We start from the raw sequence: 71,692 nt of genomic DNA, 5'->3' as shown, positions 1-71,692 counted from the left end.
TGGGGAGGGGACATTTAGGGAAGGAAGCTCATGCCATACGTTAGAGGTTTGCATAGGATCTTGTGGATTATATGTCACAACACCAGGGTCCCTTGTGCACCCTCCTGTCTCAGGAGTTGGGGGACCAAGGTATAGGGGTCTCCTGCTCTGTAGCTGTGTGTCTGGGGGAAGTTCCCAGGAATGAGGGGCTGTTCTCATCAGAGGTGACATGCAGGCACCTGCAGGGCGGAACTGGGGCTGCTGCTGTTGGGAATGGATTCAAAGGCAGGGCCCAGGAGCCAAGGGACGGCGGTGCTGGGGGACTCCTTCCTGCCTGGTGCCCTGGAGGATAGTGCATGTTCTGGACTGTTCGCATCTCTTCCTTCCTTGAGTCTACTTTCAAAATTGTAAATTGGACATTTACTACTAATAATAGTTTTCTTTATTAAACTCTCGTGTGCTGGCTTGGTAGTGTTTTACCCAGGCCACATGGTCCCAGGGACAGTTCTGTTGTCCCCACCATTTAACAGATAAGGGAACTGAGGCACTAGGAGGTTTAACCGTTGCTTTTCTGATGACAGCCAATCAGTGGTGAAGCTGAGATGAGACTCTAGAAGGTTCCAGTGCGGCTACTTGAAGCTTCCCCTGTGTGCGTCCATTTAGGAGCAGGGCTGCGGGGACATGGAGAGACCCTGCACCCCCCTCGTAACTTTGACCATGGCTGAGCTTCCTGACAGGAAACAGGAGCCATCGTGGGTCAGAAGCACCTAGCTTCTTTGTCCAGCAGCCCCACCCACACCCTTATCCATGGTTTTACTTTTAGAGATTTTGATTACACATGGCTAATCGTGTCTAAAATATGAAGTGGGAAATTCCAGAATAAACCATTCATAGGTTTTAAATTGCATACCATTCTGAGCAGTCCCAGGGAGTCTCGCACTATCCCGCGTGTGACTCATCCCTTTGTCCAGAGTCTGCACACTTGACCTTCCCGTTAGTGACCTGGCGGCCAGGTTGGTGATCACACCCTCTGTGGAGGTACTGCAGTTCAGGTAACACAGGAATGGGGATGGCCATGCGAGATGCCAGAGAGAAGCTGCAGAGTGCCTCCTTTAAGTGCAGAGGGTACTGAGGTTGCTCAGATCTGTGGTTAAGAATGGATCTTTGGCCGAGTGTGGTGGTGCACACCTGAAATCCCACCAGCTTGGGGGGCTGAGGCAGGAGGATCTTGGGTTCAAAGCCAGCCTCAGCAACATCAAGGCACTAAGCAACTCAGTGAGACCCTGTCTCTAAATAAAATACGAAATAGGGCTGGGGATGTGGCTCAGTGGTCGAGTGCTCCTGAGTTCAATCCCTGGTACCAAAAGAAAAGAATATCCAGTGAAATACTTGAAAAATATAGCCCCAACCCCTGGGAACTTTCAAAATCCAGGAGGTAAGTTGGTCTAAGCTTACCCACCCCTCAGGAAAGCTCCTCGGAGCCGCGGCCTTCAAGTGTTAAGTAGTGTTGCCAAACTACCTGGTCCCTTGTATATTTTCAAGTGACATAGAGAGTTTTTGTTAAGGTAGCTGTGAATGAGATATTCTACTTTTCCCATCGTTTTTGAGGATTTGGGACGAGCAGGTTGCCTCTAAGTGAAAAGAGAAACAGGAATTGTTTAATCATCATTTTAGAAGTCTTTGTAAAGCTTTGCTAAACTCCCCAGAAATGAAGAAAAAGAATGGGGTGTGTAAACATTGATATAAAAATATTTCTTTAAATATATCCAGTGAAATCCAAATCTATAGAGATTAAAAAAAAATGGACAACTCTCTCAAGAGTGAGTTTTTATGTTGTTTCTTGTTTCCCCCTGAACTCTGGTGTTCTTTTATTTTGTAAATTCATCCCTTACATTTTATTCTGATATAATAGAATACAGAATACATCCCTGACGTATTTATGTGTGGCTGTGTTCATTTTAAGACATTTTCCAGGTATTGTGAGTGTTAAAAGAAATCTATCCTAGACTGTTAACTATTTAAGCCATTATTAATTCACAGTTGATCTAAAAAAAAATGTTAACAAATCATTAATATTTTTAAGTAATTCCTTACCAAAATGATTCTAAATGGAAATTGCAATGCATTCTCAACTATTAATGAAGCGGGTGGGCTTTTAAAATTAGTTTCTAAATAAATCTTTAATACTAGTTGCTGGAATAAGAACAAGTTCGATATTTCGTCTTTTTCCTGTTTTTCATTTTTAAAGCCATATGTACTGAAAAATCATGAGTGAGTTCATGGGAGGGTAGGAATTTTGTTGTAGTAATGTATCTTAATTCTTCCTTCTGAGTTCTGTGCCAAAAATGACAACTCGATTGGGTCCCTTTCAATTATGTTGAAAATAAGGAATTGGAAATTACCTGACCTATAAAGGCCTTGTTATTCAATCTTTAGAGGTATTGTTCTTTTTTCAGTTTCTGGGAAGTTCTCCCAGAATGCACTCAAAACTTCCCAAACAATTGTTTATTAAATCCACTCCCCGGGAAGGGGAAAAATAATACAAGGGGGACAAACGAATGTCAGTAAAGGGGGCAGAGAGAGAAGAGGGGAGGGGAGGGGAGGGGAGGGGAGGGGGGATAGTAGAGGATAGGAAAGACAGCAGAATACAACAGACACTAGTATGGCAATATGTAAATCAATGGATGTGTAACTGATGTGATTCTGCAATCTGTATATGGGGTAAAAATGGGAGCTCATAACCCACTTGAATCAAATTGTGAAATATGATATATCAAGAACTATGTAATGTTTTGAACAGCCAACAATAAAAAATTAAAAAAAAAAAAAATTAAAAAAATAAATAAATAAATAAATAAATCCACTCCCCTTTTTACATAGGGACAAACCTGTTTAATTCAAAACGTTCAACAAGAAAAGATTATTAAAGTAGCTTTAGTAAATATCTGTCATTATCCTTTTAAAGCAAATGTCAAGACCTGGGAGCTGTCAGCGTAACTTGCTCATTTATGGAACTGCCCCCCGCCCCCCATGTCACCTGCACAGCCAGCTTCTGCACCCAGGTACCCTGACTGGACTTGCTTTCTGTCAGGGAAGATCTGATTCCATTTTTCAGTCCAAGAAATGCTGATTAGGCATCCTGTGATGAACATCTTGTTTCTGAATTCTAAATCCAAATTCTTGGATGGATGGATAGATGGATGGACGGACGGACGGACAGGCAGATGGGAAGGGTGAAAGGAAAGGATATAAATCCCAGCCCTATGTTTACCTCCTGGAGTCAGTGTTGGTTTTGATTTCACAGACTCTAGCTCAACACTGATGAAATTTGGGGAACAATCAGGGGATGAAAGAAGCAAGGTCATTAAATAAGAGCCAGCTTTGCTTTCACTCCATTCTGGGGTGTGTGTGTGTGTGTGTGTGTGTGTGTGTTTCAATACATAAGTGAATTTGGAACAGCTCAAGGTGGGGCCCTGAACCACCCCGTAATGCCGTGTGTACTTCACTCTTCTCAGACTCATGTGTAACAGGAAGCCCCACCACGGTGCCTGATTCTAGGATATTTATGTGTCCCTTCTTAGGTGACTGGAGGTTTGGACAGCATGTAGAGAGGTTCAGGTGGGTGCGAAAGTCTGTTCTTCTTTTATGCAATGGAGGTGGGTGAATTTGAAAAGGTAGTGGTGTTTCGGACAGACCAGTTTTAGGAGAAAAACATATAAATGGAAATTGAGGATGTGTCCGTGTCTGCAGCCCTTCCAAAGTCACTGAGTACCCTGTTTGAAGACGTTGGCCTAAACCCTGCTTTGCCTAAGTGGTTGTGATTTGTGGTGTGATTTCTGTCCCCCTCAGTCCTTACATTCTGGTCCATTGTACTTGTCTGACATCAAGTTTCTTATTATCAAAATAAGCCCCAAGTATCTTTGCAAAATATTTAAATTAAATGCCACTTTCTGAATCTGAAATGCTTATTTTAGTTGCATGAAGCATAAGACGTGCTTGTTGAATTATTAAAGAATATTGAGCTACAGTGGATGGTAATTCAATGTCTTATTCTTCCAGATGGCAAAATGTTGGTTGCTTGTTTACATTCTTTAGACGTCTGACCCTCTCCACCTGTTAAGTGATAACACGACCAGGAGGAAGTCAGTTTGAATACCGTTCAGTTAGGATTTATGACAGACCCTGAGAATTTAGAGTTGTTATTCTATTTTTAAACCTCATTTTTAAGTGTAATTTTTTTGTCTAGGAAAGTATCAGCAACTTTAAAATTAAACACTCTAGATGCCCTTTTGGGTCGATAATTTATTATGTCATTCATTCATGAACTATTTGAAGTGACAGAGAGCAAGTAAGTCCCTTGAGCCAAGTCCCATTGTTGATCAGCAGCTGAGCCCAGGTTTGAACCTGCATTCACCTGCCTCTCAAACTGAGCTCTCACCCAGGGCCTCTGTTGCCACCTTTATGCCCCAGGTTCTGTGTTGGCCCCAGGGCTGCAGTGGGAGCCAGAGTCATGGTGGCCCAGCCTTCCTTCCAACCCTTGCATTTGTGGAGGGAAGGCGGCCTTGGGTCAAGTGATTTAGAATCAATCCTACGGACAGTGGAAGTCACTAAAGGGTTTAAGCAGTAGAGTGGTTTGCTCAGTTGTGTCTTTGTTATGTTCCCCAAAGGCGCATGAGCTGCAGGCCAGAATAAATCTTTCCTCTTTTAAGTTGATTTTCTCAGGTATTTTGTCACAGCAACATAAAACAGACTAACACAGCCTTTAAAAAATGACGCAGGAACCCTGAGCTACAGTGGAGAGGGGATCTATGGAGATGGGCAGCAAACCAGGAGGCTGGGACAGTCGTCCAGGTCGAGTGGGATGGGCAGGTGAGGCAGGGCACTCAGACTCCGGAGGTGCCGGGAGGTAAAAGCAACAGGACTCTGTGACCAAGTGGAAGGAGAGCCTGAAGAAGAGAGATGAGGAAGGGTGGCACCTGGGTCACAGAATAGTCGTGCCCTCTGGTCATAGACGTAGATTGTGATCGGAGGCACACAGTGGGTGTCCAGCGTCACTTCAGGCTCCTGGACAGTGTCAGGACTCTAACTGGGCTTGTTTATTCTGCTAAGACATAAGTCATTGGGGCGACCTGAGATGGCATTCAGAGGTTGGTGACTTCTTGGGATCTAGGAGTTGGAGAGGCACCAGGTGTCCCACCACCAGAGTGTGGTTGGCTCCTCCAGATGCTCCTTGCGGCTAGGGGCAGATGGCTTCCCTCTCATTCCATCCCTGTCCCTGTCCCAGAATGCCCAGCACCTCCGTCACGGAGACAGGGAGGGAGGCAGCAGAGCCCCACACCTGTTTCTAGTTCATCAACAAGACAGCCCCCCCAGCCCCCCTGGAAACCTTGCAGGATTCTCAAAAATGTAAAGAAGCCCCCCTTTGCCCAGAAGCCTGGGTAGGACTCTGGCCCTCAGTAGTTCCAAGCTCTGTCTTGACTTTTTTCTCACGACCACTAGGTGGCAGGACAGCATCGTTTTATTTCCATTCCAGGGGCCCTGACTAGTCCAGGCTGCTCTTGACTCTTCTTAAAATTTATATATATATATATATATATATATATATATATATATATATATATATATATATATATATAAAAATGTGTTCCTCATTCTCTGGTTATTGAAGAATATTTAGAAAACACAGATAAAAATTACCCAAGATAATTTAAAATTATTGTTTGTATTGTTAAAAATTTATTTAGGGGAAATAGGTATGGGTACAGTCTAAGTTCATTATGTGCCACAGTTTCTAGCTCAAGGCCCGTGTCGTCAGTGCCCTTGAAGAGGGATCTTTTTTAAAAAACATATTTATTTAGATACAGAGGCTTACTGACTTGCTTAGGGCCTCACTGAGTTGCTGAGGCTGGCTTTGAACTCGTGATCCTCTTGCCTCAGCCTCCTAAGCCCCTGGGACTACAGCATGTGCCACTGCACCTTGCAAAGAAGGATCTCACTTGATGTAAAGGTGACCCCCGGAGCACCTAGCACAGGTGACCTGCCACCCCCATGAGCCTGATGCAGTCCCTGCACTAGATGTAAAGTCAAGTGTTTATTGAATGCCCAGGCTGGGACTGCAGCTATTAACTAGGCTTCTTTAAGATACAGCCTGGTTGCTGGGGGAGGCTAGGAGGGGAGGTAAGGCATGGAGCCGGGACTGGACCTCCACTTCTCAGAGAAACAGTGCTGGGGGTCCCAGGAGACAGGCAGAGCGACAGGGCCATGGCAGAAATGGTGGTCAGGCTAGGCACCAACCCAGACTCTGCTGGGGAAGGTGGGTGGAAGCCACTGGCGAGGGGAGTTGGGTACTGATGACAGGAGCCACCAAGAGCCCTTGCAGTCCAAGCCCCGCAGCAGCTGCCTGGGAGAGGTTCTCCCCTAGGGCATCTCGCTCCTCTCTGGGCCATGCTCGGGGTCAGAATTCAAGAAAATAAAAGCAAAGTGGCAAACAGATCCCCGTCCCCTGTCTCACATTTCCGGCCTCTGGGGGACCTGCCGAGCAGCTGACAAGTTGATCCTTCCAGCTCCCCACAGAGAGAGCGCAGGAGCAAAGGCTTATTCTCCAAATGTGACCAAGTCCCTATTTTCGAGGCACAGGCTCGGGTCACATGGGCTGCTGCTTTGGCATCGTCCTTGCTTTCCAGTCTGTCCCCTGGAGGGTGCTTAATAAATGCCACTTGGTTATAATTCTTTCTCCTGCCTGCAGCTCCGGCTTCTCCTCCAGGGCGTGTTGTATGTAAACAGATCCCTGTTTTTAAAATGTGTTATTTGTGTAATTATAAGAACGATCAGGTGGCTACCTTTTCATTCAGAGAGGAAGCAGTGCTCTGGAAAGAGGCCAGACCTCAGCTCATTCAAAGAATTCCTTCCACATGAGGCCGGTGCTGCGCCCTGACAGCCATTGACTGAGAGAGGGCAGGTCTGGGCCCCTAAAGACATAGGAACATGAAAATCCACCCAGAGCATCTCCTTTTCAGTAAAGGAAGATGTCACATTGAGCCTTCAGACTAGTAGGTGTCTCAATGGCTAAACTGTGGAACCAACCCAGATGCCCTTCAGTAGATGAAGGGATAAAGAAGCTGTGGTATGTATACATAATGGATATTACTCAGCATTAAGAGAGAATAAAATCATGGCATTTGCAGGTAAATGGATGGAGTTGGAGAACATGCTAAGTGAAGTCAGCCGATCCCAGAAAACCAAAGGCCAAATGTCCTCTCTGATAAATGGATGCTGATCTGTAATGGGGGGACAGGGCATGGGAAAAATGGAGGGAGGAATTTTAGTTAGGGAGGGGGTATAGGGGTAGGTAAGATGGTGGGATGAGAAAGGATATCATTACCGTAGATGCATGTATGACTGCACAAATTGTGTGACTCTACATTGTGTACAACCAGAGAAATGAAAAGTTGTGCTCCAAAATAAAAAGAATAATAGATGTCTGTTCCCAAATTTGCAGAGTCATATTAGTGCCATATTGAAGCAGCTGTGTTATCTAACTAAGTAAAATAAAAGTAGAGGTGGAGTCCAATTGGACAACCTGGGATCAGATCCTGGTCCTGCCTCCCATGCTGTAGTTGAGGACCTACTGCAAGTCATGTGACTTTACTCAGCATCAGTTTCCTCATCTGCATCATGGGGATATCCATTCTCACACCAGTGGATTGGTGTGAGAATCTAATAAAATAACCAGAATGTATCTAATGAGGAAGAAATCACAGAATCATATTGTTAAAATTGGAAGACTCCTTAAAAGTTCATTTACCTAACTCCCTTCTGTTTTGAGCAACAAAAATAAGACCAGAGAGGTAAAGTAATGTATCTATAGTCACCCAGCAGGACCAGGACCAAGATACAGGCTTACTTAACTTGGAGTCTAGTGCTCCCACCCTGATGTCAAGTGCCACCCACAACTGTGGTGGCATCGAGCTGTTCAACCACATTAATCCGCCAACAGCAGTTCTTTGCTTCCACCCAAGTGGGTCAGCAAATTCAATTCTTCATACACACTGCACACTTTCTGCTTCACTTCAGCTGTGGGATGGTACAGGGACAGCTGCTGCAGCAGGATAGCAGGGACCCTCCCTCTGGTCGATAGGGCACGTTTCAGGAGTAGTGAACCACGTGCCACTGAAATGAAACATGGTCAGAGTTTAGGAACTGTGAGGCTGCGTCCTCTATGCAGATAGAATTTCTTTGGGTATTTTGGGTTCTAGCTCTTCCAGAAGGGAAAAAAAAAATCAAGATGAAAAGAGTGAGAAAAGGAGGTAAATCATCAGATTTTCAGAGTGTCTTAGTCCACTTCCTGTTGCTATAGCAGAATGCCTGAGTCTGGATGATTTATAAAGAACAGAGGTTTATTTTGGCCCACAGTTCTGGAGGCTGGGAAGCCCAAGCACATGGCACCAGCTTCTGTTTGGCTTTTCGTGAGGGATTTGTGTTGCTTCAACTCTGTGACAGGAAACAGAAGAGCAAGTGGGCATCTACAAAAGAGAGGGGAGCGTTAGAACCACCCTGTCCCTTGAGAACGACACTGATGCCTTGGTGAGGGCAGTGTGTCCATGACACAGTCACATCGTAAAGGTCCCACTGCCTCTCAATGCCATGACACTGGAAGTTCAGCTTCAACCTGAGTTTTGGCGGGACCCACCACATCCAACTGGAACACACAGTACTAGAAATTTAAATGCTGTTAGTATAGAAGTTTAAGTCCAGTACTAGAAAAGCCACATGAGAACAGGACCTGTGGCCTCCCCAGTGAGCAAGGCCGGGGATCCCAAGTGAGAAACATGTTCTAAGGCCTTGCGTGATTCTGCCCTGTGCTCGCTGGCCTTGCATCTGGCGAGGGCCTGTGTACCACTCAGAAAGAGAAAGGAAGGGTGGGGTGACGCCCCGGTGTGGACCCAGGCACCTTAGCTGTTGTGAACTCTGGGCCTGCCCTCTATACACACAGACACCTCCTGTGTCTTCCGCTCCGTCTCCTAGGCTATTTGAAAATACGCCAGCCTTTATTGCTCCTGGATTTTTTTTTAAAGTTCTTTGTCCATTTTTATCATCAGAGAGAGAGAGAGATCTGATCATCCCTTTTTTTGGGAGAAAGAAATATGGATGTGAATCGCTTTGGGGGAAAGGGATCTGTTCTTCTCCTCGGCCTCTTACACTGGGTTTTAAAGAGGTTTAACATACCCCTCTTACAGTATGTTTCTGCAAACTGAGTTTCAGAGAAGAACGTAGAGTGCCAAGTTCTGTCTTGCTCCCAGAGCTCAGTTCACGTGGGGAGGGCTGCAGGGAGCAGGGTGGTCACCCCGCCATCAGCCGGCAGTTAGCATTGACTGCAGGTCCCCACCCAGACACTGGGAGAGGCATCTCCAAACCAGGGGCCGAGTGCGTGCTTTGGTCCTGTGTGTCTTCGTCTTCCTCCACGCACTTGGGGGTCGAGATGGGAAAGCTCATTAACCCAGGGCTCTCCCCTCGATGCAGGACCCCAGGAAGGGTTTACATTGCTGCTTCTTCAGGTCAAGGCATTGGGCGTGTCCTGGAGCCTCCTGATGTCCCTGGTGTTTCTGGTCTGACTACCTTTAGAAGGAGGGGAAAAACAGCCTGGTGAACTTGAACTGTTCGACAAAACACAGATTCACTTCCTGTCGTGGGTGCATGTCCACGGATCTTGACACGCATGTGCGTGCCGTGTGCAGGCTTCAGTCGACCTGGCACTTGAGCCGGTGGGTCACGTGTGCCTGCTCGTCATGTCACAGAGCTGCAGGATGCAGTGTTCCGCGGTCACTCCGCCTCTTGCTTGGCCTTCCCGCCGCTGTTCTGGGTTTTACTTTTAAGGCTCCTTCCGCTGGCTGCCTGTTCACAGAAGGGGTTTCCCCTCCCCCTGGACCCCGCGCAGCTCCTAGAAAGTTGCCTTTGCCCTGGGGAGGCGTCCGGGGGTGGGGGCTGCTGCAGGGTGGAGGCCGGCCAGTTTCTGCCGGTCAGCAGAGAAGGGAGAGGCCAGTGTGACCTTCCCAGCGGGGGTTTGAATGGTCCTATGGAAAACTCCAGCGTGCAGCTCACTGCTGATTCAGTCGCAGGCCCGCGGGGCCTGTGCCAGTCTCCTGTCCCCTGCGGAGCTCGGAGCATGTTGAGTTTTTATTATTACAGAGAAGAGGGAAACTCGCTCCCTGTCGTCGCCGGGCGAAGTCTGCTTCTGCTGCAGAGGGGGCCCCTTCCGGATGGGGACGCCAGGTACCGCCCTGCACCTCCTTTTCCTCCCTGCTCCGCCCCGGCCGTGGTGTGTTAAGACCATGGGGATGCCCTCTGTGGAAGCCATGAATGAATCATCCCCCAAATATTTAGACAGAGTAGCTAGCAAACCCGAGCCCTGGGGAGGCGCAGGCCCAAGCTCTGCTTAGTGTTTGCTGAAGAATGTCTGCAAACACGAAGCAGCTACTGGGAGTCCTGTCCACAGAGGCACTTTAGGGAACAAACAGGAGTCGGTTTGCAAGCTTCTCTTCCCTTCCAAACACAGAAAGGCGTCATTCAGGTTGTGAGCAGCTCCCGGGGATCTGGGAGAGAATGAGACCTGTATTTATCTACTCCAGCAATGGTACCCAGAGGGGATTGTGAAAACTCCACTGCGTGCTCTCTGAGGCTTGCCACCTCCTTGTCAGGCAGTCAGAATACTTTTATTCTGTAGTGTTTTGGGGGGATGAGCTGCTGGAGATTCTTCAAGGAGGCCTTTCATCTAAAAACCCAGCAGAGCTTGGTTGTAAATTTTTGACTCTTGGTTGTGGTGAAAATGTACCACGCTGGCCTCCCACCGAGATCAGAGGTTGCAAGAACTGGCTCTGGACCTGAGAAGTTGGGATAATCTGGTTCCTTCCTGGTAGCTGATCAGGCACGATCTGTGTTCCTGGCAGAGGTTTGCACTCACCCACCCGCCTCCAGGAAGTGAAGATAAAGGTACTTGCCCGTGTGGGCCAGGAAGCAACCCCACGAAGCAGGGTGGTGGGGCTGGCCGTCTCTTGGACCTGTTCTGGGGATGGGCTTCCCAGTGCACTTTAGGGCACACTTCAGTGACTTTCTAATCATCCCACCAGGATATCAAGTTTGTTGTGATCTTGCCTGTTCGGCGCTAAGCTCAGTGACTTAGTGGCCAGATTTATTATTATTCTTTTAAAACCCGCAGCCAATTGTGGGACTCCTGAGCTTTTAAGAGGATTTTGAACTTTGAATTCACTGGTCTGATTTATCGTGGACTTTGCATTTAACAGCAGCTTCTAAAGCAAGAACCCTTTGTTTCTTCTTAGCAGAATGATCTTGGGGAAGAAAGTCTTCCAAAAGTAAAAGGAGCCAAGAGAAAGGCAAGGTTTATCTGCAGACAGTTGGCTGAGGCAGAGTGGAGGGGGTTGATGGGTAGAATGGGAAGCAGTAGAATCTGGCTTATCAGAACCCCAGGGCCAGTTTTCTACCATGTGGTCCGTACTGGGCAGAATCAAGGGATAACGACTGTCTGTGCACGTTGTAAAGCCTGAGTCCCCGAAAACATCCATGATGCTTGTTCGCCACCCAAGAAATCCCTGAGGAGGTCCCTCTGCCCGGTGTCCCATTTGTCCCATTTAGAAGAGGACGTGCATGTCCAGGTCTTCTGTAGGAAGTTCATAAAACAGGGCAACAAGAAGAGCCACATGTAGGAAGTCGTATACCTGGGATGATGACCAGCTGGAGAAGGTTTTAATCTGGACTTTTGAAAGCTGCTTATTTCCTCCTGGGCCCCTCCCCAAGACCCTGCGGAGCCCCGCTGCAAGCTCTGCCATCTTCTTGCAGTGGGCTAGTTAAGGAGCACAGTTCCCCAGCCCCCAGGTCCTTTCTTCTGTCCCACCCAGTTGTTAATCTGACCCCAGCAGGTGATTTCTGGGCAGAGGCTAACTCCTTTTTAGCTGCTAGAACCGGCAAAGTGTGCCTCTGCTGACTGAGCCCAGAGGGAATTTCTGCTCACACCCAGGGGACCCCAAAACATGCGTTACACACGAGAAATGTTCTTGGATGGCGTTGCCTGGGGTGGCATCTCCTGGGAGCCTTTGGTGATGGTGTTACTATAGCTGTGACTCAGTGCTGGGCCCTGCTGTCTGAGCTGAGTGAACTTCCCAGGTTTCAGAGTCATGAATCTCACCCTCGGCCCTAAAGACACCACGCTGCTGCCCAGGGCGCCCCCCAGAGGGCCTGCGCCCTGCAGCTTGGTACATTTGACGTTCTGGTCCAGAGCTGCAGGGCTGAGAGGCTGTGTCCACACAGAGAGGTGATGCTATGGTGAGGCCAGCTGCGCTCTGTCCCGTACGGGTCACAACACCATCCTCCAGGAGGCTCTTTATGCAAATATGACCTGCCAGGAAAGGGGGCCAGCACCTTCTCTGCTCTGATGGGCCCCAGAAATAGCTGAGGGGAACAGAAAGATCAGAGCCCACGCTGTGGGCAGATGGTCTGTGCCATGGGCCTCAAACTTGAGAGTGTCTGAGCCTCTGCAGGAAAACTCGCCAGCCTGGCTCCACTTGCTCTACGTCTAGGGCAGGATTGGAATCTCAGCTCGGCAAGCCATCCGGGAATAGGAGAATGGTGCTCTTTCTTGGAGTAAGTCGGGCCCTGCCCCATCCAGCTTCGATTAGGTCATGCTCTGTGAAGTGGGGCGGGAGCCTCAGAATCATTCCTGGAATTAAATGAGAAAAATGCCAAAGGGTAAGTGAGCAAAACCTTAACTGTATTTATATTGTGTGAGTGTTGACATGGAGGAATGAAAAGTTTAAAATATTAAGGAGAAGGTTACAATTGCTCAGGAAGATGGGGTCTCCAGGGAGCCTTTAAAAACTAGCACAAAAATGTACAAAGCCAGTAATCTTCAACACAGGCCAGGTCTTGAGGTCCCGTTGTAGCGGCAAACGACTTTTAACTCTTTAAATAGTAATTTTTAGGTTCATGTTTAAAATAACCCATGTAATTTAAAAAGCTGTACCGGGAAGATTCTTTCCCTCTTGCCTGCGGTCCTGCTGCTAGCTGCCCATAACACAGGTGACCGACCACTTTTGATGATAGACAGTAATAGCTTGAATCATGATGGTGACATTTCTTTCCCACTTACTACATGCCACGCGCTTTTAGTGCTTCGTGGCTGTCCACTTGTTTCTAAGTCTGAGGTAGCTGCCGTTATTGTGTCCTCCTTACAAGTGAGGGAAGTGAGGTACAGAGAGGTTAAGCAACCTGGGGTGTGATCACACAGCTCTGTGGTGGAGCAGGGATTCAAACCCAGAGGCAGTGCGACCCCAGAACCCAGGGATTTATCCACAGCACCATCCTCCAGGAGGCTCTCTGTGCAATTATGAGCCAATTGAAGAAAACAGTTTTATTTTCTTCTCAGTTTCCCCCTCAGGCAGCCTGAGCCCCGTGGGTCTGCACTTCAGTCTTGCTCCCTGGTGGGCACTGCCCTCTGGAGCTCGTCCCCATCAGCACAGCCTCATTCTTCGCAGGAGAGTGATGGTGATTTAAGACCCACCCCCGCCCGCCTCGTGGTCCAGCCACGGACTAGACCTTCCTGCTGTTCTGCTGGCTCTTAGAGGGAGTGAGTCCCTAGGTGAATAGACAAATTGAGGCCTGTCATGAAGGTGCGAGATTGGGATTGAGAGGGGCAGGGAAATGCAGGAGGAAAACCTGGCCTTCCAAAAGGGCTTCCAGGTAGGACTGGATCTCACCTCAGAAGGACTCCACAAGAGAACCCCCAGCCAGGGGTCACCCTGAAAAGCTTCCTTCTCTATAGTCTTTTCCTCCTGACTGGGGACCCTTGAACCTGAGTGGATACCTAGTTAATGCCTCTGGAATGCTCTGCTGGCCCCAGGGTCACTGGTTGGGGGCAGGCGGGGCCTTGCTCTATTGTATTTTGTCTTCATTCCTTTTCGAAATATTACTGAGTACCTACTGTGTGCAGCACTCTTGTAGAAGCTGGGAAGCATCAGTGAACCAGGCAGGCTCTGCCAGACCAGGTGATGTGGGCCTCCCAGGGTCCTGCTGGAGCCAGCAGCAAGATACCCTGTGAACTAGGGTGTTGGTGCTCAGAGACAGCTCAGCAGGGCGTGCGTGACCTATAGGGCTTTACTGGGTCCCCCTGTGCCCTGTGAGCCTCCACGAGCTGTCCACAGGGCTGAGCCTGTGCAGGGGAGCACAGCCCCAGGGACACCGTCACAGAGATCCTTGTCTTTGCCAACCTGTCCTCTGACTTCCTCAGGTCACATGGTGAAGCATGGCTACCAGCAATTCTCATGTTAGTCCTTTGAGAGAAACTGATTCTTTTCCTCAATTCCAGTTTCAAATTTCCAGGCAAGAGAATTGACCCAGCCTAGAGATCAGGAATCCTTGGGACACTCAGAAATGGCCACAGGGTCAAGGGACCTCTATGGCAAATCACTTTCTGCCAGTAGGGTGGCTCTTGCCACAGTCTTGAAGGGAGACTTGGAGAATTGGGGTCTATCATCCCCCAGAGAGAAGGTGTCCCCCACTTCTGGGAGCTATCAGGAGGGGGACTAATCTCAGAGGCTCATTCTTGCAGAATGCATCTGTCTGCAGGGGACTTTGGTCCCCCTCTGTTTGGCCTGGGTCCTCCTTGTCAGTGGGTCTCTCCAGGTACTGCTGTGGCGATCACCACTCTGGCTTGGTCCCCCAAAACTGGCTCTTAGGACAAATTCGATCAGACTGAACTGATAATCACACTGTAATGCACCTCTGTGGTCTGGGAAGACATGGTTTAAGGAAAAGCTGTTTGGGTTAGAAAGAAACATTAACATTGACTGACTCAAATCCAGAAAGAGGAAGCAGATATCAAGTTCACTTTGAAAAATCAGAGTTCAGTTTGAGGGCAGGACAGATAAGGGAACTTTTGTGGTATTTATCAGGGCTAAAAATTATACTGTATGTTTCATTTTAAGGTACGCATCATAACTATGTGTATGTATCTTTATTCCCCAATGGTGTTCTACTTTTTCACAAAATTAATTTGAATTAACTAAGAAATTAATTAATTTTCGATTTCCATCCTGATAGAAGCAGAGACCTTTTATTTTTCGTGTAACCTGTACCCAGCCTGATTTTTTCTTGTAAAACATGTTGGCTGAGATGTTTTTTCTTATAAAAGATATTTTGCTCTTTGCTGAGAATGAGCTAATGGCACCTTTAAAAAAGTCACAGCTTGTTTATTACTTGGTGGTTGTCCTGTAGATCTGAATCTCAGACTATAGAAGTAGAAATTCATCTCTTCAAGAACACGGTACATGACATGTGACTTCCAGCTGGCCACAGCTCCCTTTAGGGTTTTCAAATGGCCTTCAGGGCCCAAGAATCTTGCTGTTCAGTTTTCTCTCCTTTTACCCCTTTCTGGTCTTTTCTTGAAAGGTTGAGGAGATTGCTGGATGAAGCCCACCCTGAAGCTGCCTTTGGTTGAAAGGTTCAGTCAGTCAGGGGCCAGGTATAAGAAAAGCCACAGCTTAGACACCAACTTCCCCGAGTAACCTGGGAGAAGAGTAAGTCCTGTCCTGAGTTTCCCTATCAAAGATAGGGTTTGATCAAAGAAAAACACTCTAGTAAAGCCCGCTCTGGGAGGCATGCCAGCCCTGAACGTCAACTTTCCTGTCTGTGCAAATGCAGAACAGGCAACAGGTCACTCAAGCGCCTGCCCGTAGGTGGCCGGTGCCAATGAGGAGCAGCTGCACCGTCACACCATGTTTATTTCTGGGGTTCCACTGCCCGGAGCTGGGCCTGCTGTGCCCACTCACCCTGAGCCAGTTACTTTACCACCCAGGCCTCACCCGCTCATCCTTAAAGCGGGGGTTATGGTGACACCCACCTCTGTCTTTGGGGTGCTGTCAGAATTCAGTGAGAAAATGCAGCTGGGAACTTTCACCCGCGGCAGGCACTGACCGGTTGATGGTTATTATTACCTGTAAGGTGGGCCTCACCCTCCAACCCACCTACCTCCAGGTCCTCTGTGAGGACCAAAGTTTGTGCGTGTGATCGACTGCGCGTGCGTATGTTCCCACGCACGCCAGCACCGTCAGTCCTCATCAGCAGGGTGGAAATGAGGAAGTCCTGCTCCTGCCCATGAGCTTGTCCTTGGACACAGCCACAGAGCCCTTTGCTGACGCTCATGTCTGGAGGGGGAAAATCTTCACAAGGAGCACCTACTGCCACCTGTCTAACTTTGTGACAGTCACAGAGGGCTGCACCTGCTGCCTGTGACCAGCTCCATTGATAGGAGAGGATGTAGGTGCTCTGAAGGGCAGTGATTTCCTGGCCCAGGTCACACAGGGGAGTGGACACAGCTCTGCCATCCCAAGTCCAGCACTCCTTGGTGCGGTGCTGCCTTCTGGGGACATGGTGTGAAGCAAAGCTGGCATTGCTGAGCACAGAGGGGTGGGGGAGGAGCCCTGAGAAGGCAAGAGAAGGGATTCAGGATATTCTCTAAAAATACAATGGCGTCTCGGAAGAAATGGGACCTCGGGAAGGTGGAGGACAAGGTCACGTCAAAGTGGAGGGATACCAAGAAGGAATCAGACATTAGACACACACAGCCCATCAGGAATCCGGGCCAAGGCAGGAGGGGAGGGAGAAAGGCCTCATCCCCTCAGAGATGCTGAGAGCACGTTGGCCAGGAGCGAGCTTCACCCCTGCTTCGCCTCCTCCACCTCGGGGTGAGAGCACCACAGCAGGATGGTGAGTCGTCCTGACTGATGCTCCCGGGTGCAGGGTCTCACTTCTCAAAGAGCATGTCCACTCCACCCGTCACTGCCTGAACAATCCCCTGCCTCCCGTGGACCTTGGTTTCCACATCCATACAGTGAGGGATAAGATTCAGTCGATCAACCTGTTCACATCAGAAGTATTTATTGAGCACCTACATGCCGCTCCTTGTTCCGTGTGTTGGGAGTTCAGCGATTTTCGAACAGATGAAAGTCTGTCCCCTCCTGGTGCTCGTGTTGGCCTGGAGATTGGCAGGGCTGCTTCCCACTCTCCCTTGACGTGGGTCCCCTGCCCTCTTGGAATGGCTTGTGCTCCCACCACAATACCTGCATGCCAGACTTGGCAGACTGGACCACCAGTCATCTGGAGATAAGAAGGGCCCTCCTTTCTTTTTTAAATTGCCCTGTTCCTTTTTTTCTTTTTAAATATGCATTTTTAAATTATGACATTTCCACATGGAAAAGCACCCACGTGAATTTTCTCTGACACTCGCATGTAACCAGCACTTATACCAGGGAACAAAACATGACACACACTTGACAGACAGTCCTTGGGTCCCTTCTGGTCCCTAAGCCTCCGACTGCTGGAAAAACCATCTGCAGACGTCCAGTTCCAGGTGTTAGTTTTCTAAGCGCTGCGGGTGCCTTTTCTGTTTGGCTCTTCACCAACCGTTGTAGTTGTGAGGTTTGTTCTCGTTGCTCCATGTTGTCAAGGTCCGTTCCTTCTCATACGTCTGTTTCACGGCATGAATGTTCAGCAGTTGAGACACTCTGCTGTGAATGGATTATTTCCTGTTTGGGGCGATTGCTGGGAACCTTTGGGTAAACCTGTCTGCGCTCCAGGCAGTCCCTCTGTCCTCGGGTGTGTGTGAGCTCAGTGTTAGTGGAATCTGCCAGTTTTGCACAGTGGAAGTACAAAGTAGGTTCCCCCAGCAATGTGTGATCATTCCAGACGCTGAACACTCAGTTTCTTTCACACGGTAGCCATTCTGGTGAGTGTGTCCTGATCACATTGTGATTTTAATTTGCATTTCTCTGACATCTAGCAGAATTTACCAGGAAACCCGTTTAAACATGACAGTTCAACAGGACCATCTGTCCACCCCTGGTCTGCACCCTGTGACTTTCCTGGGCACAAAGGGCCATGACTCTTCCGCAGCCCCTAACTGGTTTTATATTTTTCCCAGTAAGAAGAATAAAAATGGTTCCACGAGATCTGTCAGGATCCCCCGGGACCGCGTGCCGACGTATCAGTACAACATGAATTTTGAGAAGGTGGGGAAATGCATCATCATCAACAACAAGAACTTCGACAAAGTGACAGGTGGGTGCTGTGGCCTGGGTTCCCTCTCCCATTCCATTCCATTTTCTCCAGTTTGTGTCAGACATTCAACAGAGAAATGCTGCGATGCTGTGCCCATGTCCTGTCTCAGTCAGCTGTCCTCCAAAGGTGACCTTCTTGGAGGGGCGGGGATACAGAGAAACCAGGAACTTGCAGTCCAATGTCCCACCGTGTACATTAGCTGATAAGGGACTTTGACCAAGGGCCACCAAGGCTAGAAATCAAGGGGCCTGTCTGTCATTGAGTGGGCTGAGAGCTACAGGAAGAGGGCAGGAGGCGTCCCCTCTCCTGTGCATTTGCTCCTCATTTCATTTGCTTATTGAAATCGTGACCTCGGAAGGTGTTTTATGTACTCAGAGGATGTACTTTGGAGCTGCCACCGGCACCTGGGCACCTGGCTTCCCTGGGCACCTGGCTCAGTGGTACCCTGCACCCAGCACTGCCCATTGGTGGCTCTGCTTGATTCCCACAGGTATGTGTGTCCGAAACGGAACCGACAAAGACGCAGAGGCCCTCTTCAAGTGCTTCCGGAGCCTGGGTTTTGACGTGACCGTCTATAATGACTGCTCTTGTGCCAAGATGCAGGATCTGCTGAAACGAGGTGAGCGCTCCCCCTCCTCTGCCTTCCTCCTGTGTGGAGAGGAGCCGTGTCCGGCCGGTCTCGGGAGCACAGAGGGTTTGCCGCCTGGGGATGATTCTTCCTCTGGCCACCCTGTGCCTGTGCTGCCAGAGGCGGGTCTCTTTCAGAAAACTAGAGTATCTCCGGAAAAGCAGCTTAATTAAGCTCTCACAAGAGAAACAGGTGTGAACATACAGAATGGGTGTAGCTTCATAGGACTGATTCCTAGAGAGGCAAGAAATGTATAGCCCCTTGTGCAGAATGGAGTTGAGATGGAAACTTTTCCCCGTGGCAGATGGAGAATAATAATCCCCATATACTTCAGAACTGCAGCACGTCCACGATTTCATTTCACTAAATCTTTATCACAAACCCTGCGATGTTGGCTCCCAGGAGTACCATGCTCATTTTATAAATGTGGGGATAGAGACATACTGAAGAGGAAATTATGAACGGAACCAAACCCCAGCCCGTCTTCCAATGTGTTTTATGTCCCACACCATCTAATGGATGTCACTTAGGTTACTCTGGAATTTAGGGCTTGTTTGAAGATCAAGTTGTACAGATTCATTTGACAGTGACCCAGAGGGAGTAGACAGTTCATTGCTGCTTTTCTTAGCTGCCGTCTAGAAAAGAAGACGACTCTACCCTCTTTTTTTTTTTTTTTTTTTTAAACTAGGCATCAGTTTTAATTAGGCTTTTTTCTAATTTCTTCAAACTTGAATCTTATAATTTGAACTCCTCTGCCCTAGTAGGTCGTGTAATAGAACACCCTGGGAATCGGGAGTTCCGTTGTGGGTCTGGTACCAGTGCCAACAGCTGGGTGCCCTGGGCCAGGCAACTGTACCTTTCTCATCTCTACTTTCCTGAAACGTGGACCATGCTCCCAGCTCCGCTGGTTTCCTGGGGTTGGAGGATTAACTTTGCCAAGTATAATAGCCTCCATAGGCACGAGGGCAGGGGTTGGTTTCTGTTCTTGGGAAAGGTGAATTCTGCCCCAGCCCAGAGCATGTCACGTCGCATCCTATCAAAACAGTAAAGCAGGGATTTTCCTTGACTGTGTGTGTTCTGAGTCCCAGGGAGGATGAAACTCTCACTTTCCAACTCTGTCCTGATTCATTTTATCTTAAAATAAGCTAAGAATTCCAACATTCATCACCTTCACCTTGTCCCTCTATTATCAAAACTAACACAGAAGTCACCAGGCAGATCCTCGCACAGGTGACTCAGTGATGGGAACAGCAGAGGCCACGCCTGCTCTCTGGAACCAATGAAGCAGAGGGCTAGGCAGCACCATTGGAGCGTGGCTCCCAGGCTCCGATGCTTGTGCCCCCTGTGGCCAGTGCTGTGGCACCCCTGCGAGATTCCATCCATGTTTCATCTGTGAAAGAAGGAAAATGAGACCTTCTGCATGGGGCCCAGTGAGAATAATAAGACGGTCTGTGTGAAGTACCTGGATAGGTGTCGGCACAGAGTAGGTGCTCATGAAATGTTAAATGTCATTCTTCGCCCCCTCACTGATCACAGAGAAAAATTTGTATCATGATAAAAGCTGCCGTTTTAATCATCTTTAGGTGTGGAGCGCAGTGGCATTAAGCATGTCCACGTCGCTTGCAAACATCACCACCGTCCACCTCCAGAATTCTCTTCATCTTCCGTAACTGAAGCATCAAATCTATTAAACACTAGCTCCCTATGTCCCCTTCCCCGCAGCCTCTGGCCACGGCCATTCGACTTTCTCTCTGTGCACTTTACTACTCTTGGTACCTTGTCAAAGTAGAATTACACAGCATTTGTCCTTTAATGACTGGCTTATTTCATTGACATAACGTTTTATTTTCTCTAGCCAAATGCCTGCATGAGGCCCACTTGACAAATATTAACTGATTAAACAGGTTCTGCCACCTCTACTTACAAACAAGGAAACCAAGGCATCAATGGTTAAGTAACCTGCCCGTTGTCCCAGACCCGGCCAATGGCAGGGCCATGCCCTTCTGCTCCCCAGTGTGCTGCCTTCTGACAGCTACTTGGCTCCTGGGTCCTCGGGGTCACTCTTCGTGAAGCCACTCCACCCAGGGTGTAGACCAAGTGAGAATTTCAGAATTCTCTAACTTCCTTCCACTGGTCCCCACTCAGAGGGTCACCGCAGACAGTCCCGTGCTTTGAGTGGAGCCCTATCCCTGACCTCCTCCACCTCTCGCTGGTCCCCCTCCAGCAGTCCTGGGCGGCTGCCTTCTTCCCTCTGGGGGTGCCACATCAGAGGTCCACAGGGCTTCAGTCTTAATTTTCAGTGTTCACGTTGCTTGCCTGCAGCTTCTGAGGAGGACCATTCCAACTCAGCCTGCTTTGCCTGCATCTTATTAAGCCACGGAGAAGAAAATTTAATTTACGGTAAAGATGGCGTGACACCAATAAAGGAATTGACGGCCCATTTTAGGGGAGATCGATGCAAAACCCTTTTAGAAAAACCCAAGCTCTTCTTCATTCAGGTAATCATTTTTCTAAAGTCAATACGACTGCAAATGGGAAAAGACTGTAGGGTGACTGGGGTGGCACTGTCTTTGCAAATCTCCGTCTCTATGGGGCATGCAAATTCGGGTTGGTTTTTCTGCTCTAAGTGGTTGGTTTATGTATTTGCCTTGGATCCCAAAGGAGGAAGGTTTCTTTAAGACTTGCAACACTTTGCCTCGCTGCCTAACTGGGATCATCATTCATTCACTTATTCATCCGAGGACCACTGAGCTCCTCGTATGGGCCTGATATCACTGTCCCTGGCATCTGGACACAGCAGTGAACGGCCTGTGCCTTTCTGTTCCCAACTCCATGAAGTGATCTCTCCTTTCATTTTTAGGCTTGTCGAGGGACAGAGCTCGATGACGGGATCCAGGCTGACTCAGGGCCCATCAATGACACCGATGCTAGTCCCAGACATAAGATCCCTGTGGAAGCCGACTTCCTCTTTGCTTATTCCACAGTCCCAGGTATCCAGTCTGCTGCCTCTGCTCACCTTACCAGTCAATTCCACCATCAGACTGAAGCCTCGAGGCCTCTCCCTGTTTCCCGTTGCTGCGTGAATTAATTGTAGTTTGAACATCCCTCATCCAAAATGATTTCAATCTGAAACTTTTTGAGCCACCAACGTGCTCAAAGGTTTGGATTTTGGAGCTTTTCAGATTTTGCGTTTTCTTGTTAGGATGCCCCATCAGTAAAGACCATGTAAATGATCCAAGACCTAAACACTGAAATCTGAAACACTTCTAAGCATTTTGGATGAGGGATACTCAACCTGTCCTGTAAACACAGTGGCTTATGACAAATGCATTGGTTGCTATTCTGGCAATCAGAGTCCCCAAATGAGTTGTCAGAATCACCTTCCTTCTGGAAGCTCAGCGGGGAAACCCATTTCTTTGCCTTTTCCTACCATGTCGGAGCTGCCTGCGTTCCTCGGCTGTGTCCTTTCCTCCATTTAAAGCCAGAAACCTCACATCTCTCTGACCCTTCCTCTGTTCTCATGTTGCTCCCTCTTTCTGACCACAGCTGCAAAGGGCTCTAGTGATTAGACTAGCGCACCTGGGCAACCCGGAGTCCCCTCTCATCTCAGTTCTATGACCTTAATCACATTGGCAAAGACCTTTTTGCCACATAAGATAATATGGTGACAGGTTCCAGGGTAAGGATGTGGACATCTTTGGGGACCGTTATTCTGCCTGTTCACTTTTCTGCCCAGAGAAGCTGAATTCTCTCACTTGTTCCTATTATTATTAGGAAGTCGTTATAAAAACAAACATTTCTTCGGTGCTTTATAATTTACAGTGGGACTTTGTGTCTTTTACGTTGTGTCATCCTTATGATAAAAATGTAGTTAGTTAGAAAAGGTGTTATGGTGTCCTGATTTTACAGATGGAAAAATTAAAATGAGCTTGAGAGATGTGCCCAAGGTCAGGCAGAGATTTCATACACCACTTCTGGGCCAGGATTCCTTCACACTCACAGGTACCAGAAAATGCCAGTTGTGAGCAAGCCTCCTCATTATTTACCAAGCACCGTGCTTTCCTGAGACTGTTCCGTGAAAGTCCTTCCTTTATTTTGGATGCAAACCATCACTGAGTTAGAATTCTCCCAGCTGCAATGACAGTTTTGTCAAATGGTTGGTGCAGTGGTTTTGGTTATAGTAAATAGGTTGGTGTGTTTGAAAAAACCAGCCCTGGCAGGATCTACAGATAGGATCTTAAGAGAACAATAACTTCACAAGTTTTAAGGATCATTTAAGATATAAAGTAATTTGGCCTTCCTGATCTTGGGAAGGAGGCAGCGTAAGGGAAGTCATATGTTACTGTAAACAGACGTGGTGGTAGAGTTGTAGGTGCTCTGAGCACAGTCTCAGGGAACTCAGGGAAGAAAGATGAACTCTTCTAGGGAGGCAGGCAAGAGAGTTGTTCCTTAAAAGGAGCTTCTGTAACTGAGTCCTGAAAATTCAGAGAAGGGGAAGAGAAGGATGATTTGCCAAGCAGGTCAAATAGCCGAATGCATTTAGCTAAACTTAAGATTGTATCAAGATTTATCAGTTAACTCAGGCTGCTATAACAAAATGCCATGGACTGGATGGCTTAAACAACAGTTTTAGAGACTGGGAAGCCCAAGATCAAGGTGCTAAACGATTTGGTTGCTAGTGAGGTCTTGTAAATGGCTGTCTTCTTACTGTATCCTCACATGGCCGGGAGAGATAGAGCATGAGTGGGTGAGGTCTCTGGCGTCTCCGCCAATAAGGACCCTAATTCTGTAGGATCAGGGACTCACTCTTGTGACGCCATTTACTCCAAACTATCTCTATAAAGGTCCTGTCTCCAAATACAGTTATATTGGAGGCTGGAACTTCAACATATGAATTTGGGGGTGGAGGGCACATTTCACTCCATAGCACAGCGTGTGACAGGGCATAGCAAGGGTCCCTGTTGTCATGGGCCCTTTGTGATACACTAAGCAGCCTGAACTTCATTCTGATAAAGAGGTGCACGGAAGCTATTTTGGGTGCTAGTCACAAGATGACATTTGCACTTTTGAATGGTTACCTTGGAGCCCCTGTAGGTCAGAGGTCAGAGGTCACAAAACCAAGGAGATGGTAGTCTATGCCCAGCCTCATCAGGATACTATATTGAATGAGATAATGTATGTGCCCTACTAAAGCCCTAGTTCAGGCCACATGCAAGTAGTTACCAGTACCTTGCACTGCGGGAGAGAATTCCAAATCACTTTACACAGTAGCTTATTATTTACTTACTATATATTGACATTTATTTGGGAACTGGTTGTTATAAAAATCATGATGACCTAGTTATCATTCACCTGGTGTGACCCAGTGGTAGTAAGAGGTAGAAGCACAGCTCATCATGGAAACCAAAGACAACCAACTTTATTGTTCTTGCACTCTCTTTTTAAATGAAGGTGGGGGAGTGGGGGGGCCTGGGGGGAGTGGACTCTTCCCTTGTCTCTGGATGAAAATCACAGTAGGTCCTTAGATTTGCTGCTATGCTAAGACATGAGACAATACCATAGAGACTTTTAAAAAGTCACAGACAGTTGCAAAACTATAACCAGAATGTCCAGTCGGAGATAATAACTAAAACTCCAAACTCAACTTGGCTTTGAAGTTCTCCCAATTCCTCAGCCCTGCTGTAGGGCTAAATGGCTAAAGGGGCCTTGATCTTTCAGCTTTTTCAACAGCTTTCCCATTTGAAAGATCTATTTTTAGATTCTTCCAGAGTCAAAGATAGGAGGGAGTCTGGGAAGGAAGGAGGCAAGGTTAGGGATGAGACGTGAGTCCCATGGTCAGTCATCTGACCTCTCATGCCCTGGCCAGGCAGACGATTGGAGCACTCACTGCTGCTCTGCATCCGGGTTCCCTGGGCCCTGCTCCTCCTCCTCAACCCTTGGATTTGCATCTCTATTCCTGATTAGTCTTCCTGGTTTCTTCCTCAACTCCTAGACATCCTCTAGGGCCCTGGTGTGTCCTCTCTCATCCGGGGTCTTCTTGCTTCTTCAAGAAGACCTATTGGTCAGGACCCAGGACAAACCTAGAGCTAACTTTCCCTCCCATAGGCCTTGGGTGGTCCATGAGGAACACATCTTTGCCCTGACAGTGCCAAGCCCACGGGGCAGCAGGCTTTCCTGCCTCAGCCCCTAAGGTATTCAGCATCCCTTAACTTTGCATTTCTTCAGCAGCATCCAGCTCTGGTTTTGTGTCCCTCCCCCCCAAAAGCAAGAACACTCTCACAGTTCTCTGAGATTCCTTGCAAAACTCTTTCCTAGACTTGAATTAGAAAGTTGCACTCACCCCAATTGTATGGTGAGGAGTTGCAGGGTTACAGCCTGGGCCTCCACCTTTCCTATGGAAATCTCCAGAAGCAAATGTGTCTCGCTCTCACTTAGTTGTCTCCTAGGTATTACATGGATACCTCCATCAAAACAGATGCAGGAGAGTGTTCTGGCAACATCCACCAACACTGGCCCTGAGTGATATTGTCTGTTATTGGATTTCCATGACAGAACACCCAAAGCATTCTTAAGCATCTTCATGAAATTTTCTCCATCTAAGGTGTTTGTTCTCAGCAATATGATTCTCATTAGTGACTTGTGTGCAAATTAGAAGGGAATCATTTCCAAAGATCCCAGACATGAAGATCCCAGACACTGACAGCTCATGCTTATTGGTGAGTACATTAGCTACCACAGTTAACTGATTGGATCTTCTCATTTCTCTCCTCTCAAAGGCTATTATTCATGGAGGAACCCCGGCAAAGGCTCCTGGTTTGTGCAGGCGCTCTGCTCCATCCTGGATGAGCATGGCAAAGACCTGGAGATCATGCAGATCCTCACCAGGGTGAATGACAGGGTAGCCAGGCACTTTGAGTCCCAGTCTGAGGACCCCCGCTTCAATGAGAAAAAGCAGATCCCCTGCGTGGTCTCCATGCTCACCAAAGAACTCTACTTCTCCAAGTAGCCATTTCTTCTAGCTGAGAAGCTACGAATCATTCATTGATGAGTCAGGTTATTATTGTTATTATTTTGAAGCTCTTGAAATATCCAGAAATGTTATGAGATTTTTAATTTCAGGAAAATTTATTGATTCAACAGGGAAGAAACTTTCTGGTGCTGTCTTATGTTCTCTGAATTTTCAGAGACTTTTTTTTACAATGTTCTTCATTCAATGACTTTGTAATTTCCACTTAAGATTAATTTTGTTGGTATTTCTCTTACCTTGTTATTGCACTTAGTACATGTAACAAAAATGACCTCTTGGCTGTGTCCACTGTAATTGATGGTGACATTGGTAGAGAGTCAGGGTCATGTTTGCAGTTCACAAAAAGAATTCCAGTTTTTGTCAGAAAAAAAGCTGAGGGGATACTCATTGGCCTATATTGCAGAAAGCGGGCATTGTGTGGTTTGAGTGGATTTTTATTGGCTTAACGCAGATTCTCATGCAGACATTCCCAGGTAAGTGAGATGAGGAAAATAATTAATGGTTCTAGTATGTGTCAGTTAGGATCCAGTCCAGAAAATAGAAGCCATTCTAGGTGTTTCAACAGAGGGAATTTAATACAGGAAATGCATCTACATCAATGATAGAAGAGAAACCAAACAGCAAAAAGCTGTTACTACACTTGGGATTGTGAGGATAATGAGGATGTGTGGTTTCCGGAGTCCAGAAACCAGATCAGTCACAGGAACTGGCGCCATGATGGAACTGCCTACTGAGAGCTGGATCTACCAAGGGACTCTGGGAAATGGAGTCATGGCAAGGACAAAACCACCACCTGAGACGGAGACAAGGACAGAGCTGAGTCGGATACCCAGAAGTGCCCTGGCCTCCCCTCTCTGTCTTCCACCAGCACCTTACCATTCCACCTCAACTGGAAGCCAGCTGGTGGCCGACCTGGGAAGGGTGACTTCCCCCAACACAGAGCAGAACAAGGGATCATGAGGGAGGAGAAACGAGTGTCGGCCTGGTCCATAATGTGAACATAAGTCATCATATTCCCTGGTGTTCAGCAGTTCATCCGTTCAATCATTTATTCATTGAGCTGTTGGATAATCTACATATGTACAAAATAATTCGTTTCTGCTTTATGTGCAAAATAATTTGTTTTAGTATGAAAATACACCTGGAACTTTTTAGATTATTTCAGACCTTATTTTGAGTAAATGTTTTTTTTGTTATCTCTAATTCTGTAAGTGAGGAACTTTATAGCAAATATTTTTAGCACTTTGTGTTCAAGGTGCTATTCTCTTTTGAGCTCTTTATACATTACTTTCTTTATTCTCTCTACCTAATAACTGGTTAACAAATGTTCATATTTATTGATTAAAATGTGGTTTCTTAATTCTTAACTGGCGCGGTTTGCTTTCCCTTTGAAGTGATTAATGGCAGTGGGAAAATGTTAAGACAAGATTAAGAATTGAGCCTCCTTCTGGGCACAGTATCACACCCGCCCTGATCCCAGAAGCTCAGGAGGCTGAGGCAAGAGGATGATGAGTTCAGAGCCAGCCTCAGTAACTTAGCAAGGTCCTGAACAACTGAGCCAGATCCTGTGTCAAAATAAAAATATGAAAGAGGCTGGGGATGTTGCTCAGTGGCCAAGTGCCCCTGGGTTCAATCCCTGCTACAAAAAAAAAAAGAATTGAGTCTCCTGACTTGATCTCAACACAAAATATAATATATAATTTTATTTTGAAGCTGGAACACTAATAAAGTAAGTATAGTCATCTTTGTAAAGCTGTTTGGGACCAGCTGCCGTCATTAATTTGGCCAGAAAAAGAAAAATCAGATGGGGTAAAAGTATCTTCTTTCAAATAAGAAAACTAGTTTCAGGGACAGTTTATTGGACTTGTTCCTGGTCTTCTGCCATCTAAAATATACCAAATGTTCAAAATTTAAGTGGAGATCATAAATCAAGAATCAACAAGCATCAATTCTACCATGCCCAGAATTCACAGGCTGTTCTTTGGAAAATAGGCTGTCTTTTAAAGGCCCCTTATTAGAAATAGATGATAGATGTGCTTAAATACATTGCAATTCGAAGTACAAACCAGAGCACTCTAGTTTGCTTTGTTAGCTTCATTGGAAGGGAAAAAAAATGATCCCAAGTGTTAGAATTAATTTTTTTAAGTTATCCAAGCAGTTATGGGTAATAAAGAGTGAATATTACAAGTTCAGCATCAAGATTTCTATGAAATTTGGATTAGGCATGATCAGCCAGTAAAGCTGATGCAAATACCAAAAGCTGAAAATCTCTGAAGTCTGGATTGCTTCTAGTCCCAAGTATTTTGGATAAGGGGGTACAATTTCTTATATCCATTAGACTAGAAGTATAAATCACGGTTAAGAAAGCATCTTCAAGCCAGATGTGGTAGCACATGCCAGTGTAGCACACCCCAGCAGCTCCGGAGGCTCAGACAGGAGGATCACAAGTTCAAAGCCAGCCTCAGTAACTTATTGAGGACCTAAACAAGTTAGCGAGATCCTCTTTTGAAATAAGAACTAAAAAAAGGACTGGGGATGTAGCTCAGTGGTTAAGCGCCCTTGGGTTCAATTCCTGATACCAAAAAAAAAAGCATCTTCAGAGACTGGAGGGTGTGACTCAGTGGTAGAGTATTTGCCTAACTCTAACTCGTTTGAGGCCCTAGTTTTGATCCCCAGTACTGGCAAAAATAAATAAATAAATGGATACATCTTCATCTTTATATCCTTGTGTTCTTATGGCTAGAGACATGTTCATCAAGATTGAAATCTTATTTCAACCATGTATACATGATGTTTTCCATATTTTATTGGTGTATTATAATTATACACAAGTGAGATTTGTTGTTACATATTTATGCACATACATGATATAACAATTTTGCGGGGGCGGGGGGGCACTACTGGGGATGCAACCCAGGGCCTTACATGTGCTAGGCAAGAACTGTACACTGAGCTACACCCTTAGCCCTTCAGCATCAGCAATCTTCATCCAGGCTGGGCCCCTGCTCAGCCACACCTTCCTGTTTCCACTTTCTGAGCATTTCATAGCCAACTGTGCCCTAGGCAGAACTCAGTCCAGATGAGCGTGCCTTCCCAGATCTCATTGTTATGAAGAGTCCAAGATCCCCCTGGCAGGAATATGGGACAGTGCCCTCCCCTCATCACATGAAGAAGATATGTGTCATCCTTGGGCACAGGGAGCTCCATCTGGGTTTCAATTTCTTTTTTTTTTTTCTCCAGGTGCCACTAACCTACTTAAAGTGTTAGCTATTGATACATTGTCCCTAGTTTTTTTCAATACTTTGTCCCTAGTTTTTTTCCTGAGCAGATTTCCATAAACCATTGTAAGCCCATTAAGATTATGAATTGCTCAAAATAGATCTCAAAATGAAGGTGCTGGGACCATTGTATACACAATTTAAAACCTTGAAGCAACTAAGTCCTCTCAGTGAGAAAGAAAATTAACTTCACTGAAGAGTCACAGATGCTGATTGACAAATCTTTTATTTTGTCCAGTCTTAACGGTGCATTAGCAGCTTCTCTGGTCACCAAGAGTTGCTTTTGACTTCTTGGGAGCACACCCTTCCCTCCATCTTTCCATCTTTCAGGCCCTTTTTCAGGAAACATCTGGCTAGGTAAGACTCTGTGGCAATCACTAGTTTATAGCAATTCTTTTATGCTCTTCAGTGTTACTGTGGTGCCTGGTGTCTGCAGGGAATTGGTTCCAGGAACCGCCCCCTGCCCCAGGATGCCAAGACCTGTGGGAGTTCACGACCTTCATATAAAACGACAACATGCCAGGCGCAGTGGTGCACACCTGTAATCCCAGTGGCTCGGGAGGCTGAGACAGGAGGATCATGAGTTCAAAGCCAGCCTCAGCAATGGTGAGGCACTAAACAGTGAGACCCTGTCTCTAAATAAAATACAAAATAGGGCTAGGTATATGGTTCAGTGGTCCAGTGCTCATGAGTTCAATACCCAGTACCCCCCCCCCCAAAAAAATGGCATCATATTTGCATATAACCTACATATATCCTCTGGGATGAATTATCTCTAGATTACTTATAATATCCAATACAATAAAAATTTGAATGTAAATAGTTGTTCTATATTGTTTAGAAATCGTGACAAGAAAAAAAGTCTACATGCTCAATACAGATGCAATTTTTTAAAAAAAAATTGTTATTATTTTAGTTGTAGCTGGACACAATACCTTAATTTTATCTATTTAATTTTGTGTGGTGCTGAGAATGGAACCCAGGGCCTCACACATTCTAGGCAAGCACTCCACCACTGAGCCACATCTGCAGCCCCAAGATGCATTTTTTTTTTTCAAATATTTTCAATCCTTGGTTGGTTGAATGTGCAAATTCCAAATCCATGGATAAGGACAGCTGACTGTGATGGACCAGGGACAAGTAGCAATTTCCCAGGGATTTCCAGAGATACTCCCTAGGTTGCCTCAGACCTTCTGAACAAGAATCTGCACTTTAATCAGTTCTTCAGAGGATCTATTTGCTCATTGGACTTTTAAAAGCTCCGTTTTCGGGGTGTGGATCACATCTTACGTGTTCCATAAAATGGAGAGAGCAAAACTCTCTTGTGAAACTGCATGATAACTCTTATTTCAGTTCGTTTTCTGTTACTACAACTGAATATATCATGGACTGGGTAATTTATTTAGGAAAAAAAAAAAAAGAAGTGTAATTTAACTCACAGTATGGAGGCTTGGAAGTCCAAGAAAATGGTGCCAACATCTGATTATCATCTGGGGAGGGCCTTCTTGCTGCATCATATCATGGTGGAGGGCACACGTGGTGAGTCTAAGCAAGTGTGCTAGCTCAGGTCTCTCATACTAGCCACTAATGCCACCATGGGGCCCCACCCTAATTGTTTCCCTGAGGCTGTACCTCCAAATACCATCAACGTGTGAATTGGGATTAAGTTAACACCACATGAACTCTGGGGATATGTCCAACCCATAACATACCCTTAAGGAACATGGCAAGCTTTTCACTTTCTCTATCTCCATTTTAAAATAAGCCTTTGCTGAGTGATATAATAGGGTTGTTTATGTGTTCTTGAGGTGGCTGTGAATGTGAATTGCAGACTTTAGAATGTCTTCATAAATAGATGGGAGCCTGCATTTGGGAGTTTTCATTGGCAGCCAGAGCTGTTGTGCCCTGGAGCCTCAGGACTTGTCCCCTCCCACCTGCCCTTGGAGCCCACTGGGAGAATTATTACCTCTCCTTACCAGAATGCCCTCAGGCCATCGATCACATTGGGTTTTATTTTGGATCAGACAGCTAGTAATTCTTTTGGATTCATAAATCATTAACACAAACACACCAAGGACATATTTGGAAAGCCGCCGCAGCTACCACGGCAGGACTGACATGGACGTGGAAACTCCATTAGCTTGTAGGTTCATGCATGAAGAGCCCTCTAAAAGTACACGAACAACCTTGGAAAACCCAACAGCCAAACTGAGTTGACTTTGGCATTTGTTTTGTTTATCTGACACTATAAATATTTATGGCACTATTGTTTTCCTAACAAATTTGTTTTAATCATTGAAAGCCAAACTATGTCAAGGGATTTGAATCTGGAAGCGTCATGGCTGCAGATACGCAAGGCTGAACACTTCTTAAGCTTTGCTGGTCCAACCCAAGCAAATACCACAGGATTCAGGAAGGATTTGGGAAACAGAGGGACATGTCAAGGACCAAATAGATTTGGTCTGCGCTGCTAGTTTCAGCTTTGATTATCTGAGACATAATCTCAATCAACAAAGCATCCAACTTTATAGCAGAGGTGATTTTAACCCTCCGTGTTTGAAAATGAGGCTCTGTGTTTGACCCAAGTTCTGATTCTGGCTGTGCCATTTGACCACTTAATACCCCATGTCACCTTAGGCAGCCCTTCCTTCAGTTTCTTAGTAACGTGAAGGTTAAATGAGAGGTGGAGAGCTCAGCGCATTGCCTGCTCAGAGTGACAGGTGAATGATAGATCTCAAAGATGCTGATGCTATGAAGATGGTGACGGTGATATGGTGATGTCACAGCTCCTGGAGAGGCAAGAATGGGTGATGGTCCCCTAGGCCCTCTACTTGCCCTTTCCGCCTCCAGGACTCCTTGATCATGCTGTCTAGCATGTGCTTTCACACCAAGGTCTCCCAGAGATGCAGGGATGGCGCCAGATTGAATTACAGTGAATGTTACTAAGTCCTAATATTTGCCAAATGGCATGTTAGAGATAGGACTGGAAAAGATACCCAAAAGACGGATGTTCGCCCTAAAGGGGTGAACCAATCACTCCAGTAAGAGCAGCTGAGACAGAGTGGTATGTACCTGACTCTGGAATACTTGCTCTCCTGCCTAGGGACCCGGAGACAGGTTGCCAGAAGGAGTATCATTTTTCATTATTCCAACCTCTTGACCAGGCTGAGGGGAAGACAGTGGAGAGTAAGCTATGGCTGGCAGGTAGAAGTTAGTTCTTTTATGATTCTCAAGTTTTAGATGCTTGAGAATCCCTGGAGGAGCGGTTTATGAGGCAGATTCCTACCCCACCCCCATCCCCATTGCAATCCAGTAGGTCTGGGGTAGAAACCAGGAATCAGAGATTCCAACGAAGGTGGTCCCAGCACAATGAACAGATACCAAACGTCTCCCTTGTAAATCTGCACAAATGACAGCAAAGCCTAAATTAAGCAGCTGGCAAGGTCACCAAAGGTACTGGCTGTTTGCAGACCTGCAGACCCATCGCAACCCCACATCAAATAGCAAAGGATTCAGGGCCAAAGTGTGCTCAGAACTGGAGCACTCCTACCCAGGAGTTTCCAGAGTCTGCATGGGATCTTCAAGCCCAGGACATTTTGTTAAGAAAGGCCCAGTTGGGCCCAGGTGCGCCGGCTTCTCCAGCTGGTGTCAGCAGGTGTACCTCCTCGCTTCCTCTCAAGTAGATCACTTAGCCATTCACTTAGCAGGTTACTCATCCCCACAATGCAAAATGTTCCCTTTAAAATTACTGACATTGTTCAGTAGGGAAAGGAACAGATAATTCCCAAGCGAACGTTTTAACATTAGGGTATAAGACCAAACTCTTAAAAGCTTAGGAAAATCAGCTTTTGCAAATTATCTTTTCCGAAGCTTTCAGCTTTAAGTGCTGACAGTTTAGAAGCACTGAAATGAAAGAGACCAATTCTTTTTCTTTTGTGTTGCTAATTAGAATTTTGCTTGGCATTACAAAGCCTGCTTTCCTCTTGAGATATTTGCCAGCATACATTAATTGCACAAATATTTACAGAAGGCTAAAGCACAAACAGCAGCTTATACCAAAAAAGATATGGAACACTTAGGAAATAGCCCCTGTGATACATCTCCATGGCTTGCTAACCAGAATCAGCAATAACTCTTTGCCCCTTTAGCTGCAGCAAATGTGTTTAAAGAACATCATCCCTGGGTTGATTTAGAGTTTACTGGGCTGGCTGTGGTTGCTGACATCTTTCTTCAAAAGCCTTTCAGTGACACTTCTTCTTCTTTTTTTTTTAGGGTTAAAAATAAGGTTTCCAAGAATATGAATATGGATATGTCTTATGGATTGCTATATTGCCAACATTTTTAATCTGTAAGCCACCCACATGGAATAGAAAAGGTTTATCCAGTGGTTGTTCCAAATCCCAGGAGCTTCAGAAAACTAAATAAGCTGCAAACTTGACTAGCAAAGTCACAAAGGTCTTAGAACTATTGTCTTGTTTCCCCAGTGTACTAGCTAAGACAAAAAGACTCTGGTGTTAGACAGCACCAGGTTCAAATCTCAACTTTGGCCCCTCCACATCGTACAAGCTTAAGGAGTCTCTTAACCTATCTAAACTTCTGCTTTTCCATCTTCAAATAAAGATAGTCCAATGCAGGTACCCCCTCCAAAAAATGGTACCTACCTCCAAGGGTCTTGTAAAGAATGCATGAGATAATGAACACAAAGCACTGAACACGATGCCTACACACAGAACATATCCAGTAAACCTGGGATTGTGTTTTTAAACCAGCCTGACCTCATAGAAATCAGGCCGCAGAAAGAGATTAGGAAAGTGGGAAAGGAGATGCAATTGGATTCTTCTTTTTTTAATAATGTTATTATATTTTGTATACCTTTATTTTATTTATTTTTATGTGGTGCCGAGGATCGAACCCAGTTCCTCATGCATGCTTAGGCAAGCGCTCTCTACCACTGAGCAGCCCCCTGTAATTGGATTCTAAAATGCAGAGGAGGCTCTCTCTGAGCAAAGTGATTACCCATGCAAAGGAGAGGAAGGATGCAGCCCAGAGCAGAGGCAAAGCCCCTGGGTACTATAGGAAGGTCAGAGAATGGCAGAAACTCGCCCGAGCTACAGAAGAGGAACCGGCACTGAGGACCAGAGTCCCCAGATAAAATACAAGATGCCAGTGTGAGAGTTGTCAGAATCGTAATGGAGTCACTTGTGCCAACCCCAACAAAACATAAACAAATAAGGCCAGGAAGTCTGAAGGAGGGAATTTCATGCATAATGTCATCTCATGTCTGATAACAAGAACTGTCGCACCAGAACCACAACTTTGCACAAAGCCCACTACAACGGAACAGCAGCAAAATACTCCTGTGAGGACATCTGCCCAGCAACTGCCAGTGCAGCCTTGGACTGATGCCATCCTTGTTACTGATGCTTGTTGTCAAGGCGGACTATTTAAAAAATACTTATGTAACCCTCTCTATTTTAGAAACTCTTGCCTCCCCTTGTTACAGATAAAGCTTCGTCCCGGGGTTTCATAAACTGACTTCCAGACCACTCACGTATAATCGAAATCAAGCCTTTATTGAAGCATACCAGTGGTGGCTGACCAGAACATAAAGCTGTTCTCCTGATCAGCCCCGAACAATTGCAAGGGCACTCCTTATAAGTCTGAAAACCACAAAAGGGACATTTGCGGGTCCAGCCAATGCAAGCAAGCCAGGTTACAGAGCGGGACAGTGCAGTCAAGCGGCGGGAAGCCTAACCAATCACAGTTAGCCCAGTCACCCCAGTTACAGAAACAATGCCCCATTAGGTAGTTCCGTGTTCTTAAAGGTTTCTACAGCAAAAGGAAAAGAACATCTTGCCGCAGTCATGACCCTTCTCCTTGGCATGGTTGTTTTACAGGATGAAGTCATAAAACAAAATGGAGTCACATTTGCTTTTATTATCACACCCTTGCCTCCCTAAATAAGCACAGAGTGTTATTTATCGTAGCACGCATATTCCCATCGCAGTGTTCATTTCCAAATAATTCCATTATCTTTGGAGAAGCTCTTTCTCTTGTTACTTAAATTGACACTGACTAAATTTGAATATCAGATAAAACAATTGCTCAATATAAATATATCCCAAATAGGACATGGAACATACAAGAAATTACTCATGGTTTCTCTGAAATTTCAATTTAATTGCACCTCTTGTTTTGGTTGGATAATTTTGGTTGAGTTTGTTTGTTTGTGGGACAAAAATCTGGCAGCCAGGTTGTGCTAACTATGCAGACCATCACTCCAGCACCCTGGCTTCATCTTGGCCCTGAGGGCCCACCTCACAAAGATGTTGGGAAGAGTCAGAGAAATAACACGTAGAAAAGACTTTGACATCGCCACAGAACTCTCAAATCACATGAGGAGACCTCTCCTTTGGTGGGTGTTGTTACAAAAACTCAGTCATCAAGCAGAACTCAAATCCTCATGAGTTCCAGGAGATGTATGAAAATTTCAAAGAGGACTTTGGAGTATCTAGCAGAGGGACTAGATGTGGCAGTTCTGTACCTCGGACACCTTAGAGTCACTGGAGAGCTTTTCCAGTGCCAATACCCAGGCAGCATCCCAGTCCACCCAAGTCAGGGTCTGTAAAGCTGGAATCCAGGAATCAGTGTTGCAAAACTCCTCCATTCATTTCCATTTGCAGCCAAGTTCAACAACCAGAGGCCCAGGGCCTGGAACAGGGGGAGATGGACAGTTGAGAAACTGTGGAGCCAGAGGAGGGCCCTGGGGGAAAGCTATGCCCTTTGGTAAGACTGGTTCAAAGAAGGGGATGAGGAAAGAAAAGAAAAGAAAAAGAAATACCAGGAGGGAATTTATTTAAAAAAGTATATTCAATCAACTTAAAAAAAAAAAAAAAAAAAAAAAACTTCTTACAACTTTTACATTTTAAGATAACATTAGTAACCAAGGGCAAAACAGCATGGACAGCTAAAGCACTAAGAGATCTGGATGTAAGCTACAAATAGTGGGTTAGGTTAAGAATACCAGGTAAGAATTTGCTGTAATTAACCAGCCAGCATCTAATAGCCAGGTATCACAAGGGGAACAATGGTACCTCTCATCTAAGAATGCAAAAAGATCCATTTGTGATTGAAAAGGTCTGTGTTGGAGATTTGTGCTTACAAATCACAGTTGGTTCACAATTTCTCTTCTATTGGCAGGGCTTGTGGGAGCTGACGACCAATTTCTTTTTCAGGCATAAAGATATAGATGTGGGTGGTGATGTAAAAATGCACAGCTCCGTGTTCTCAGGAAACCACAGCTCTGCGGAAAGCCACCTCTTGTCCTTCACTATCCATGATACCTAAAAGGAAATAACCATATAAATTATACATATGTTTCTTTTCGACAACAAATATTTATTGAGTTAGTGACAAGTGCTGTTCCTGGCCTTGGGGAGAGGGCGGGTTACCAAGTAGTCCTAGTCCTCCTAGAATTTATGTTTTAGTCAAGAAAGCAGTTAATAGCATTTCCTGTAGTGAGAAGTCTTGAGAAGAAAGATAAAAGTAGGACTTGAGGCTCACAAACAGTGAGGTGAGAAGGAGACGGGCTGTTGGAATGGCCGAGAAAGGCCTCTCTGGGGAGAGTAACTTCTGAGCAGAAATCTGGGTGGAATGAGGGAGGCTGTGGGGACATGTGCAGAGAGTTCTAGGAAGAGCAAGCAGCCAAGTGCAAAGGCCCTGAAGCAGGTACCCAGCCGGACCTGTATGAGAAGCATCAAGCACACCAGTGCGGTAGTCAGCCCAGAAACAAAGGTGAAAGGTAGGCAGGACCAGATCATGATGGGCTCTCAACCATGCTGAGTACGTGGATTTCATTCAGCCAAAATGTAAAACCACTGGGAAATTTGCTCAGGGAAGTGATGCACCTGTCACACTTTGCAAAAGACACTCTGAAGAATGTGTTAAGGAGAAAAAGAAAAATGGAGAACCAAGTAGAAGGCTACTGTGGTAGCAGCCCAGGTGAGAGATGATGGTGGGTTGGAGGAGACCTCCATGCTCAATAAGGGGAGGGGAGTCAGATCTGGGCTTGTTTTTGTTTTGTTTTGTTTTGTTTCTGGCCACTTTGTTAAAAAGTATGATTGACATATAAAGTACTGCACAGATTTAGTATATACCACTCAATGAGTGTGAAGATAAGTCTATACCTGTAAAACCATCACCGCCATCAAGAATTTGGGCCTTATTTTGAAGGTAGAGCCTGCCAGACTTGCAGTCAGAAAAGACTAGAAATTCAGGCTGAGTCCTGGGTTGATGGTCTAGGCAGGTGGATGAAATGGTTGTTTCCTGCAATTGGCAATAGTTTTGGTGGGAAGAGGTAAAACTGAAAAATCAAGATCTTATGAAAGTTGTTTGAGATGCCCACTAGATACACAGAAGAGGCTCTTCCATTGGCCCATGTAAACTTCACTTTTTTTGGAAGAAATTTACTTTCTAACACACTACAACAAATTTAGCACCTGAAAACATTGCAAATGAACTCTCTTCCCGTTATGGAAGTCATCAATTTAAGATCAAGGTGTCTGCAGGGCTGACTCCTTCTATAGACTCTAGAGAAGAATCCATTTCCTTGCCTTTTCCAGTTTCTAGAAGCTGCCCACATTCCTGGCCCTTTCCTGCCTCTTTAGAGACATCACCGTAGCATCTTCTCTCTCCCCTGACCTCCCACCTCTTCCTTATAAGGACTTTGTGATTACATCAGGTCCACTTAATAAGCCAGGTTCATCTTCCCATCTCAAGATACTTAATTTATGTCTGCAAAAGTCCCTTTTGCCATGGCAGGTAACATTCACGAGCTGAAGATTAGGCTGTAGACTTCTTTGGGGGTGGGGCATTATTTAGGCTACAATATGTTCCTATTTCCTTACCCTCAAAATCCTGATTGAATTCAGAATAGTCATATGCCCAGCCAAAAACTCTATTTTGAGGCCTGTTTGCAGGTAACAGTGACAAGGTAACTGCCCATATCCCCCCTGCCAATTGCATCAGTCACTGGCCTCCTCTCAAATGCCAGAGCACACATGGTTTTGTCTGGAGGGTTCCTCTGACCTCCAAAGCCCACTTTAACATGTCCGACACGATAGTCATGCGTATAAATTAATGATCCCTGATGGTTGGCAGGAGGTAGTATATAAACATCAGAGATCCCTCATCCCGGGATAGACCTAACTCTGAGGCAGGTGTCATATACCAATGCCCAGTTTCCCATGGGATTCAGCTGCTGTTACTCTGGTGGTAGTTTACGTAGCATCAAACCTTGTAGCAGTTAACATGTTAGTTTGTTTTTGTTACCATGACCAACATACCTGACATAAACAACTTAAAGGGGGAAAAGTTTTTTTGACTCACAGTTTCAGAGATTTCAGCTCATAGACAGCTGACTCCAAGGCAGAAACATCGTGGCACCAAAGTGTGATGGAGGAGAGCTTCTCAGTTCGTGGCAGCCAGGAAGCACAGAGAAAAAAGAGAGAAGGGGGCCAGGGACAGGATATAGTCCTCAAGAACACACCCCAGGGACCTACTTCCTCCAACCAGGCCCCACTGCTATAGTTCCCGCCACCTCCCGTTGTCCTTTCAAATTAATCCATAAGTGGATTAATCCACTAATGAGGTTAGAGCCTTCATGATCCATTCATTTCCTAAAAGCCCCACCTGTCAACATTGGTGCACTAGGAACAAATCCTTCCACACATGAGACTTTGGGGAACATTCCAAATCCAAGCCAAGGTATCTAGCTTTCCTTCCTGGATATAAAACAAGGAAAACAATGTCTTCACTGTGCCCCTAATAAGGCTTATGTGTGAGCAGAGGGGGACCCTATGCAAATGCTTTGTAAATGGTAAGCTGCAGTGCGGGAAGCCGTCCGTGAATTACTTGAGGGTCTTCTCTCGGTATGGTAGCCAGGGAGACTGAGGTTTGGCACTGTGAACTATCCATGGCTCTCCCGTGACAAGATTGCCCAATGCACATGGCCTTTATCTCAGCTCTTCTAGGAAGATCCCTCATAGTAGCTCCGGAGATGGGCGTAACCCATTGGGAACTGGTCAGCCCACCTTTAACCTGTTTTGGTGAAGAACATTCTATGGGAGGCCTTTGATGTTTCCCAATATAAATAAAGTTGGCGTGGGCTCCATTTTGCCAGAGTCTAGGAGCCTGATCCGTCTGGTGGGCTTACCCGTCCGGCCCATTTCTGTGTCCTGTGGTTTTTTTCCATCATTCTAGTTTTCCTAGCTTTTATTTCTCAGCCAGCCCATTCCACCGAGGAGAACCCCATTTCTACTGCCCGTGAGGGACGTGGGAGAGACTGTAGACTCAATTAAGGTGGTGTTATGAGACTTGGAGTTTATCAAACTCCTTAGGTACCTGAAGGTCACCTGGTCACCACCACCAGATTCCCCTAGAGGGAGCAAGGGGACAGGCTTGAGTCTCCCATGAGCTGAAGCAGAGCAGAAGCATGAACTCCTGTCCCATTCTTGGTCTTCTGTGATTGGCTTCATCATGGCATTTACTACTAGATTTCCCCCCCCACACCCCCGATTATTTTGATCCTCCTAGGACCTTTATTTATGCATGTAGGATAACAAAAGAATGATGGGCATCCCCAAAAGAATGACTCATTCACCATGTAAAAAATACTTTGAAGAATCTTCACACTCCGAGGGGAGCCCAGCCTCATTCATTAGAGGTGAGCTTGGTTATGAATTACAGACACAATGCCTTGCTTATAAAGTGTCACCACATGCCGAGAACTATTCTAAGCTCTTTCCAAATATCAGCTCATTCAACCCTCATAGTGAATCAATTAAATAGATACCATCATCATCCGCATCTTAAAGATGAGGAAACTAAAGCACGGAGAGGTTAAGCGACTTCTCCAAGATCACAGAGCACATCAACAACCCTTGGAAGTCTGACTCCATGCTAGTGGATACTAGGCCATCTTGACTCACCTTCCTTTTGTATCCTTTCTGTGAAGTCCACTTTGCTGCATGTTCAACAGGTTAGAAGTGACAATAAATTAATGCCTCCCTGATGAACAATTTAGTAAAAAATACTTAAATAGCCAAGGAAATTTCAATGACTCATAGTGGGAAAGTCCAGAGGCAGAATGGAATTCAAGCAGTTTGGTGCCAAGTTGGCCAAACCCTCCGGACTGCTGCTCTGTGTCTGTGATTCTTCAGTGTTTCCCTTTCCAGGCGTCATCCTTGTTATCAGGGTAACTTCCCCCATGAAAGCAAAATGCTCTCCTGTCCACAAGATGCACTGCCCGAGGAAGAGAGCCTTCAACCAGCATCCTGGGCACAAATCTCGAGATTCCTTCTGCCTCAGAGTCCTTGACCGGGGCCAACAATGCAGTCATGTGTCCACCATCCAAGAGCAAGAGGAGTACCAAGGGTAATTGGGAAGTGGAGGGGTGTGGGGAGGTAAATGGAAACCTCATCTACTCCAGCCCATGAGACCAGCAAAGATGCCATCTCCTCCCTGAGCCTCCCTGGCAACCTGTGCAAGGTTACACCATCGGTCAGTAGCAGAGCAGGCTGAGAGCCCAGGGCAACTGGTCCCAGCCAGGACTCATATATTACAGAAAGTATAAAAGAACACATACCAGCTTCGGAGTTAAACAGATGAGTTTGATTTCTGTCACTCACATATGAGCTGCATGACTTTTTTTTTTTTTCAAACGATTTCATCTCTTCACATTTCAGTTTCTTCCTTTTGAAATTAAGGAATGATATTTATCCTGCAAAATTGTTGGGATTAAAAAATATTCTAGGTAGAGTAAAAATGTCCCAGTAAATAGTAGGCATTTTCATGCAATAGAAATTGAAATTGTTCAGTTGTGTTTTTGTTAAGAGGCAACAGAAAACTGAAGAGTAATTCCATGATAGGGAAGCATAATTAGCCAAGTCATGAAATAACTCATCTGCTATTTCAAGTGAGCAGGCAATTGCTGATTTGCAACAGGTATTTGACCACTGCCTTCTTCACAGGTGGATGGAGATAAGAAAAAAAAAAAAACAATGCTTGCCTTTCATCAATGTGTTTAGATTTCACAAGTTTAATATTCAATGTCTGAGCCAGTTTTTGTTTGTTCCTAGTTCTTATTTTACAGGTTGCATCTACAGTACAAATAGCTTTCCTAGGCACCTGTAGAATATATGAAATTCTTCTCCAAAGAGTTTTGTGATACTATTGGAAAACAAGACCCCTCAAAAAATGGCTGGAACAGGGTGGGATAATGGATGGACATGTGGAAAAGTGGAAAGTCTATTTATCTGTCTAACCTTTTATGAGCATCTTTTCCAAAGGAACACAAGTCTTAAAATCATATTCTTTTGTCTAGGTCTCTGTACTACAATGATGGGCTGTCATAGCTTGGTAGTTCCCAAGTAAGTGGAAATCAGCACAGGCTTTTTAAGAACTACTCAGACCTACAATTACTGATATCTAGTTAAAGACTAGATGTAAAGATATGAGACTATTTTTAGAGTGGCCAAAAGCTGCCCAAAGAAACATTCAGGAAATAATATCATGGGAAATTGTTTCTCCTAAACCAAGCAAAACCAGTCCTGTGCAGGAGGTGAACAATAAATCAAGCATTTCTGCATACCTGAGGTTCAATTAAATTAGACAAATAAAGAAATCAATAAGACCTGCTCTCTTCACAGAGTGCAAAAGAGACAAACAGAGACATAATCTCTGTGAGATGCTAACTATGGATCCAACACTGTGCTAAGTGCTTTTTATATGTGAAATCTTTAATTTTTAAAAGATTCCATGAAGTCAGAATTATCCATTTCATTCTGTTGATGAGGAAATAGACTCAGAGGGGGACTGCGGTTGTGGCTCAGTGGTAGAGCACTTGCCTTACGTGTGTGAGGCCCTGGGTTTGATTCTCAGCACCGCATACAAATAAATAAAATAAAGGTCCATTGACAACTGAAAATTTAAAAATATATAGACTCAGAGAATCTAAGTAACTTTGCAAGACCCAGGCAATGGATGCAGAGCAGAGCTGATTAGATCCCAACTATTCTAATGAGGATGAGAAGGATTAAAATGAAAGACAATGTATTTTCATTGAAAGGTGATTTAACAGGATAAAACTTATTAACACCTTTTTCCTAACAAATACATAAACATACTAAGGCCCTTTGGTGGCCAAACACCACTCAGCAGGTCTCAGGGTGGCCATTCTAGCAACCTACTCACTGTTATGAACTGTTGGATGGCTACGCCAGGGGCTGTGCCCTGCACCACCCTGTTGATGAAATACCCCATCACGGATGAGGGAGCAGCTAGCTCTTCCTGGAAACCATTGGCATGTATGAGGGTGTTAGAGAAGCCAAGCTTCTGTTTTCTCATCTAGTACAAAGGAATCCTTCCTACCCTCCCCAGGAAGATGTTGGTAAGATATGGATGGGTGGGAATCGAAGAAATTGTTTCAGTGGTAGTCACTGCAGAAGGTCAAGGTTGGGTTGGCACTGTCCTCAATAAGAGTTATTGTGACTATGGTCCAAAGTCTCCCAGGACTTTTTTTTTTATTTGTTTGCTTTTATTTTTTGGTGTTAGATACCTGAAACACCAAGGGCAGTTCTGTGCCAAGCCACAAGAAGAATGAAAGCCCAGGACTTCCCCTAGGGCACCAGCTTCCATTTGAATTTGAGGCAGTAAAATCTTCCCAACAGTTATAGTTTGAGAACTTCCTGCTGGTTCACATTTCAAACAGAGCCCACACTTAATCCCCAACCTGGCAGCAGAGCTCACATTGAACAGGTGGACTGCAGGAGACCCAGGGACAAGGCACTTTCCGGAGAGCTGGACCAGCTTCCAGTAAGTACTCTATAATGTTACTGGTTTGGATTCTCAAGACTATTGTGATTTGGAAGCTCATTACCATGGAGCAGTTGCAAAATTGAAAATCAAAAATTGGAAATTTTTCAATTGAGGCATCTTGCTTTTATGAGCTTTTTTTCATAATCTTCTTGGGCTGTACAGAGGGAAATAAGACCTCTTGGTATCATAGTCCACAAATCCCAAGTGACACTATAATGAACAACTGAGGCAATGAATATGGAGTGCTGTTCCTGAGTGAGACTGAAGAGATGAATGGAAAGGTTTTCCTGCTTGGTTTTTTTTTTTTTTTTTTGGGGGGGGGGTGGTGTTGCGGAGCCAGCAACAAGAAATGCAGACAACCTAGGGAATGATTTCATTCTTTTTCCTTGGATAGAAAGGACAAAGTGGTGAACATTGACTTTCAAGTTGGGAGGCTGGCTCAGCTTCTTTTTAATTGTGTGCTCTAAGGCAAGTTGTTTACTCTTTCTAATAACAGTCTCCTTGTCTGTCACTTGGTATTATATCATTGTAAAAAGAATATAAGCTTCACAGTAGTGTGATGAGGCTCTATAAACATATTGCTTACAAGTTCCTGCTATAATCAATAAATACAGCGATTATTAAGCAATCATAGAATATCAGAGCTGGAAAGGACCTGAAAACTAGCATCTATTGAGCTCCTAATATCTACTGAGTGCTCTCTTCAGATTATTTCAACTGAGGCTCACAGCAATTCTAGAAGGGTGACATTATGCCATCCACTTTACAGATGAAGAAATGGAGGCATGTAGGGGTACTGTCATATATTCAAGATCACATGTCTCATAACTGATGGGGATGAAATTGAAACCCAATCTCCACTGTTAACCCACTAAACCATCAAACCCTGCAGCCTTATCTGTCATCCCATTTTGTAGTTGGTGAGAGAAGAGGGAGGAGTGGTCCCCACAGGTGACTTTGGAGCTCTTCACAGACCCTGGAAGCCAGAGATGTCCTTCAAAGCACACTTTGCTATTCACGGTACACAGGAGAGTGGAAGTCATCAGGAGTGTACTTGAGCATCAATCAGGTGCCCTGAGGGGGCTCCACAGGAGAACTAGGTGCAAGTTACCTTACTCTTCCTCTCTCAAATGCAGTATTCCAGGCCACCTCCAAATAGAACAGTTCTGAGACACAAAAGAAACAGCACTCAGTGTGCAGGCATTAAGCGCCCTGCCCCTGGGCTCCCTGGATGCCACCTGCTCATTCTGAGCTCTGGTGGCAGGGTGAGATTAAGTACAAACTCTGAAATGTGAACCTACAGGAAGTTCTCAACCTGCTATCCTTGGAAGGATTTTACTCTTGACCTTTATCAACAAGACAGGCTTTAAAACTAGTGACATATTTTATCAGAAGAAATGATGTGGAGCTTTTGGACAAATAATAGCCCCCAAAGAGCTTGAAGCAAACACGGTGCTTTAAAATATGTCAAACAGAGCTCGTCACTTCTGTACAGTCCTCCCAGCTGAGCTTGAACTCCGTTGCTCACGTGGGAGGGCGACTGAGTCTCACGTGCATGGGTGGCTAGAAGGATGACAGGCTGGAAACCATCCATTCCTAATAATTACGCAGGCATGGATAGCCTAGAATTGGAAAGAAGCTCATGAATTTAATACCAAATCTCAGGGGTAATTATTTTTTTAATATTGTCCCTGCTTTGAGGGGGATGGGCAAAGTTTCAAGTAGTTTATATCATTCTTCTTCCTTGTACAGAACTGATATTCAGGGAACAAAGGCCTCAATAGTGTGGCTTTCTCCCCAGGCATTGCACAGAGTAGAGTGTGTCCATTGGACCAGGCAAGGGACAAGGGCATTGTTCTTCAACATACATTTGCACATGCCCCAGAAATTCGCTCAAATCATCACTACTGTTATTGCACAAGATACCCCAAGAAAGACAATTTCCCCAGGCAGGATAGGTGTGATTTTAGGATTTGGGAAATCTCCCCCACTGGTCTTCAAATAGCTCTTCCACGCATCTGACAAAACACCAAAAGGATGCTGTGAGGACATGTCTTAATCTTAAGATGTTCCTCTCTGTCATTCAGAGATGAGTCATTTCTACTTTTGGAGGAATTAATAAGTTTATGCTGAAGAAAGGGAGATCAGGAGGGGGGTGCCCATGGCAGTGGGAGGCCCTGCGTCTTCTCCCCAGTTCACCCCGGCTGCCCTGGCCTTGCTCGCTAGTTTCCCTTGGGAGAAGGCAAGTCCCTGTCATGGAGAAGGGCTTCTTTCTTTTCCAATCTTTCCTCTCCTCAGCAGTGCTTCCTCACCCGCATTCTGTGGACTCCTGCCCTCTGCCCTGTTCTTATCACTTCTCCTTGGTGTTGCTGTCACCCAGGGCTCTCTAGTCAGAAATGCTCTTGACACAGGGACAAAAAAAATCCCAGGAAAGACGGCTCCTTCAGTCACCTTTCCAACACGTCCACAGACCACCCACTTGGTAAGCACAAGTGCATGGCTATCACCAGCTTCAGGGATAAGGAGGAAAGTATTAAAGGAATGAAAAGGGGACATCTCAGAACCCGTCTCCCCAGCATTTGTGAGCACCATCCTGATACTCAGTGCTTCTGTGGCTGCTGGAAGGGGCATACAGTCGTTTGGAGACCAACTGACACTTTACCCTTCTTTTTGACAGGTGAGAACAGACGGCCATAATGGAAACCAAATCTCCAAAGAGTCCAGGTACCTGGGGGCATAATTTCAAAAGGAAAAAAATCTTTTTATCAAAAATGAAAAACAAATCCAATCAAGCTAACCAGGATACACACATGGGTTTCAAATGGGGGAATAAAGGGTGGGCATTCTGGGATCATGGTTCTTGGTTTGGAGAATGTAGCACAAACTTTGGATTTCACTTAATTATCTTGTGAGAGCTGACGTGTCTAGAAATTTCACATTTTGTGATTTTTCGTGGGCCAAATGTTCCATTTGTTACTTGGAGACAGTGCTCATAACAAACGATGGCCCAGCAAAAACAGGGGTGGATTTCCATAATTTTGCATGAAACTCTCATTACAGAAACTGCCTAGATTGTTATGAAGCTTGTTATGAAGGTAGCTCAGGTACATTATTCTATTATCATGGCTCCTATTCACATAATCCATTATAGGTGAGTGGTTAGAAGAACAGAGTTCAGGATCAAATAACTAGGAAACCAAATTCTTCCATTAACTAAAAAATATTTACAAAGAACCTATTACTCTTAGTATGTGTGCTTCATATTGTGTGTGATATGCCAGTAAATTAATAATAGAGTTATTGCACTTAAGGAGTTTATCATTTCACTGGAAAGTTAAGAGAAGCACCCGCAAGTAGCTTTACTGGAAAACACAGGCTAGCACATGCAGTCAGGCTTTGCTGTGATCAGGAAATAGGGACAAAATGCTGTGGAATCAGAAGAAGAAAAAATGTGTAAAGAGTTGTAGAAATCCAGAGAAGATTTATGGAGAAGGCATTTGAGCTGAAACTTTCAGGATGGGCAGGGTCTTAAAAGAGATTGAAAAAGAAAACACATCTCAGCCGAAGAAATGGCAGGAATAAAAGCAGTGAAGTCACTCAGAGGCAGGATGTGTCAGACAAGAACGGGATCCTAAGGTAGGTCAGGGGAGGATAGAGGAGGAGGACACAGAAGGGCAGCACCACACGGGGCCAGACCTTGACCCCATCTGACCGGGAAACCTCAAAGTATTTGGAGCATGGACCTGGCATGGTCATGAATTTTAGATTGGCCATATTTTTAATGCTTTATTATCATCTATTACAATTGTCATGCAATAAACTGCATGTATTTAAAGTATACTATCTGAACCAGGCGCGGTGGCACACACCCGCCACTGGGAAGGTGAAGGCAGGAGCGTCTCCAGTTCAAAGCCAGCCTGGGCAACTTAGTGAGCCGATCCTGTCTTAAAATAAAACAAAAAGGGCTGGGGATGTTATTCAGTGGTGAAGTCCCCCTGGGTTCAATCCCTAGTATACCACAAAATAAATAAACAAACAAAAGAATGAAATGAAGTGTAATACCACAATAAGTTTTTAAATATATTTCTTAGTTGTAGACGGACACAATACCTTTATTTTATTTATGTAATTTGTATGTGGTGCTGAGGATCAAACCCAGTGCCTCACACATGTTAGGCAAGTGCTCTACCACTGAGCTTCAACCCCAGTCCCCCATGATAAGTTTTTTTTTAATTATATTTAATTTTTAAAATTTGTTCTACTTAGTTGTACATCACAGCAGAAGGCATTTCAATTCATTGTACACAAACGGAGTGCAACATTTCAATTTTCTGGTTGTACACGGTGTAGAGAATCACCTTTTGTGCAAGGATAATGATGTCCATCTCATTCCACCATCTTTCCTACGCTCATAACCCCTCCTACCCTCCCCTTTGCCCAAAGAGCCTCTATTCTTCCCATGCCCCCCATCATAGATCAGCATCCGCTAATCAGAGAAAGCATTTGGCCTTTAGTGTTTGGGGATCGGCTTATTTCACTTAGCATAATATTCTCCAACTCCACCCATGTACCTGAAAATGCCATAATTTTATTCTCTTTTAATGCCGAGTAATATTCCATTATGAGTATATACCACAGTTTCTTTACCGTAATAAGTTTTGACAGATGCATTCACCTGGGAAACCATCAAGATAGTGAACATAGCCATCATCCTCAAAAGTTTTCTTAGGCCTGTTTGTAGTTCTTCCCTCCAGCACACAGTACTGCCTCCACCTCCAGCTCTGCCTGTCTTTGGATTTGCCTGAGTTTTACACAAATGGAGTCATATAGTACCTTCTTATAATGTATAAAGTCTGACTTCTTCCACTCAGCTTAACTCTTTGGTGATTCACCCACAGTGTGGCATGTATTAATAGTTTTTCCCTCTTATTGAGTAATATCCCCGTTCCATGGATGTGCCGTACTTTATTACCTACTGTCAATATTACCTATTGACAAAATGGTTGGGTTAGTTTCAGCCTTTGCTTATTACAAAGAAAGCTGATATGAGCATTTGTCTATAAATTTTTAAAAAATCATATATCTATTTTACCTAGTAGAATGAAGGAATGAGATGATAAGAAGAGGTTTATTTATTTTTTCCAAATTTATTTGTTTGATTTCTTTAAAAAAAAAAAGCTTTATTGAGGTATAATTGACATACAATAGGCAGACAGGTTTCGGTTAACAATTTCACAAGTTTTGACATGTGTATGTACCTGTGAAGCCACCACCCAATCAAGATAATGCACCTATCCGTCAACCCCACAAGCTTTCTCATCCATTGTCTCCCACTCTTCCACTCACACACATTTCCCCAGACAACCACTGCTCTGTTTTTTTCCATATATAAACTGGAATATTCTAGAATTTTATATAAATATAAAAAATATATATATATACATTTTTAAATATTATTTTTTAGTTGTAGTTGGAAAAGAATGCCTTTATTTTATTTATTTTTATGTGATCCTGAGGATCGAACCTAGGGCCTCAAATGTGCTAGGTGAGCGCTCTACTGCTGAGCCACAACCCCAGCCCCATATAAATTTTACATAAATATCAACATGCAGTATCAACAAGTCATCTGGATTCTTTCACTCAGCATGATTCTTTTGAGATTCATCTCTGCTGTGGCATATATCAATAGTTTGTTCCCTTTAATTCCCCAATAGTATTCAGTTGTATGGGCACAGTACAATTTGTTAATCCAGTCACCTGTAGGTGGACATATAGATTGCTTCCAGTCTATAGGTATTACAAGTAAAACTCTATGAACATCCATGATAAATCTTTGCATGGTTGCATTTCCTTTGGAGTGGAATAGCCTTTTAACTTTTTAAAACAGATTTTAAAGAAAAATTAAATGAACTATTTTCTTCTATTTTTTGTAACACTGGGGACCGAACCCAGGGCCTTGTGCATGCTAAGCAAGTGCTCTACCACTAAGCCCCACATCCTGAGCCCTAAATTAACCATTTTAAAGGAAATAATTTGATGGCAGTTAGCATATTCACAATGTTGTGCAGCCACCCCTTCTATACAATTCTAAAACATGACCTCACTCCTGGATTAAAGCCTTCACCCAACTGAGCAGTGTCTCTCTCTGTTCTGCCTTCTCCTTAGTCCCTGTCGAGCACCAATCTGCATTCTAGCTCTAGGGATTTATGTATTCAGGACACGTCAAAGAAATACAGTTATACAGTATGTGACTTTTTGTTTCTGGCTGCTTTGTTTCTGTAAAATGTTTTTAATGTTCATCCATGTTAAAGCATTTATCACTACTTCATTCCTTTTATGACTTGGTAATTTTCCATCATATATATATTCCACAAATTGTTTATCCAGGCACTCCATGATGGACATTTGAACTGTTTCCATGGTTAGCTCTTGTGAACAGCACTGGATATAGCATATGTGTAGGTGTCCTTGTTTGAGTGCCGTTTTAATTCTTTTGACTTTATGCTTAAGATTGGAATTGAGGGGGTCATATGATAATGATGTGCTTAACTTTTTAAGGAACTACCAAATTGTTTCCCACGATGCCTGAACCATTTTGCATTTCACCAGTGGCGTCGGAGGGGTCGAATTTCTCCATATCTTCACCGGACACTTACTTTCCACCATAATCATTACTAATGTAGCCATCTCGGCAAGCACAAAATGGTTTCTCATTGTTCCCACTTCGTGTCGGACAAATTTTTGTGTGTTTATTAGCATTTGTATATCTTCTTCAGAGAAACGTCTATTCAAGTCCTTTGTCCATTTTTTTAAAATAGGGTTGTTGTTTTAGTTATTGCATTTAAGAGTACTATATTAAGCCCCTATCAGATATCTGCTTTGCAAATATTTACCCATTATTCTGTAGGTTCTTTGTTCACTTTTTTGATAATGTCTTTTGATATGAGTAAGTGTTTAATTTTGACGAGATCCAATATACCTATTTTTTGTTGCTTTTACTTTTGGTGTCATTTCTAAGAATCTGCTGTTAAATCCAGCACCATGAAAATTTATGTATTCTCCTAGGAATGGTATGGTTTTAGCTCTCAAATTAAGGTCATTGGTTTTTGAGTTAACTTTTTTGTTTGATAAGATGTATAAGTCTAACTATATATTTTTTCATGTGTGGATTTCCAGTTGTCCTAGCACAATTTGTTAAAGAGATCATCATCTCCTCATCAAATGGCCTTGGTCATTGATGTGTGGGTTGTTGTTTTTTTTTTTTTTTTTTCCTGGACTCTCAACTCTATTATACTGGTCTGTATATTTATCTTTGCACCAGAACCATGATTTTGATTTCTGTAGTGTTGTATTAAGTTTTGAAATTGGGAAGTCTGAGTTCTGTCTATTCTTCATCAAGATTGTTTTGGCAATTCAATTGGAATTCCAATTGAGGATTGCCTTTTCCATTTCTGCAAAGAAGTCACTAAAATTTTGATAAGGAATGTGTTGAAATTTTAGATTGCTTGGGATAGTATTAACATGTTAAAAATGATAAGTCTTCCAATTCATGAATGTGGGATATTTTTCTTTTTGTTGTTGTTGTTGTTGTTTTCTTTAATTTCTTTCAGCAATGTGTCGTAGTTTCCAATGTACAAATACTTTACCTTCTTAATTAAATTTACCCCTAGATATTTTATTTATTTATTTTGGATTCTACTGTAAATGGGATTACTTTCTTAATTTTATTTTCAGATTATTTATTGCTGGCTTATAGAAATAAGACTAATTTTTGTGCTGATCAAGTAAGCTACTGAATTTTCTCCTGAAGCTTTTTTTTTTTTTTTTTTCAAATTTACTATATGAGGGTTTCTATATAGATTCATGTAATCTCAAAATAGAGATAGTTTTACCTCTTCCTTTCCAATTTATGTTTCTTGCCTAATTGCTCAGGATAGACCTTCTTATACAATGTTCAAGAGCAAAGCTGAAAATGGGGATTTGGGGTTGTTGTTGCTTCTGACTTTAGAGGAAAAGCTGTCAATCTCTGATGCTGTTTATAGTTTTGGGGTTTTTTGTTTATTTGTTTTGTTTTTTTAATAGATGTCTTGCATTAGGTTGAGGAAATTTTCTCCTTGTCCTAGTTTGCCACGAGTTTCTGTCAGGAAAAAGGATGCTAATCTCATAAAAAGAGTTGGGAATATTCCCTCCTCGTCAATATTTAGAAGATTTTGTGTATAATTGGTCTTATTTATTCCTTAACTGTTTGGAGGAAGTTACAATTACAACCACTTAGACCTCAAATTTTCCTTATGTGAAGGTATTTAACTACAATTCCAAGTTCTCAAATAGATATAGATATAGGGGATATTTAGATTATCTATTTCTTCTTCAGTGATCTTTATTAGTAGATGTATTTTGAGAAATTTTTCAATTCACCTAAGTTTTCAAATTTACTGAAATAAAGTTGATCATAATATTTCTTTATTATCTTCTTCCTCTCAGTAGAATCTGTAGTTAGGTTCCTTCTTTTCTCCTAATATTGATGATCTGTGTCTTCTCTCTGTTTTTCCAGATGTATCTTGCTAGATAGGAGTTGGCTAATGTTGATATTTTCAAAAAGATCAACTTCTGGTTTCTTTGACTTTCTCCACTGTCTTTCAGTTTTCTGTCATTGAATTTCAGTTTGATCTTTATTTCCTTTCCTTTCTTTAACTTACATTTAATTAATTCAGTGTTTTCAAGAGTCTTAGTGTGGAAGCTGAGCTAACTGACTTGAGATCTTGATCTTTTCTACTGTAGGCATTTAGTGCAATAAAATGTCTCCTAAATACTTTTTAGTGGCATCCAAAAAAAATCTGATTTATTGTGCTTTAATTTTCATCCAATACAAAAAGTGTCTTCTTTGATCCAGGAGTTATTTATTTCAGGAAATTTTATGGTGGAAATTTTCTTCTATGGTGGAATGAGATGGACATCATTACCCTAAGTACATGTATAAAGAGAGGAATGGTGTGAATATACTTTGTATACAGCCATAGATATGAAAAATTGTACTCTATATGTGTATATGAATTATAATGCATTCTGCTGGCACATAAAACAAATTAGAATAAAAAATAAATTAAATAAATAAAATTTTTTATTGATTTATAATTTGATTGGAAATTATACTCTGGGAACACAATTTCATAACTTGAATGTTTTTAAATTTACTGAGACTTAAATTTACAACTCAGATTGAGTCTATCTTGGTAAATATTGCCAGTACCCCTGAAAAGAATGTGTATTCTGTTGTTGTTGAGTGAAGTGTTCTGTATTGTATAATATCACTCAGGATAAGTTGGCTGATAATGTTGTTCAAGTCTACTATATCCTTGCTCAGTTTTTATTTATTTGTCTTCTCAGTTATAACGAGAGGAGTATTTAAGTCTCTCAGTATATTGTAAATATGTCTATTTTTCCTTGTAGTTTTATTAGGTTTTGCTTCAGGTATTTTGAAGCTCTGTTATTAGTTGCATATATGTTTAGGATTGTTATGTTCTATTATGATTAATTGAACCCATTATTATTATGAAATTACCTTCTTTATCCCTGGTAGTATTCTTTGTTTTGAAATCTCCACTGATATTAATACAACCATTGCAACTTTTGGCTGTGTTAGCATAGTGTATCTTTTTTCTATAATGCTCCTGCATCAGCCTCCCAAGTATTTGGGATTACAAGTGTGCACTGCCCACTAATCTTTGTATTGATATTTGTTTTCTATTTGTCTTTTTTTTTCCCTTTGTTTTCTCCTCTTGTCCTTTCTGCCTTCTTTTGGATTAGCTGAGAATTTCAATAATTCTCTTTTATCTTCCTTATTGGCTTATTAGTTATCATTATGTGATTTATTATTTTAGTGATTACTTTAGGGCTTATGTACATTTTTAACATATTATAATCTAACTTTAAGTGATTTTATACCAATTCAAAAATAATACAAGAACTTTACAAAAGTGCATTTCCATTTTTCCCTCCTGGACTTTATGCTGCTATTGGAATGCATTTTATTTATATCTATTATAATGTGCACAATCATTGTTAGTTTTGTTTAATAATCAATCTTTTTTTTTTTTTTTTGTAGTGCTAGGGATTGAACCCAGGACCTTGTGCATATGAGGCAAGCACTCTACCAACTGAGCTATATCCCCAGCCCCTCAATGGGTTTTTTAATGTGTTAAAGAATAAGACCAAAGCTCACATATTTACCTTTGTAGTTACCATTTCAGTATTCTTCATTCCTTTTATAAATTCAGATTTCCATCTGGAAGATTTCCTTCTGCCTGAATGACTTCCTTTAACATTTTTATAGTGCAACCCTCCTGGTGATGAATTCTTTCAGCACTGCATATATGAAAATGTCTTAAAATTTTTTAAAAGATATTTTTAAAAATTTTAAGACATTTTTTAAAAGATATTTTTGCTGCATAGAGAATTCTGGATGACAGTGTTTCTTTCATTACTATAAGTACATTGTTCTATTTTTCTTGTTTGCATTGTTTCTGACTAGAAATCAGTATCATTGTTCCTGATCTTTGTTCTGTATACATCATGTCTTTTTTCCACTAATTGCTTTTAAGATTTTTTTCCTTTATCACTGGTTTTGAGTAACTTGATTTTGATCTGCCTTAGTGTATTTCCTTGTATCTTGTGTTTCATATGGTTGAGGCTCATTGACTTGCTTGGATCTTGGGATTTATAGTTTTAAGTTTGTAGAATTTATAGCATTATTTCTTTGAATATTTTTTTCTGTCTTCCTCCCCCACTTTAAGAAACTCCAATTACTTGTATATTAGTTCACTTGAAATTTTTCACAACATTCTGGGGTTCTTTTTATGTTTTTAAATTCTTTTTTTTTTTTTTACTTTCTGTTTATTTTGATAGTCCCTATGCTTTGCCTTAAACTCATTTATTTTTTTCTTCTACAATGTTCACTCTCTGTTTCTCCTACCCAGTGTATTTCTTTTTCCCCTAAAGACACTGTTATTTTCATGTCAAAAAGTTCATTTTGGGTATTTTTAAATTTTCTATCTCTACCCAATTTCTTAAAAATGCAGTGATAATAACTGTTTCAGCGATCTTCTCTGCCAATTCTAACATCTGTGTCAGCTCTCAGTCTGTTTTGATTGTTTGGTTATGCTCTTCATCACAGTCATTTTTTTCCTGCCATTTTTGCATGCCTGGTAATCTTGGACTGATTGCCAGACTTTGCAAATTGTACCTTATTGGGTAATATATATATATATTTCCTATAAATCTTGATCTTTGTTCTGGGATGCAGTTAAGTTTCTTGGAAACAACTTGGTCCTTTTAAGACTTGCTTTTATGATTTGTTAGGTGAGTTTGGCACAGTCCTCAGTCTAGGGATAATTATTCCTCAGGACTCTACCTAATGTCCTGTAAATTATAAGTAAATTGTAAGTCTTTCCAGTATGGCTGAAAGGAATGGGCGCTTTTGCTGACCCTGTGTGAACATTGAACACTGTTCCTTCTGATCTTTTCTAATGGTTCTTTCCCTGGCCTCAGGTAGATTCGGCACACCCTTGTGCTTAATTACTATTCTTGAATATTTGAGGACTCTGTTGCCCTTTAGTCTAGCAAACCAAAGAAAAGCCACTTGCTATTAAAATCAGGTGGTGAATATGATTAAATCAAGAAGCTACTCATACATTAACTGTTCTCTGTAAGTATTGGAATTATAAGCATTTTTAGTTTTTTTCTGTGTTCTAAGATGTTTACAAGAAATATGTACTACTTTCATTATTTAGAAAACCAAAGTATTGTTTAAATAGTTTTTTAAGCGATTGGTTTTACTTTCACATTCAAGATATAAGTCTAGTTTGTACCTGGCTTTGGAAATTTGAGAGCGTCTTTATTAAGTGAAAACAGAATCAAGATTCTGTAGTACATATGTTGGGATCAGCATCCTAGTGTCCAGTTATTCTGGTGAGCAGCTGTCCTGACTTTTCCTCTCTCCCCAAGTTCTGCAGACACTCCACCTGCCCCTCTCCCCCACCCCCCCAAAAAAAAGCACTTTTGCCACCTCATTTTTAATAGCAGGTGGTTAACTTTTATTTGCAAACAAAAGGGAGGTACAGAATTATCTTGCTTCTGCAATGGGAATGGTGACAAACCTGTGCTCACACCTAGAGAGTCAGTGACATATTCCAGAAACAGAACCAGATGGGGGTGAGCAGGACAAAGGTACCTCGAAGCATCCTTTGAATGACAGCCCCAGCCGTGGATGAGGAAGAGTCACACACTTGCTCCTTTTTTTTTTCTTGGGCTGACATAGGAGAATCTTTTGAGTAACTGAATGATTTGAAGACCTTTCCAGAAATAAACAGTGTTATCTGATTGAAGCAGTTCTCTTCTGAAATTTATGAGAGAACAAACTGAGTCTTGTTCACTTTCTTTTATTAGGCAAGCAACTTACATTTTATTATGAAAATGAAGTCTATAAACAAGATTACTTTATTAAGTCACCACCTCCTCAGCTTTTCTCCTCCGCAGTAAGTATTCCCTACAGATTAACAAGCCTCCCACCAGCACCATGAGCATTTTTTTAATGCTCTCTCTTTCTCTGAGATTTAACTGAGATGCAAAACTTCTTCTTCTTCTTTTTTTTTTCTTCACCTTTCAGACCTCTTGGAAAAAGCGTTTTTGTGTCCTGTCAAAGAATGGGGAAAAGGGTCTTACTCTTTCCTATTACAAAGACCATCACCAACGAGGTTCCCTCGAAATTGATCGGTGTGTATCCAGAGCAAGGAAATTTATAACACATCTTATCAAGTCAGATACTAACAAGTTGCATGTAAATTTAAACTTAAATCATTGACAGAGGAACTATGGACTTTAATCCTATTATGATATTTGAAAGGGAACTAAAATTATGAACACTTAGAGTAAAAGATAGTTAAATGTTCATTCATATTATGTTACAGATGATAAGTCTTTAATTAATAAGCATTCATTTGGAAAGGATTTTCACTTAATTTGTGGATGGGAGGGAGCAGATGAAATTTGCCATTTTATAAAGCCAAGATGGGTTTTAAAAAAAATTTAGGTTAACTTTTTTGGTCTTCTATTTTCAAAAAAGTATGTACAAGAAAACAACTTGAAAAGATGATTTGTTCCCCTTCTCAGTGGTGCACGCCTGTAATCCCAGTGGCTCAGGAGGCTGAAACAGGAGTACTGAGAGTTCAAAGCCAGCCTCAGCAAAGGAGAGGCTCTAAGCAACTCAGTACCCTGTCTGTAAATAAAATACAAAATAGGGCTGGGGATGTGACTCTGTGGCCAAGTGCCCCTGAGTTCAATTCTTGATACCAAAAAACAACAAAACAAAACAAACAAAAAAGATGATTCATGAACTCAAGAATCCAACTGAGCTAGGTACAGTGGCATATGCCTGTAATCCCAGTGACTCTGGAGGCGGAGGCAGGAGGATCACAAGTTCAAAGCCAGCCTCAGCAACTTAGCGAGGCCCTAAGCAACTTAGTGAGACCCTGTCTCAAAATAAAACATTTTAAAAAAGGAGAGAGGGATCTGGCTCAGTGGTTAAGCACCCTTGGGTTCGATCCCTAATACAAAAAAAAAAAAAAAAAAAGGAAACATCATCTTTTGAATTAAATTTCAGGCCAAACACAGTGTTTCAATTAATGATGAACCAGATTCAAAGTGCACATTTATTTTCTAAAAAAATAAAATAAAATAATAATTCAAATAATAGCAATAATAATTCAAATTACTGGACGCTCTTTAAAACATGGATCAAGCAGATTTTAAGTTTTATTCAAATATGCATCCTAATGTAAAACATTAGTCAGTTTTCTTCCTCATTTGGTAAGTACATTGGTTTAGTACTTTGTGTCTATATCTAACAGAAATGCCAGCGTCAACGTGGGTATAAATAGCCAGGAAAAGCTTCAATCTGTGCAGAAGATGTTTAAATGCCACCCGGATGAGGTGATGTCCATCAGAACCACTAACAGAGATTACTTCCTCATCAGCCACGACAGGTAGGCTGTAAGGAGCTAGAGTCGTCTCCTGGGTGTTAAGCAAAAGCAAACTGAAATCCAGAACATTTTAAACGATGTTTAAATCTCCAAAGCCATTCTGGCAGCCCTCGCTATACTAATTTCCAAAGGCTCTGTAACAAGGTGTCACAAACTAAGTGGCTTAGAAGAACAGAAATGTATCGTCTCACTGTTCCGGGGGCTAAGTGATGGAGATCAGAGCGTGGGCAGGGCCGTAGTCCCTCTGAAGGCTCCAGAGAAGGCTCTGTCCCAGGACTCTCTCCTAACTTGCTTTGGCTTGTGGCAGTGTGACTCCAGTCTTCACATGGTATTCTCCCGGTGTGCGTCTCTCTGTGTCTAAAGGTCCCCTGTTTGTAAGGACACCAGTCACATTGGGTTAGGAGCCACCTTTACTCCGGTATAACCTCATCTAAACTAAATATATCCGAAACAAGCCTATTTCCAAATAGGGTCACGATCTGAGGACTGGGAGTTAGAACTGGAATGTCTGTATCCTGGGCGGGCTTGGGGGATATGATCCAACCCATAATAGTCACTATTACCACAGATGCATCCCAAGTAAAAGGACCTAGTACAAGAATACCTGTATACGCTACCTGTATAAGGGAGGGACCGTGCTCACCCCCAAGGAGTCTTCTCTTTGAGGAGCAGCTCCTGTAGCTAGTGAAGGTGCCCACTGAAGTTTTGCACACTTTTAAATGCTAGGGGGTGAGGCCATGGTGAAGGGAAGAGGCTATGCCGAGAAGGCCGGGAATATCGAAGCATGTGGGACCTTGATCTCTTTTAGGTTGACCTAAAGATCCAGAGCTTTCTTTTAAACTGTTGTGCAAGTCAGCAGCAAAGAAGATGGGATTTATATACATTCTTTCAAACACGAGTCTTCATGAAGACCTGCATTCCCTAAGGGGAAGCTCACTTGGATAGTTGTGCCAAAATGGCGCTGACAGGCTAGGAGGGCACTTGCTCCAGAACACCATAGAGCTGAAAGCCCCAAGCCCTGGGATTACTCCTCTTATTTTCTATTTCCCATTTTGTTACTCTGAGCTTTCCTCACCGGGGTGGCATGAGAAGTCCTTCCAGAGTGCAAATGGGGAGGAAGTGGGCCTCTGAAGCTACTGGCAAAAACATCCATATTTACCAGATAGCTGCTCCCATGGCCTATTCTAGCCACAGTAAAAGAATCCTCTGGTGAAGTGAATAGAGAGCCTATAGAATGGGAGCAAGTTTTTACCAGCAGCACATCAGACAGAGCAGTAATCCGTAGGATGTATAAAGAACTCAAAAATCTTAACTCCAAAAAAACAAATAATCCAATCAACAAATGGGCCAAGGAACTGAACCGACACTTCTCAGAAGATGATATACAATCAATCAACAAATATATGAAACCATGTTCAACATCTCTAGCAACTAGAGAAATGCAAATCAAAACCACTCTAAGATTTCATCTCACTGCAGTCAGAATGACAGCTATTAAGAATGCAAACAACAATAAGTATTGGTGAGGATGTGGGGGATAAGGCTACACTCTTACACTGCTGGTAGGACTGCAAATTGGTGCAACCAATAAGGAAAGCAGTATGGAGATTCCTTGGAAAACTGGGAATGGGAACCACCATTTGACCCAGCTATCCCACTCCTTGATTTATACCCAAAAGACTTAAAAACAGTCTACTGCAGGAACATAGCCACATCAATGTTTGTAGAAGCACAATTTACTATAGCTAAATTGTGGATCCAACCTAGATACCCTTCAGTAGATGAATGGATAAATAAAATGTGGTATATGGTATATATATATATATATATATATATATATATATATATATATATATATATACAATGGAATATTATTCAGCATTAAAAGAAAATAAAATCATGGCATTTGCAGGTAAGTGAATGGAATTGGAAAATACTATGCTAAGTGAAGTAAGCCAATCCCAAAAAAACCAAATGCTGAGTGTTTTCTCTGATATAAAGATGCTGATTCTTAATGGGGATGGAGTGGAGGAGCATGGGAGGAATAGATGAACTTTAGATTGGGCAAAGGGGAGGGAAAGTGGGTATGGGAGTAGGAAAGACAGTGGAATGAGACTGATACCATTACCCTAAGTACACGGATGAAAACACGAATGGTGTGGCTGTACTTTGTGTTCAATCAGAGACATGAAAAATTGTGCTGTATAATATGAATTGAATTGCATTCTGCTGTCATATATAATGAATTGGAATAAATAAAATGATCCTCTGGTTCAAAATGAGTGAGTTCAGGTGCTGCTGTTGCCACATGTCAGCTCAAAGTTTGTTCCCATCAACAGGGAGAAGATTAGAGACTGGGTCTCTTTCATATCATCGTTTTGCCATGGTGTACGAGCAGCTCACCAGAACACCCAGGTGACTATCGTTAATAAAATAACAGACATCTAAATACGACCCTCTTTTAACAGAAATAATGGTAGCTTTTTCTTTCTCCTTGGCAACTGGCATTAATTCTAGAAATAAGTAAGTGAGGAAATGTTATGTTTTATGATGAACAAAAGGAAAAAAATACTTTCATGTTTTGCAAGAGAGCTAAAATATGGACATTTCAAATGTTTGTTCTGGGGGGGACAGTGAAAGGAAAGGAAGAGATTTTTAATAGTAGCTAGAACTATACTATTTTCCATCATTGTTATTCAAGCTACGCAAGACATTCTCTTTTGAATGACTACATCTAGGGCGGTTTCTATAAAAATGTTTTTTCATCTATCTTGCATTTTAATATAATGCCAGTTGTATAAGGGCTGGTAGTTTAAAGTTTTTAGTTTGCTTCATAAGGGTCTTCGTCAATCTGCCAAGTCTTGTGTTGGTGCAGGCCTTGACAAGTGGAACTTTGCTCTCTCTAGGTGTCTTTATTCACATATTTTCTAGATTGTTCCATGCTTACAGCAAAAGCCAAGATGCAGGAGAAAGCAAAGTCTGTCTATAAGTAAACTTGAATGATAGAGCAGAACGGGCAGGATTCAGAGGGAGATATGGCTGATAAGTTGAGGAAGCTCAGGGCCTCCCTCAAGGCCAGGCAGAGTGTCCTCGGGTTTGGGAACAGACGAGGAGCCAGCTGGCAGCATCAGCCTTGTCTTAGTGAGATAGCACTGGCCCGTGGCAGCCCAGCGCCCAGACAGTTGAGGAGGTGCTGAGGGAAGAGCCCACGGGAGGCTCTTCTTTCATTCCAGACAGAGACCAGCTGTGTCCTGATGATATTATTCCTTTCTCCTAAGCAGGAGGGACCCTCACTGGGTGATACAAGGCCGGCTTCCTACCCCAGCCCTGTCTTTGGTCCTTCCAGTGTGTTGGAGGCTGTGAGCCCCACCTCGCCACGAAACAGCCTTCCAGACATGGTAAAAGAATCACCTTCTCTCTTGGGACCCTTCCCCTGCTCCCTCTGTCTGCGTTCCATTTACATGTCCTGGACACACATCTGGTATGCTGGCCTGCGGTCCCTCTGCTAAAGCCAAAGCCTGCTGGCCTGGCACCTTGCCACGCACAGGCACAAATGCCTCTGGGGAAAGTCTCCCTGTGATTTCTGACCGTCCAGCCTGGGCTTCTCTTTTCTTACTGATTTCCTTCATTCACCTTCATGGGTCTTGCTTCTCACTATAACTGCTGTCGCCTCGTCTTCGTTTCTGATGAAATCCATTCAAATGCTCATGAATTTCAGGAGTGAGGTAAACGCACTGCCTCTTGAAAGCCACTCTCGATCTGCCCTCTGCTGCCTTGCCTTTCTGTCTCTACAGCTCTGGATCTCGGTCCTAAACAGGCTGCCCAGGTTTGCAGGGTACTGTTTCCTCCCCTAGAGACTTTCCCTCTCTGTGGGTCCCAACCATCTCTAAAGATGCACAGCCTCCCAGTGTATGGAGTTGGTAGCTCTTCAACTATTTATAAGCTTTTCATAGCGTGTCACACTCACCAGGCCAAACACCTCATCTCATTAATCCATTCAGTGAGTGGATACGGTCCTGTGAACCTTTTGAGCAAAGACCTCTTGCTTTTCACTCACGAGGTCTCCTTTTCCCCAGGGAAAACATTATTGATCACTTTGCCTTTTTATGCTGTTTAGATCCAGTGATTTTCTAACCAGCTCGAGTTAAGGATACCATAGTTTGTTGGTTTCTGTCATTGTTATTTAACCTACTTTCCCATTATCCCAGATATTAAAAATACATTCTATAATATAGAATTATATAATATAATCATATAATTATATTATAATAATTATTATATAATCTTGTTAATTAATATTAACTAATATAATAATATATAAGCTCTAGATTATGATTTCTTTGTCAGTTTGGCTGTAATATTCACAGCATTGAAAACTTGGGACTTAACAGATTAAGGGGGACCCTTTTTCACCCCCAGGGGAAAGATCAAAATTTAAAATTTGAGGTATGCTTTCTGCAGAATGTGCATCATTTTCTCATCATCAGAGAGTCAAAAAATCATAAGTGGACTCATCATAAGTTGGATCATCTGTACACATGTTTTTTTAAATCACCTTTCAAGGACTTCTCATAGAATATTGAGGGTCTTTTTGAAAGCCCAGGCCTTAAGGCTTTGTTCTTGCAAGAATTAAATTGAATTCATAACAATTCTCCTGCCATACAAAGCAGTCATTTTAGTGGAGTAAGTGGTATCTAGGGGGAAGAGAAGGCAATAATTAATTGGTTGAATGTCTATCACCCTGACTCCTATAATCCATACCATCACGTGATCGATGCTGCCTAAGAGCATTGCTATGGAAACAGAAAGAGGTGAGCAAAACACAAAAGAGGACTAGGAACAAGAAGAGGAAGGGTGGCATGCCCTGCCTCCGGTTAATTACCTGCTCAGATGGCACCAGCTGATAATGAAAAAGGTGGGAGTGGGGACACCATGGCAGAGCTTAGTAACTAAGAACGCCACTCCCAGGACAAAACCACTTATTCTGATTTATGCTTCAAGTAGTCGAGAAAGCAGTCTGAATCATGTGCTTATGTATTTACAACAGCGAAGGCGATGCAGACTCCAGAGACTAGGTCAAGGTGTGTGGACTTGTGTGGGTGGGAGCTTGGAAGGTTCTTTGATCTTGAAATCCAACTACTCTACTGTGGCTTTTCCAGAAAGCATGTGGTTTAGCTCTGTCTCTGGAAAATAAAATCATTCATTCCTTCTGCATCTCTTTTATGCAGTATTTAATGGAAAAAAGTTCTCCAGGATTCAAGCAGGCTCATCTTCCGCGTGATTTCTTGTCAAAGACCACTCAAGACACACAAGAAGAAAGTTATTATCTTAGTCCTCGAAGTGTTCTTTTAGAGGTAACCCTTCCCATCTGCTAATGGCTCATTTCTTAGAGAAGTGATTCCTGAGCCCCTGTCCTGCACTGTTTGTGGAGAATCAGGATAGATGATGAGCTCATGGCTCTGACCCTGGTGGAGGAGTTGCCACAGTATAAGACAGAAAGGGCCCCATGCTGTAGAGAGATGCTTATACAGAGTCCCAGGGTATACCAGTCATAGGAAGAGCGGGGCCTGATTTCCAAACGGAAACCAGAGAAGGATCTATAGAGGAGGTGACATTTGACCTTACTTGATGGCTAAAATTTGGACTTGGGGAGTATTCTGGACTGAAAGAAAAATAAGAACAAGAGGTAGGTCCTCGGGTGGTAAGTTGTGTGGTGTGTATCAGTCAGCCTGTTGGTACATTGGTGCCCTTCTGAGTGCTAGGCGCTGACCTGTCCCAGGCGTGGTGGCCTCTGTAATGGACTTGAGATTGCCCCTTCCTTCCGAGCTCACAGTCTAATCGTTACCACATGATAATGTTACACACAAAGAGGCACAAAGTAGCAGGGAACATCAGAAATGGGACAGATTTTTCTCTCCATTGGAGTCAGGGAAGAAAGATTTGGGGGATGGAACGGTATTTGATATGTGTATGATGAATCGTTCAGTTAGGTGGCCATTCAGAGTGTGTAGGGACAAAACAGAAAAAAGAGCCAGTTCATGATGGTCTCAAACACCGAGTTGACTTCATTCTGTAAGCAGCATCAGGGCAGAGCTGGCTTCTAGGTTGGGAAGTAGCAGAACCTGAATTGCCTTCCAGTCGCAGGAACCCAGCCACTCCATCTGCGGTGGGTGCAGAGAGAAGAGAACGGGAGACAGGAAGGCCACGTGACTGGGGGCACAGGCGGCATCGTTTCCCAGACTGGGGTTTTCTACTAGAGTATGGTGATGGAAGTGCCAAGTTATACAGCTTTTTAACAGCAGGGTCCTCAGAGCCTCTAAGAGGCAGTGGTGCATTATAAATAGGTGAGTGGCACACAACGCACAGCATTTCCCAGGCTTATCTGAGCCCAGAAGCCTTCTTCACCAGGAATATTTTTATGCTAGGGGACAGTCTTTCATGATAGTTCAACCAACCAACCAGGTGTTTTTTGAGCATCAGTTGTAATTTACGCTTGTCTTTTGCTAAATACTGTAAGGGATGCAGAGTCCACAAAGCAGATTAATCTGTGCAATAGAAATTCAGAGAGCCATCCACAGAGGTGGGGTGACCAGGGCAGGCTGTGGGACTTCAGCCAGGCCTGAACATAGTGTCAATGGACAGAAGAGAAAAGGGACATCCCAGGTGAAGCAAACAGCATGAACATTGGGGACTAGGAGAGCACCACTGGTAAGGGGCAGCTATGGGAAGTCCAGCTTGATTGGCGGCAGTGTTCCAGTGTGAGATTAGTGGTGACCTAGGCAGGTAAGTCTTGGGTTTTGAGCAACCATTGCTGTCAATGATGCCTAGTTCTAAGGGACTGGTTGAGCATCTCCCAGGGAAAGAAGTTTCTAGGACCCTTGGGGCCTCCTCAAGCACTGGGGCTGCCTGTGAGCACTGTAGCCTATAACCAGCTCCACATTGTGTCTGGTCTTTCACCTGCCCACTTCTGTGATTCTGCAGTAGGATTGTCTGGGGACAAGGGTTCATGCCATTAAGTGCGCAGTGGTAAAACATGAAGGTAAACAGCAATTTAGTCCAATAGAACACTTGTATCAGAAAGCACAGGGCACCCAGGAGGACAGAATGGACTTTGAGTCTGCCAGGAACTTCACTGGCTCAAGCTTGCGTAGGTGAGGTTGGTTGACATTCCCTAAATGAGAACCATTATTCATCCAATGGCAGATGTACTTACAAGTTCAGGGTCCAGGTTAATGTCCAGGTTAGAAGTAGAAGGTTCCTGTATGATTGGCAGACTTGCATCTTTACGTTCATTCTTCTTGTCTTTAGTTGGATAATGTTATTGATTCCAATGATTCTGGTGAATCCATTGGACCTGGTAGTGAAGACCAGGTCCCCAAGACAACTGAATGCCATTACATGTCAATGAAATCCTGGTAAGTAAAACTGACATTTTAAAAATTGATTCTAGTTATCCTAAAACAACTAAATTCTTTTTTTTTTAACACAATACCTTTATTTATTTATTTTTATGTGGTGCTGAGGATCAAACTCAGTGCCTCATATGTACTAGGCAATCACTCTACCACTGAGCCACAACCACAGCCCCCAAATTCATTTTTAATAATTGACAAATTGAGAGAAGTGTTTTCACAGACTCCATTCAACCCAAGTAGAATCTTATTATCCAAAATGCTTGGGTCCAGAGGCATTCCAAATTTCAGATTTGGGAATATTTGCATATATATAATAAGATATCTTAAGGATATAACTCAAATCTAAATGCGAATTCATTTATGTTTTATGGACATCTTATACACATAGCCTCAAGATAACTTTATGAGCTATTTTTAATTTTGTGCATGAAACCAAGTTTCATGGTGCAGAGTTTTCCACTGACAACATCTGGTTGGCACTCAACATTTCATATTTTGAAGCATTTCGTATCTCAGGTTCTTGGATGCGGGATGCTCAATCTGTAATCTCAAAACCAGAAAAACGGCAATGATTTCTCCACCCACAGAAAAGCATTTGTGACAACCTCAGGACGTTTTCTGTTTGGGGAAGTTGTTTCCTATTTTGCATTTATGTCTCTCAACACTCTCACTCTGTCCTCCAAGCCCTGAAAAGGATTATTTTGGTTCCATATCCATTTTTAGAAGGAAAGCTTATTGGATTTGATCCTAACTGCGGCTGTGATTCGGAGGGTTGGACACGCTTCAAGACCTTGTTAGTTTTCACGTGGCTGTTGGCTACTTAAATCTGACACACACCGTGGAAAATTGTAAATAGACATACTAAAAAAGGGTTTGTTTTAACGTCTTCTACTCTATAGTTTTTTCAAGGCTACACTCAATGCATCTGCTGGCTGCCCAGAGGAGGCCCAGACCTTTCCAGAGCCCCAGGATGGGGGCCCCCAACTGCAAGAACCAGATTCAGGAAGTGATCTGTGTCTTTCACCTGCCAATCCAGAAACACAGGCCACGGATGATAAGAAGGGATCGGCCTCACTGACTGTTGTGAAATTGTCTATATTACTCAAGTAAAGCTCTAATTTTTAAAAAACTCATGGGTTCTGAGGGCAAGGCAGGCCTTCTGTTTTTATTTAGGATTCAAATTTTGAAGCAGTTCCTAAAAATCTCCAAGTCAGCCAAGAATCTGACCAGCTTCTCCCTGTCATTGATGTTGTGGCCAAGGACAGTGAATAAACAGAGCTGGACAGAAAGCAGTCCCCTGGGCTTGGGGTGGCATTTTCAGCTACTTTTAAAAATTCTTCCTTGGCTAGTCTTTCAGGTCCTGGGGCTTTGGATCCACACTGATCCAAGTAGTATGTCGCCCGGCTTCTGCCATTAACATTGCTAACATGGCGTGCAGGTCACGAGAGGCTTGGTTTATAGACAAGGAAGGGGATGTTCCAATTTCAAGTGATGCCAAAGGCATTTGACAAGATGGTTGTCATCTTAAGGATGCTTATCCAACCAATTTACTGTGTTCTCCTCTTTCTCCATTGTCTCCCACCCACAACCACATCCCAAGAACGGTGGGGAGGGATACTTATGAGTAATTTTCTAACTTAAATTCACATTTTTCTCCAAATGTTTTTGACAACCATTATCTGGAAACTATCTCAGAAATAGGAGGCCAAAAATCTGCTCAGAGAGGACAGTTCAAGAGCCAGGGTCAGTCGCCTGAAGTGACTTTTACAAATGCTTTCTCTGTCAGCAACATCCCTGATGAGAGCCACTTGGAGACGCTCGACGTGTTCCTTTCTCCGCCAGATGTCATAAACTATCTTGCTCTTGTCGAAGCGGCCGGACGGATATGGTAGGTGGGAGAATTGACTGTTGTGGACTAAAAAGGAGATTCCAAGACAGGAAGAGAACAGTCATTTTGACAAAACTGACCGGGGACTTGGGCTGTCATGTTGTCACAAAGAAGACTCAAGGAATCCTTGGCCAGGTCGTGGACTTCTCTTGAGGCGGAGCTTGCTCATTCGTGAATTTGCTGATTTGTTCTTTAGATGTGCGTTGTGTAACCTCGTGGGCTCACTGCCCACCAACACTTACTGAGCGTCCTCTGTTTACTTGAAACTGTGGGGTTATAAAAATTTAAAACAAAACAATAGAAAGGCGGCACCACAGGGCCCCATAGCCTGGTGAAAAAGACAGCTGCCCAGACAAGCAAATACAAAATGCATTTTATTTAAAAGTGTAATGAATAAGGTGCTCTCACAATGCAGAAGCCCAGGGGCAGGGAGATTAACTATAGAAAAGGAAGCAGAAGGTCACAGTCCACAGGGCTTTGCAAGAGTGAAATGATTTGCACAGGTTTTGGAGGAAGGGTTAGACTCCGACAGTAGTGACAGGAAAAGGAGATGGTCAGCTTTAGATGAGGCCCAGCACAGCTTGAGTGCAGGCCTGGCCCCACCCTCCCTTCCCTGAGAACTATGTCATGTGCTGCTATTGAGCCCTGTATTTCTACTGCAGTGTGGCCAGGTGGGAAGGCCCCCCACATTTGGGATGCTTATTTTGCCATGGAGATCATGTCTTGGCCGTGAATGACCTGAAACCCCAAAGCCTGGAGGAGGTCTCCTTGTTTCTTACCCGATCCATACAGAAAGAGGTGAGTCCTAGTAACTGACCCTGGCCAGGACAAGTCAGTGGCAAGAGGAACAAGATCAAGGTCTTCACTGGAGTCTGAAAAGTACTTGGGATACAAATGAAACTCTGCCTTTCACATAAGGTAGTATTTGCAAGATACTGGGCTAGGAGACAGAGTACCTGGGTTTGTGACCTCAGACATAGCATAGGGTGGGGAAAAGAGTTTGCATAGAATCAGGCTGGCTCATGGATTGCAAACCAGCTACTTGAAGGAGTCTGTGCTTCCATTTTCTCTTCTGTGAAATCAGGGATACTGATAGTACCCGATGTTGGGGGAATTAAACGAGATAATATGTGGTCATGTGCTTAAAACAGTGACTGGCACATACTAGGTGTTCAGTGTAGTACTATTCTTTTTGCTTCTTTTATTGGCCATGGATAGGCTCAGTCTTGACATCATCATACTGTCCTCATATAGTTATTATAAGAATCAGACATAATATGTAGGTGTGCAGAGTATATGTGGTTTTAAAAGGCTAGCCTATTTTTAAATGGTCTCTCCTATTAGTGTAGTTTTCATATGGCTAATTCCATCCTGGTTTAATTTTATCTCTAATTTTTAGCCCTGTGACCTTGGGAAAGTCACTTCCTTCTCTGGGCTTTAGTTTCCTTTCTCTAAAGTGAGAGGGTCCATTTTCAAATTCTGATTCTTGGACTTCTAGGGTGGTAGTTGGGAGAGAGAAGAGGAGGGGGGACAGTGTGCCGGGGCTTCAATTAGAGAAATCCATGGTTTTCATTTCTGTTTTATTAAATAGACAAGTCCCCAAAATATTGGCCTGTCTTAGCTTCCCTTGAAAACAGTTTCATGACTTGAAATTTCTAAAAACCATGCTACTAGATAACCTTTCTTCCAACTCTGAGGGTTTATGACTATGCATCATATGTATATTAGGGATATTTCTTCTCTCTTCTGCATCACACAAAGTAACCCTGCTGGTTAAACAAATTGTCCTATCCCGGCTATCTAAATGGGTAAACCCAGTAAGTAGGAGCAAGTTGGCTAAGACACCTCACTAGTTAATGGCAGAGCAAGGACACATGTGTTCATTCATTCATTTATTCCTTATTTATTGAACATCTGCTTTATGCTGGATACTGTGTCGTGTTGTAGGACTGCAAAAATGGCCTTACCTTGAGCTTAAGGAGCTCGTAGATTAGTGGATTGAAAAAAGCATATCATGGGCTACATACCATAGCGTATGTCCCTGAGACATGGAATAGGGAGGACAGGGGAAGAATGGAGTAAGTTTATTGTGGAAGACCAGGAGGGTGTCTCAGGGGAGGTGAGGATTGGCTTAGGTATTGAAGTTCATATGGGGTGTGAACTAGTAACTAATGCATTGAGTCTGCCAAAGATCCACACTGGGGCCAAGTAGCCAAGATAACCTTCTGTGCTGTTCTGGAAGTTTCCAACCCAGACATGGGCTCAGATGCCAAGAAAAGGGTTTCTGACTGGGAGCAGATCCAGGAACTCCACCTGGGTGTCTCTGCCTCGCTTTCATCACGAATGTCCTTCCGGAATGGAGAGTCACCTGCGTGGGCAGGAACACCTGCATTTCCCTTAGGCTCACCCCATGTTCCCCTTTCTGTCTGCAACTCCTAGGTACTATTGAGAACTACGGGGCGCCCACCAACATGATTATCTGAAAGATTAGGAAGTTGCCCTCCTTTTCTCCACTATTCCTGACTTCTTTCTTTTATGTAAAAATGTGTATACAGTTCTCTTAAAATTCAAATACCTGGTCCCTGGAAGGAAACAGAATGTTGGAAAGGAAGATGTGGAGCCAGACAAGGAACAATGGCCCCTGATATTGTAAAGCATCTGAGCCCATCAGATCTGCCTTTCTTGTTAGGCTACAGTTGATTGGTTGGGGTAGGGACTGTGAGGGGAGAGGATGTAAGATCTTTCTTTCTTTTTTTTTTTTTTTTGGTGCCAGGGATTAAACCCAGAGGCATTTAACCTCTGAGCCATATTCCTGGCCCTTTTTATTTTTATTTTTATTTTTTGAGACAGGGTCTCACTAAGTTGCTTAGGGCCTTGGTAAGTTACCAAAGCTGATTTTGAACTTGCAGTCCTCCTGCCTCGGCCTCCCAAGCTGCTGGGATTCCAAGCGGGTGCCACCACACCCAGCTGAGAATGTAAGATTTTTAAAGGTGGCGAAATGTGAGTTTTGAGGGGGAGGGCCTGCTGGATTGCAGGAGACACTTTAATTTCCTCCCAGTTTTGTCTGAGACTGGTCCTATCTGATGGTCTTATTTTGATTTGCTGGTTTCAAGAGGTCCTTTTAATTCTTGGTGCATCTGGACCCCTCTGGGCATCCTTGAAGCTCTCTGGAATCTTCCCTAGAGACTCAGGCCAGTAACTTCCAGAAAATGAAAACCATCGTCATCCCTGGCTTCTTCTGGCCATCTTGTTCATCTCAGGATTTTCTTCCTAAGAGCTTCAAAGGGTGTGAAGGAGGACCAAGTGAGGACCAACGATCCTAAGGATGATCTTCAGTCATTTAATTTTCTTCTTTCTCATATTTTAGAAAATAAAGCTGTCCATCGGGCGGATCCCAAATTCAGAGAAATTCCATGCTGAGGCCTGTACATGCCTCTTAAAACACCAACGAGTTGCACTGATCCAACAGGAGAAGTCTGGACTGCAGAGGGCACCAAAGAGGAGCCCAGCCATTAAAAAGGGCCATCAGAAAGGGACTGGGGAGTAGCTGGCCACCACCTCACTGCAGCAGAGGATAGAGCCCTGGACTGTGCCAGGCGTGGCCACTCAGGCCAGTGATATGAGACACACCAGCACACCTCTCTCAACTGCTGCACCTGCACCTTACCTGGGGGATAACTGTCCCTGCTCTGACTATGGCATCAGGGGTGTTGAGAGGGTAAAGTGGGATAATGACTAGGGAACACAGTGAAAATGGAAGGCCTTGTTATCTGAGACTCTGTCCCAAATACTGCAAACACAGACTGGGTAAGTCCCTCATCTTATTAGTACACACCGTGTTCTGTGAGGTCATTGTCACACAATTGCTTCTTTGTTCAGGAACATCCATTTGGAACTACTCATTCCAGGAAGGCAAGATTCCCCGGAGACATGCGAGACCCTTGCAGCCTTCCCAAACACCTCCTGTGACTCATCAGCCCCAGAGTCCAGAATGTGGACTGGGTGGCCACTTGGATTCAATGCATCTCTTGTTTGCTTAAAGACCCAGCCACGATTTTAGAAGTCAAAGCAGTTTTAGGTTCTGTCCAAGAGTGCCCTACTTGCTATGCAAGTAAAAGGAGAACGACTTAGCGCTTCTAATTTGAAAGCTCTTAGCTAATTGGTGCAGTAACAAATTGATCCTGGGAGGCCAAAAGAATCAAATGCTTTTTCATAAACAGAAAAGCCGAGGGAGAGCGCTGAAGCACTAATCAAATCGGGGAACATTAGAGCAAAAGGGGCTTCAGAAAGTGAATCTTACCAGGCTGTCATTGCACGTGGAAGAAATGAAGGCTCCATTCCGTGGGTGGTGTGCCTTCTCCACAGTTCTGAGGCTCACAGCTGCTTAGTGGCAGAACCAGCAATCTACAGCCAGCTCTGGAAAACAAATATCCTAACTTAACCTTTGATTTGGATAAGATTAGAAAAGACCTTCAGGGCTTAGAAGACACATTCAAATATGTTTCACTTTCTGATGTCCTGCTTGTCCAGAAAGTAAAAATGTTCTCATTTACATGGCCTATTTGACAACTGCTTCTACTCCTAAAAAGGTATCCTATGAAATGCACACACAAAGATATCAGTAAAAACCAGAAAGTTTATTGTCACATTGTAATATTGCTTGTGGTAATAAAAAATCATTTGGAGATTGCTTAGTTATGATTTCATATAACTGAACATAGAAGATGTTTAAAAGCTCAGCATAGACAATTATGAAAAATATGCACAAACTATTAAGAATCAAAGAAGCAAGTTGTAGCCAGGTGTGGTGGTGCACACTGGTAATCACAGTGATTCAGGAGGCTGAGGAAGGAGGGTGGCAAGTTCAAGGCCAGCCTCAGCAACTTAATGAGGCCCTAAGCAACATAGCAAGGCCCTGTCTCGAAATGAAAAATTAAAAAGGCTGGGGATGTAGCTCAGCGGTAGAGCACTTGCCTAGCATGTGTGAGGCCCCCAAGTGCAATCCTCAAACTGAGGGTGGCGTTGGGGGATAAGGCAAGTTGCAGTTTGATAGATAAAACATCCCAATTTAGTGGTAATGTTGTGTTTGTGTAGCTATGGATCTAAAAACTCCCCAGCCCTCCTTAGGAGAGGGCCACCTCCCTCCCTCCTTGAGAGGTTGTGGGGTTGACATTAGGCAGGTAGCCTCCTTGTGAACACCCTCTCAGGTGCTGTGCTGCTGTCTCTCAGCCCTGCTTTTTGTTTTTGTTTTTTACGTTCAGTATAATGCCCGTTAGATTGTCAGTAAGAATTACTTCTGAGAAGCATGATCAGGTAGACCCTGGGGCAAGAGATGTATCTATGTTTTAATTTGTTTGTTTTCTCTTTTCCATAGCATATATTGCTTTTGTAATAAAAAAAAATTAGTATGAGAAATAAACGTGTGTGTGCGTGTGTGTGTTTGCGT

The 71,692-nt window shown here is 43.6% G+C and overlaps 2 protein-coding genes across 3 annotated transcripts in view; both read left to right on the top strand.

Annotated features, from left to right (window-relative positions):
• Positions 1-27,121, top strand: part of Casp7 (caspase 7) — a 32,885-nt gene extending 5,764 nt beyond the window's left edge. For both annotated transcript variants that reach the window (XM_027930194.3, XM_027930193.2), the window contains exons 3-7: positions 17,963-18,099; positions 18,590-18,718; positions 21,050-21,225; positions 21,588-21,717; positions 25,504-27,121. In XM_027930194.3, coding sequence (XP_027785995.1) covers positions 17,963-18,099; positions 18,590-18,718; positions 21,050-21,225; positions 21,588-21,717; positions 25,504-25,733 — 802 coding nt within the window. In that variant the 3' untranslated portion in view covers positions 25,734-27,121. The remainder of the gene's footprint in view (positions 1-17,962; positions 18,100-18,589; positions 18,719-21,049; positions 21,226-21,587; positions 21,718-25,503) is intronic.
• An 18,482-nt stretch (positions 27,122-45,603) lies between these two features.
• Plekhs1 (pleckstrin homology domain containing S1) lies at positions 45,604-69,793 on the top strand. The gene is made up of 12 exons (XM_027929872.2): positions 45,604-45,631; positions 55,352-55,440; positions 55,572-55,678; positions 56,812-56,946; positions 59,283-59,358; positions 60,225-60,341; positions 62,172-62,297; positions 64,252-64,358; positions 65,258-65,464; positions 66,145-66,246; positions 66,909-67,044; positions 69,614-69,793. The coding sequence occupies exons 1-12, from the start codon at positions 45,604-45,606 to the stop codon at positions 69,791-69,793; spliced, it is 1,410 nt and encodes a 469-aa protein (XP_027785673.2).
• The last annotated feature ends 1,899 nt before the right edge of the window (positions 69,794-71,692 follow it).

Source organism: Marmota flaviventris, chromosome 4, assembly GCF_047511675.1.
Source record: "Marmota flaviventris isolate mMarFla1 chromosome 4, mMarFla1.hap1, whole genome shotgun sequence".
Taxonomy (NCBI): domain Eukaryota; kingdom Metazoa; phylum Chordata; class Mammalia; order Rodentia; family Sciuridae; genus Marmota; species Marmota flaviventris.
Note: the sequence above shows the minus strand (reverse complement) of the source record. Positions and strands in the feature narration are given on the sequence as shown.

What these genes read in the sequence shown, in the direction of transcription:
- Plekhs1 (XM_027929872.2), top strand. Translation starts at nt 45,604, where the DNA reads ATGGAAACCAAATCTCCAAAGAGTCCAG. An exon ending in TTCCTCATCAGCCACGACAG is followed by an intron (nt 56,947 to 59,282) that starts GTAGGCTGTAAG and finishes TCCCATCAACAG; the next exon opens with GGAGAAGATTAGAGACTGGG. An exon ending in AAATTGTCTATATTACTCAA is followed by an intron (nt 65,465 to 66,144) that starts GTAAAGCTCTAA and finishes TTTCTCTGTCAG; the next exon opens with CAACATCCCTGATGAGAGCC.